Source organism: Poecile atricapillus, chromosome 4 (genome assembly GCF_030490865.1).
Source record: "Poecile atricapillus isolate bPoeAtr1 chromosome 4, bPoeAtr1.hap1, whole genome shotgun sequence".
NCBI classification, from domain to species: domain Eukaryota; kingdom Metazoa; phylum Chordata; class Aves; order Passeriformes; family Paridae; genus Poecile; species Poecile atricapillus.
In genome coordinates, this window is record NC_081252.1 from 26836599 (window position 1) to 26896289 (window position 59691).

At 42.3% G+C, this 59691-nt stretch overlaps 4 protein-coding genes across 6 annotated transcripts; 1 reads left to right on the forward strand and 3 right to left on the reverse strand.

The window, feature by feature from the left end:
• The first annotated feature begins 388 nt into the window (after positions 1–388).
• METAP1 (methionyl aminopeptidase 1) lies at positions 389–28404 on the forward strand. Of its 2 annotated transcripts, XM_058837425.1 has the most exons (12): positions 389–546; positions 10474–10525; positions 12568–12680; positions 14000–14060; positions 15244–15335; positions 16031–16114; positions 17580–17718; positions 20293–20424; positions 22858–23001; positions 25106–25171; positions 25343–25520; positions 26931–28404. In XM_058837425.1, exons 1-11 carry the CDS (start codon positions 427–429, stop codon positions 25501–25503), a joined length of 1164 nt encoding a protein of 387 aa, XP_058693408.1. In that variant the 5' UTR covers positions 389–426; the 3' UTR covers positions 25504–25520; positions 26931–28404. The 2 variants fall into 2 exon arrangements, with proteins under 2 accessions (XP_058693408.1, XP_058693407.1); XM_058837424.1 differs by having other exon boundaries at positions 25343–28401.
• Positions 28405–29985: 1581 nt separating this feature from the next.
• LOC131578572 (alcohol dehydrogenase class-3) lies at positions 29986–39484 on the reverse strand. Its single transcript, XM_058837426.1, has 9 exons — positions 39347–39484; positions 36578–36679; positions 35527–35668; positions 34837–34924; positions 33841–34060; positions 33064–33324; positions 32210–32345; positions 31235–31373; positions 29986–30288 (listed from the first exon to the last, which is right to left on the reverse strand). The coding sequence occupies exons 1-9, from the start codon at positions 39356–39358 to the stop codon at positions 30264–30266; spliced, it is 1125 nt and encodes a 374-aa protein (XP_058693409.1). The 5' UTR covers positions 39359–39484; the 3' UTR covers positions 29986–30263.
• Positions 39485–44207: 4723 nt separating this feature from the next.
• LOC131579288 (alcohol dehydrogenase 1-like) lies at positions 44208–50704 on the reverse strand. 2 transcript variants are annotated; one of them, XM_058838972.1, is made up of 10 exons: positions 50249–50279; positions 49234–49335; positions 48949–49059; positions 46677–46818; positions 46500–46587; positions 46168–46387; positions 45774–46034; positions 45333–45468; positions 44878–45016; positions 44208–44450 (listed from the first exon to the last, which is right to left on the reverse strand). In XM_058838972.1, exons 3-10 carry the CDS (start codon positions 48988–48990, stop codon positions 44426–44428), a joined length of 1053 nt encoding a protein of 350 aa, XP_058694955.1. In that variant the 5' UTR covers positions 48991–49059; positions 49234–49335; positions 50249–50279; the 3' UTR covers positions 44208–44425. The 2 variants fall into 2 exon arrangements, with proteins under 2 accessions (XP_058694955.1, XP_058694954.1); XM_058838971.1 differs by lacking the exon at positions 48949–49059 and having other exon boundaries at positions 50249–50704.
• Positions 50705–55048: 4344 nt separating this feature from the next.
• LOC131579308 (alcohol dehydrogenase 1-like) lies at positions 55049–59361 on the reverse strand. Its single transcript, XM_058839016.1, has 9 exons — positions 59116–59361; positions 58091–58192; positions 57745–57886; positions 57340–57427; positions 57008–57227; positions 56616–56876; positions 56175–56310; positions 55720–55858; positions 55049–55292 (listed from the first exon to the last, which is right to left on the reverse strand). The coding sequence occupies exons 1-9, from the start codon at positions 59131–59133 to the stop codon at positions 55268–55270; spliced, it is 1131 nt and encodes a 376-aa protein (XP_058694999.1). The 5' UTR covers positions 59134–59361; the 3' UTR covers positions 55049–55267.
• Between the last annotated feature and the right edge of the window lie 330 nt (positions 59362–59691).

Sequence of the window (59691 nt, forward strand, 5' to 3'; positions counted from 1 at the left end):
CAGCCTGTTCCAGTGCTATGCCACCCTCATTGTAAAGATCTTCCTCATGTTGAGGTGAAACTTATTGTCCTTTAGTTTATGGCTGTAAACTCCTCATCCCGTCCCTGGGCAACACTGGAAAGAGCCTAGCACCATCCCACCTTTGAGACGTTTATGAGATCCCTTCTCAGTCCTCTGTTCTCTGGGCTAAACGCCCTCTTTACTGTGAGGGTGGCGAGGCGCTGGCATGCGTCGCCCAGGGAAGCTGTGGATGGCCCATCACTGGGAGCGTTCAAGGCCGGCTTGGATGCGGCTTTGAACCCCCGGAGCCTCGTCCCTCTCCCCCTCCCTCCGTCCCTCCCTCCCTCCCTCCGTCCTGCTCTCCCCGCCCGCCCCAGCCGGCGGCAGCTCCGGGCGGCGGCTCCTCCCCCGTGGCCGCCCGGCAGCATGGCGGCGGCGGTGGAGACCCGCCGAGTCTGCGAGACCGCCGGCTGCAGCAGCGAGGCCAAGCTGCAGTGCCCCACCTGCCTCAAGCTGGGAATCCAGGGCTCCTACTTCTGCTCCCAGGTGAGGTTCCCCGAGGCCCAGCCCCTCGCTCGGCGCTCCAGGCGTGCGGCGGGCGCAGGATCCAGCTCCCCGAGCCGGCTCCCGGCCGCCCGGGCCCGGCCCGGGGTGCCCGGCTCTGCCTCTCTGCCCGCCCGCTCCCGGCCAGCCTGGGGCCGCAGCGCCCGGCCAGGGACCCCGCACCAAGTTCCCCCTCGGTTCCTCGGTTGTTGGAGCCGGGGGAGCCGGGCTGGCGGCTCCGGGCGGGGCGGGAGCTCCATTTCTCCTCGTGGCCGCGGGCGATGCGGGACCTCAGCGGCACCAAAGCGCAGCCGGAGCGTTCGTGAGAGAGTGCACGGATGTTCCTCTGCCTGAAGGTGTGGGTGGTCCGTGTGCTCCCCTTAAAAATAAAGGCTTAGTGGGACAAAGTGAGGACGTGCTCATCAAATTCCAGCGGGTGCGTTTCTCTGCCGGCGTCAGCTCTGGAGTTGCTCGGCTTGGATAGACACTGGAGACTTGTTGCTCTGAAAACAGATTTTCTTTAAGTTATGAGTTTCTGTGAAAATTATTTGATATGCTTCCATTTTTTTTTTTTTAATTATTTCCTTTTCGTTCCTAATTTTTTTTTTCCCAATATGTCCTTTGATGTTCTACTCTGAGGGTGCCAAACAGGAAGGTTCAGGTTAGGCCACATGTCATAGAGTAGTCAGCTCCCACGAATAAATGTGAGAATCGAACGTGTTCTGTAGGCCACAGTGGTAACAGAGTGTGGTCCTCCCATAGAAAGAACTGTCTGATGACTGTTGAGTGTGCTTTTTGTTTGTGGGTTTTTTTTTGTTTTCTTAAATTAACTTTAAAATGTGCATGAAAATACATAGCCTAATCCTTTGAACTTTTTGTATGTGAAATTTTGTCAAAATCAGTGAGGACATACATGTTTAGTTCAGAGATTAACACTGGCTTTCCTTGTCTCAATTGTAATTCAGAGTAAAGTCTCCAAACTTTTGTAGATAGACGTAAGAAAATAATTCAGTCACTTCAGATAGATTAACTTATTAACTCTGAAGATATTTTTTGTGATTCAGGATGTAAGCTGATTGTTACGGTTTGCATAGGACTAGGAGAAAATTCCCCACGTGCTTGTGACACACCCACTGCACAGTTTCTGGTACTTTCCCCTGAAGTCTCTGTGCCCTGTGCTGGGAGTTGATGCCAAATTAGAGCAACTGCAACTCAGAATTGTTGTGAGAAGTGTGTATCTCTAGTTCCCACATGGTGCTTGTGGTAAACTTCTAGGATTTGCTCTGTGTTTTACTGTGTGTTTTGACACTTCTAATATAAAACTCATCATAAAGGCATCATTGGTATATATAAATATTAATTGGTGATGTTAAAACCATTTGTTAAGAGAACGAAAAGGCCAATGTGAAGAGTTCCAGTTACATCTTCACTCCCCTTCTTCCCATCTCTTAACCCAGCTAATTCTATGTAGGATGCAGAGATTCTTGTTTTCTATATACTAAGTTTAATTATTTTGAAATATTGCTATTACTATTTTATTATATGTTTTACAGTATATTATAAGTAATTATATATTTATAATTGTAATAGATTTAGTTATATTAATATGCTGCTGTTGTTAGGTAAAAGGGGAATTACTGGAAATACTTCCTGGCTTGTTAAAATAGGCTGCTGGATAACTGGCTACATGCTTGTAAAGCTGTCCTGCCTAGAAAATGAAATGCTGAACTGGGAATCCCAGTTATCTCATTTCTGAGTGACTTGGGGCATGTTGTGCCTTGCTGTCCCAATCAGGAATGTGGGTAAGCACACTGAAGGTGCTTCAGATGTTTTGGGGCGAGGTGTTACAGAGATGAACATTAGTGACAGCCTGATGTGACAGCCTGTTTTAAAGACATGCAAGAAATGCTATGCACTGAGAGAAGAGTCCCCATGTTCATCCTGTAGATGATGTAGTTCATCCCTGCTGTGTGGGGCCCAGCATGGAACTGTCCTGAGGCTCCAGCTCTCCTCACCAGCTGGTGTGTGCCATGGAGGAGTCGCTGCGGTCCTGCCCCAGTGTCTGGCAAGCACTGTCAGGAGGGTAGGTGAGGTGCTGCTGACAGCCTGGCTGCCTCTTCAAATAAACACGTGGCAGGTGAAGGACTGTTGTTTTCTCTGAACTGCCAGCAAGTTTCAGCTGACAGTAGTGGACTGGTTAGCATTGGTGAAACTTTTCTGGAGTTCTCTCTTTGATGGTTTTCTTTCCATTCTAGTCTTACATGCATAAATAACTCCTAGATAAGCTAGTGAGTGGACCTAGGATGTTATTCTACCTCACGGCACAGCTTGTGTTGTAGCTGGCTTGGTGCTATTCTCTCCGTCTAAAGATGCATGCATCTACCTTTTCCCTTAGGCTGTCCCTGATTCCTTGGTGGGCCACTTCTGAGGTCTTCAGAGTTTTCTTTTAAATGGAAGAAAAGCAGTTGCATTAATTGTTTGGGGCTTTTTGCTGGTTTAGCTCTGCAGGGTCATGAAACACTTCAGAACTGTGCTGATGAAGAGCAGGCTTGCCCACTGTGGCCCAGTTTGGCCCAACCATAAAGTCAGCCAGTCCTTATGGAATGCACTGGTGTTAGCCAGGCGTGTGGGCTCTTCCTTTGGGCTGAGGGTGGATTGGGGGCCACAAGCTATCTGACATCTCTTTGACAGGTAAAAGCATCTGTATGGCCATGGGCACCAGGTAATTAATCTGCTTGGAGGCCTACAATGACTTTTTCATGAAGCCAAAACTCCAATCAGAACAAAAACCAAATTTATAGGAGTTTATTTCCTCCAGTGCTAAAATAAACAACAGAAAATTGTGAACTGCTGTAGGAAGGTAACCGTGTGAAGCCATGTGTTTGGATTATAAGTTACTAACATATCATTTGCTATGAAAAAAATGGTATGGGACTGAAAGGTATAGGAAGTATAGGACTGAGAATCTCAGTGTAGTGTGAAGATTGATTAAAAATTATTTTTCATGACTGCACATAGAGAATTTAAGTGAAGTTTCCAAGTAGGTTGCATCAAGATGATGATTTCCCTGGTGGATTTATCATTTGTTTTTCTCCTTTCCTGGAGAAAGAGTGTTATTCTGGTCACTTATTTTTTTCTCCCTCTCTGCATCAGAACGTATGTCTCAACAACGTGCCCTGAAAATGCTTATACTGGAGTAATTTGACATGCTCTGAGATTTCTTTGAGCCAACACTGTTTCCTCCCTCTCTGTTGGGCACCTTGGAAACTGGGTACAGCTTTTAAATAGTAGTTGTGCTTGTGGGTCATGGATAGAAAGGAGGCCCATGTGGCTGGGTTCTGGCCTAGCAGGGAGGTTTTGAACTGGTCGTGGAGACAAGGTAAAAATGGCTTTTAGCAGCAGAGGAGCTCTTAAGGTGGTGTGTTGAACCCCAGCATTTTTTTTTCCCCTTTCACTTCAATGTGTAACAAGAGGAACTGTTCTGCTGAGGGATTCAGTCTGCTGTTAACCCTTAATAATATTTTAGGCTAGTAAATCAAGTACTGTCACTAACAGCTACCTTTTTTCACTGTCTTGTTTATTTTTTTGGAGACTTACTGCAGTGTTGTGTCTGTTTATCATCTTTTGGTGAGAGACAGTAATTCAGTCTATCTTCTGAATGTGGAAATCACACAATGTCCAGCATCACATCTCAAGTGTAGAGTTTATCTTCCTAAGATGAATTTGCTATTTTGAAATCTGCCTTACAGATACAGTCATTTGCATGTAGTATGCATAAAGAGTTTGTGTTTAAGTAGACAATTTGAATTTCTTTTATGTCTTCTACAAGTGGCTGAAGGATAAAGAAGGGGAGAGTAGTGACTGTTCTTGAGATCTCCAGTTAGTTATCATTTTTATATGAGCCTTCTAATTATGAATGGATCACTTATTAGTGGTTTTGTGTTGCTTTCATGAAAAACTTCCTCTTTCATACTACTTATGTAAGTTTCTTGAACAAAACAGAGTAGGTTTACTGTGGTGTGGATTAGATGCTGGTGCAGGGCCATTTCTCCAGCCGAATTCAGAAATACCTACTTGTAGAAATTTACAGTCTTCTTGTAGACTGGAAACATTCTCTTACTCTGAAGTCAGTGGCCATTGCCACTGTGTTGTCAGCCCCAGGTGTATGAAGTGGTCAGGTTGTGGAGCCAGAAGTGAGCACTGGGGTTATGTGGTGACTTTGCCATGTGTGTTTGTGGTGTTTGAAGGGCTAGCAGTTTCCCTGAACTGTACAGTCGGGGCAGCATCTCTCTTGCACTGGTGGGTGCCTCCCAATATCTCTTGATACCTCCTGGCATCTGAGATGGGGTATGACTTGTTAAATTCAGTGACAGGAAAGAAATGCTGTTTTGTTCTCTCAGTGAGTTTATATACAATTTACTGCTTTCTGGAAGGCACATTTTCACTGATACTCGGCCCTGGGCCCTTGACAGCTTTGGATACTCAAGGTCACAGTAATTTGTGAAAAATTGTGAACCTGAAGAGAAGATTGTTGTCCCATCTCCTGCTTTGCTGTTTCCTTTCACTGTCAATGTGTTGGGGATGCAGGGAGCAGGGAGCAGGGAGCAGGGAGCAATGAACCTGGATGGAACTATTTTTTGTCCTCTCTCACATCAGACCATAGGACATCAGTGCAATGTTTCATCCTTGGTTCACTGGTTTTTGTGCCTGAAATAGGCTGAAACCAGCTGCTTGGATTCAACTGCAGCACATAGGAGTTTCCTCAGACATAAATGGCACTCAGCTGATACCATCTTCTAGAAAATCAGATTCCTTTCATCAGGAAGCTGACATTGTCAATTGCCTATAAATCACCATGAGTACCCGTGTCTGAGGTAAGCACCTGATTGTTGGTGAGGTATAAAAGCTGAGCCCTCATGACTTTCTGAAAGTAAAACTTCAGAGTCCTGTAGGCAGGCTTGCTGAGCTAGTGTTCCATGTACTGACAGGATAGTCCAGTTGGAATTCCTCTGGTCTGTTGCTCCTTCACGATACTCTCAAAAATCAGTTGTATACTTCTGTAAATCTGAAGAGCTGCAAAATGCAGTCCCTTCCTCAAAGGAAAGGCTCGATCACGAGGGATCCAGGAGTCTCAGGATAAGATCAGGTCTTAGATGAAGGAGAAAGTCAATCAACCCTCCTGATACCAAGGTTCTGCATGTAGGTACTTCTCTTGGAGCTGAATCTGAAAACACATCTTTGACTCTTCTGAAAAACTGTCTACTCATGTGTGCTGCTTAGGCTAGTTTGGGAATTTTGTACAGAGTTTTTTGGACCAGAGGCCGTCTCTGTGGGCTTGTACTGCCTTAGAAGGATTTCAGCGTGCTGAAAAGAGTCAGCTGTTTAATTTAACAACAAATGTATTAACACTTCAACATACTTGTACTTACGGATAAAATGTGAGTTAATCTGTACTGTGTTTAATATATATATATATATATTAAATATATAGCCTGCTATTAAGCAAAATCCTGTACGTCAAGGTTCTTTTTTTTGTCTTCTGTTTTGCATGCCTTCAAGGTATTTGGTTAAAAATGAGTTCTCATTGTGCAAAATGGTATGATCTCAGGTTAAGCCCCAGACAGTTTTACATTCTAAAGGACATTTGTAAATTCTGTTAAAAAGATTGCTCAGAATATTTTTAAATACAGTGTTCTGTTTGGCACCGTTTCCTAGGTGTTTGTCCATTGCAATTCAGGGTATAATGACATGCAAAGAGACAGTCTGTCCTCACAGTCTTGATTCCAACTATCCTTTTTTTTTTCCTATAAAGTAGGTACTTTTTGAAATTCATCACAGTGGCTCTATATGATGACTGTAGATGATGGAGAGGGTAATTCTGTGGAAGTTGGACACAAGTTGGAGTGCTGACAGAGGGGGTGCCAGAGCTAACTTGAAATGAACTGCTCCCAGGCAAAGGCAGTTCAGAAACACAGTCTATCAGCTTGAATTCTCTGCTGTGCTTCCTGGGCTTGGATACAGAATGGCCTGGCTTGGAAGGGACCTTAAAGACCATCTAGTTGCAACTCCCTGCCATGGGCAGGGACATTTTCCACTAGACCAGGTTGTTCAGAGCTCCATCCATACTGGCTGTGAACACATCCAGGGATGGGACATCCCTGTCTGTGGGTAGCTTATTTAAATCTAGTTTGTTCTATCTGTGCTGTATGGAAGTTTGTGGTGCAGTAATGTCCTAATCTTGATTGAGCATCCTTTTCTCCTCTGGAATTTGCAGTTGGCTGTACTTTCCCACCTCTTAATCAGATTGTATGCATACATGAACTGAATGAATAAGAAACTTTCTGTTATTGTTGTGAAGATGACAATAAACATAGCACAATCTTTTCCCCTTAATTACTTCAATGACTGTTTTAAAGGGTTTTGTTCTTTCAATGGTTAATTAAAAAAAACCAAAAACCTCAAGGTATTTGGTAGTGATCAGTGTGTTCATAGTGAAAATACACCATACTATAAAACAAGTGCTGCTATGCTGCATGATTCTGTTGATATTGGGTGAGTCCTTAAGGTAAAAATCATTTTCAGAAATAACACAGCTTCCACAAGGGGATCCAACATCTTTCCAAATGGTAATGCTGATTGTACCTTTGGTTACCTTTTGATATATTCTGGTGAGCACCGGGTTGAAGTTGTCCCTAAACGCAAAACCAGTGGAATTGGCTTAAGAATGTCTTGAAGCCAGAAATGTTGTTAAAGGTTTCAGTATGTTGACAGCCTTTGTCTACAAGGCACATTTATATTTTTGTTGCTGATTGAATAGTTGTACCCAGGATTGCTCTAAACAAGACAAGGATTACCCCTCTGCTTTCTTTTTTGTTGTACATTTGACCTCTCTTCTTGTACAGTCCTCTTCCGTGTTTCTATGTCTATCTGGATTGAGGTATAAAAGTCACATGCAATAAAAAGAAAAATGCTTTAGGTGAGAAGGGTGGGGATATTAATATCAGGCCTGCTAATGGATAATATAGTGCTTGAAATGAAGCCCAGGAAGTCTTCCAAGAAACTTATTCATATTGTTCATTTGTACTGTCCCCCTAAAGCTATTTAAATAGATGTTTTAAAATATAACCATGCAGTGTTACATGTTCCTTTTTTCACTGTATCTGGAAAAAAAAAAATATTTATTTTCTTCATTTTAATATTAAAAGTCACCCTGAATACATTTTCCCTGGATTTTGTTTATTTAGTCATTGAAAAGTTTCTATCCTGACCTGGGTAGGGCATAGAAACAAGAGTTATTAAGAGACAGGAATGGTAATAGCAAGATTGAAGTAGATGTCTCAGGGGAAGGCTCAGTGAAAAGCGTAATTTTCTCCAGAAAATACTCCAAAAAGTGGCTCAGATGGAGAGAAAGAGGAGATTTCTTCCATAGCTTGTTGAGAATTCTGTGGTATAGAAGGTGAGGGTGTTTTGCAATGTGCAGTGGTACTTTGGCAGTGCTTTGTTACCAGAGTTGTGATTCTCCAACCAGTGAGATGCCAGCTGCCATATTTTTATGTGGAATTGCCAAGGCAGAGCTCTGCAGTCATGTGCAGTGTGGTGCTTGTGCAGTAGGTTGTTGAATAGAAATAATTTGTATGTACCGGGTAAGTCCAGCACTTGCAGGAAATGTATGACTGATCCTACACAAAATAGATGGGCTGTAGGTGGATGTGCAGCATATCCTCTGAGTGCCTTCCAGAAGTGTCAGACCAAGGCAGAGAAATTCAGTAATTGTACATTGCACTTGTAACAGCCCCTGCTCACAAAAATGCATCAGACTTACTGTGTGTTGCAGTTGATGGATGTGCACATGATGCACTTGTCTGGGTTGTCTCAGGGTACAGCAGCTTTGGAGCTGTGCCCCAGGAGTTCTGGCAGAGCTACTGCTCCTCTGGAGGCAAATGGCAAGAAGAATCTGGGAAACATGTTTGGAAAAGCTTTGGCATATGGCAGCCTTATGCAGAATCATCTTAGGTTGTCCACAGCTGCAGGAAATAAAAAGCCAAAATGGAGCCTCTGAGGTTTATGGTGCTGTCCCTAGTGCTGTGTTTGCCTGGTGTTTTCTGGTTATGGGCCAGCAAAGAGGAAAGGCTGTTGGTGTAGGACAAAGTAAGGGCATTGGAGAACAGCCCCCAAAATTTAATGGGAAAGCAGAGAATGAACTACAGTCAGTAATTACCAAAGCTGATGTATGTCTTCCTTCCCCAAAGACTCCTTTATATTAAAAAAAGTGGATTCTAAGTTTGCAGACATGGTAGTTGCTCTAAATCCTTAGTTGTGTAATCCTTCTTATGCTTCAGAACAAAGACCTTGTGTTTGAAAGGGGATTAAAAAAACCATACTGGTGCTTCTGGTGTCCTTGAAATAGCATTTTTATTTTTTTTCTTCCCTAAAGCAGGCCTCACTTAAAACCTGTTCCTTTTCTCCCTGCTCCCCAGCAGAGAGGAGTGCAGTGCAAAGGTCTTTGTGTGCTGTGAGTTATATAAGTGTGACCAAACCTTGGGCTGCTGTTGGAAGTGATGTTCTCTCTGGTCATGGGAAGTGTTGGTTTCAGAGCCCCTGGCAGTGCAGTCACTCCTGGTGTGTGGGGTAGCAGAACACGATGAGCAACTGGTTCTGGTCATGAGGGGAACAGCACACACACAGCAGGGTCTCTTTGAACCTAGGTGTACCTGTGCACCACTGTACTGCGTGTTTGTGGGCACACTTTGGTAACTACTGCTTGCAAGACTAATGAGGGAGGAGGGAGAAGGTGGCTCAACAGAAACAAACAGCTCAGAGGGCTCAAGAGCAACCCTGAAGCAAGAGTGGAATGTCACAAGCTGGGCTTAGTTTGCAGATGTGTTGTCTTGGACTGGTTGAGTTTTGTATACTTTAGGTTGAATCGGTTGTTGGCTCTGGATGGTGGTTTTACAACGATGATTCAGCATTAGTATTGTTTTTCCTTTAAAAGAAAAACAGTTTGCTTCCTGCCTCCAGAAATTCAGCTGTAATTGTCAATGATTGGAATTAGTAGTTTCTTAATGGGTGTTTTGAGTGCACATAGCCATTGATTTAGAATTTCTGCTACAAACCCAAGTAATTTGCTAATTAGCACCTTAAAGGATCACCTTTAATGCTGCCTTCTGTGGCTTTTCTACTTACATCTCTTTTATTTTCTTTCATGTCTTTTCTTCATCTTAGTCCTTCTTTACTCTCCAGCTGCTAGCCATTTCCATCTGCCCCTTTGCTGATTCTTTGTTCCTTGCATGAACTGCTCTACTTGTGTTTGGGAAGAAAAGACTAAACTCCTCCACAGTCACTCTTTTCTTGATTTCCATTTCAACTTTCTCAATATTGTTTTTTCAATTTCCTATTTTCATTCAGTAGCCCTCATTTCTGCCCTTTAGTCTACTTTATTAGTTCCCCTGTGGTTGTGCTAATTGGCCTCTCTTGCTTTCCTGTTCTGTAGCAGGAGACAGAAGGGATGCAATTAGCAGGAGGAGATGGCTTCTTGTCAAGGGAGGGCCTTGCTGCTCTGTAAGATCAGCTACAGACACAGACTCTATTTCAGCCAACCTGCAGCCACCATGGTGTTTAGTTACTTATTAAAATGATAAACGGTCATTAATATATAGGATTATATCAGTGTATTTCACTGTCATGGGTGTTGTCTGTTTGGCTGTGCTTTTTCTGCTTATTCTGGTCCATAAACTTTTGATTGTAATATTTTCTATTGCTAAGACTAGCAGTTACAGTAGCATTTACTGCATATTGCTACAAGGGTTAATAAAAACAGTCTTCCAGTTTTCTTTTAAAATACATTTGCTTCTCTATTTTGTCATGTTGGCATATCTGTCCATGTAAATACTGCTTAAAACATGTATTTATACATTTTGTTTGCAATTCTAGGAATGCTTTAAGGGAAGCTGGGCCACTCACAAGTTGTTACACAAGAAAGCAAGTAAGTACATTACTTTTTAAATGCGTTTTCATATTGCTTTGAATTTGTTTTGTCCTGTGCAGTGAGCTCTAGGTGGCCTTGCTTGAGCTGGGGATTGAGCCAGATGACCTCCAGATGTCCCTTCCAACCTCAGCTGCTCTGTGCCACTCTCCTAGGAATGGTATTGGGTTTTTTTCCCGAGATACTCAGCACTGGATGATGCACATCTGAAATTTTGTCCAGTTCCCGACAGTCGAAAGTGCTGCGTAAAATTTCAGAGGCAGAGGTTCACACCACTGTTTGCTTCTATTCACTTTTGTATTTGCATGAATTATTGCTTGAGCTATGTTGCCAGGTGTATGAACGCAGAAAGAGGGGTGCTGAAATAAAGGACAAGGAGAATAATAACTCACTGTTGTAAAGCAGTGGTCCTTCATGGCATTTTGATGTCTAATGCAGTCAAAGGCAGTGCAGTGGGAAAGGTTCTTGCAAAGTCTTTGTGATTAGACTCTTGCTGGAACACAAGTGAGTCAGAGTGCAGCTGTTCTGTACATTTTTGGAAAAAAAGGGAGAATGCTTGTGTGCATGGTGCAGCCACTGATAGTGGATGTATCATAGCTAGGATTTTGCTGAGTTCAGTTAAAGGTAGTAAGAGCATCTGTGTGCCTTAGTGACAGCTGGTAGCTCTGGCACATAAATACTAGGAGACTGGTAGATTCTGCCTTATCTGAGTAGTGAAAATAGTCCATGAGTCTAAACCAAAGACCTCAGTTCTGCCCCCTTGCCTCCTCCCTGCCACCATCCTGCCTATCTTCATTAAGCCCTGCTGAAAAGAGAAGTAGGATTAAAAAGTGATATGGCAGAAACTCACATCCTCAAATAATTTACCTCCTTTCCTAAAACCCAGTAAAGCTTCTTTTTCCATGATAAACATTGAATGGTAAATAGGTTGGAGTAGTAGAGACAATTACAAATGTTTTCCTTCTTTCTGCCTTCCCAGTATAGGGATCTAATAGTTCACACTTGGCATTCTGTAACCTGTTAATTTGTGTGAATGTGAAAAGCTTTGGACTTTTAAATTGTTATTTCTCAGTTTCATCTGAACTGAATGTCATTTGAGCAGATGGCTCAGATGTCAGCCACAGAGGCTCTGAGGAATTGACATAAGGGCTTGCAATGGCAGACCTTTTACTGCCTCTTCATCCTTCTGAGATATAAAAAGATAAAACAAACAAGTTATCCAGTTATGAGTTAAAGATTAATGTTACCACGCTCTCTCTTAACCCTTGCCTTCTCTTTCTGAGTAAATACTTCTCATTTTGGTATTGCTCAGGATCTGCTTGTTTCAATCCTTTATGTAAACACCTTCAATTTGCCCTAGTAGGAATGTGTTATTTGTGGATGAAGTCGGTCATTGGACCATGTCAGACATTAATTTCACAAGGTTCAGAGAGCTGTGAAGCTTCCGAAGTTTGGGACCATCTTCAAAGGTGTGAGCCAGTGCTTGTCCTGAACTGCAGAAGTGGCAGGGCTTGCAGTCTCTTTATCAGCTCTGGAGGGGTAGCAGCCTCCATGTGTTGAGCCTGACACTTGGATGGCCTCCCTTCCACCTTTGGATGGCCTCCTTCCCACCTCAGGTCATTTCGGTCACTGGGTGCTAAGGGAGATCACAAGAAAGGAACGTTCATCTGCAGTGCAAAGGTTTTGATTGAAGGGATGCTAAGTTCCGCTTTAGAAACAGGCTTTCTTCCCAGGAATGAAAACAAGCGCTGTGTTATAAAACTACAAATGAGGAACAACTTAATTACTACACTTCCTTTGTGTATTCAGTCCTGACATTTCCCAGTTTGCTATTGAATAGGGTAGGAAGAATGTGAATTTGGAATGGGCAATACAAAATAATAACTGCTACTTACGCTTTCATATATCAGTATATAAAATGCCAGACAGTCAGATCTAGACTTACGTGCTTCTAAGGCACCTTCTAGACCCCACAGTTCTCATTCTTAGTAGGACAGATTTTGCTGCTGCAACTTTTTCCCCCCTTTTTCTTGTCTTTTCAGAAGATGAAAAAGCTAAGCGTGAAGTTTCCTCCTGGAGCCTGGAAGGCGATGTTAACACAAATCCCTGGTCTGGTTATCGATACACAGGGAAACTCAGGCCACACTATCCATTGGTAAGCAAGAGGTGCCACTCTACTCCAGCACTGCCATGTTCTGTAGCAACTAATGGTTCACCCCTGACCTGATGAACTCCCACATTTCAGCTGAGAGAGGAGAGCTTTTTGATCTGAACCCAATTGCAAGGACATGCATAGCTGTCCGTATTGTAGTTCATTTTAGTTTAACTTGTTCTATTTCCTGGTATATTTATAATTAAGAGAGCTCCTGTGAGCATCAGTAACAGGCTTAAGCTCATACCTTTTGGATGTACACTGTGACATTTATTCTGCAAAAAAAGCTACTGCTAGTTCAGGTGATATCTCCTAGTTGTTTGTTGTCCTTGCCAGTTACAGAGCAGTCTTGTTTCTGAAAAGCTCAGGTAACTAATTTAGAATTTAAATAAATGGTTTTATATTATATTATGTAAGTGGTTTAAAATAACCTGGTGAGTGAACTGTTGAACAGCTGAAAGAACAGAGGTTACAGTAATCTCCAGCACTGGCATGGTGAAGAACAACAGAGGTCAGTAAGATCTTTGTTTGTGAAAGGTGCTTTTAGAAGATGATGACATATAACTGTGTGTATATATATATGTACATACAGACATAACTGTATTTTTAAATTGGTACAAGTTTGTACATGGAATAAGCTGAAGCTTTTTTTACAGCAATAATGGCATTTTCTTTACATTTGTCTTTTCTAATTGGCCTGTACTAGAAAAGCTGCCCCAGTGGCATCCTCTTCTAGTCTTCTCCATCTGTTAGAGGCTCATTAGAGAACAGATTATAAGAGCCTGAGCCCATGTGTGTTTGTTAGTGTTGTTGGAGAAGAAGGTATTTGGGGTATTTCACTGGCTAATTTAGTTGTGTTATCTCTGAACATTGGCTTTTTTGTCTTGTGTCTGCTGTGAGACTGATGCAAATGAGATTAGAGATTTTGACTAAGGTGATGATCAGAAGTAGCAATCTTGCTAAAGATAAGAGGGATGTATTTGGACCCAGTGCACATGGAGTCTGGAAAGCAGCAGAAAAAAAACACTACAGTAAGGCATAATACATTATAAAACCAGCTTGATTCACTTGACAATAAAAATCTGATTTTTACAAAGTTGTGCAGTTGTCTGTTAAAAGTTGTATAATATGATAGCAATAGAGAGTAACAGAATGTTTGGGAATGAAACTTGGAACTTTTGGAGTGTTTACATACTTTGCAACTTTTTCTAAATGGACTTAGCCATATTTCACATGAAATATATTTTATTTCATATTGTATTTTTCTGTGACTGTAATAAGTGTTCTTGCAACGTAACCATCTTTGCCTGTGATTTATTTAGACACCAACAAGACCTGTGCCAAGTTATATTCAGAGACCAGATTATGCTGATCACCCACTAGGTAACAAGAAACAAATCATAATTATGAGTGTTATGTTTGCTTTCTATTTTCCTTTTCACTGAAAAAGCCTTTAAAGCATCAAGGAGTTAATGGAGAAGGGAATCTCTTATATCTGTTCTCACTTCTTCCTCACAGTAACTTACTGAATTTCAAAAAATCATGGCTGCAAGTATTTTTTGGAAGTTCAAAGTTTGTAATGGGTTGTCTTTCAAATGTGTACAGGAAATTAAGAATTAGTTAATTTGGTTTTGGGGTTTTGTTATCTCAAACATAAAAGTCCTAGTTCTGTTGTTAATTTGATAACAAACAGCAATCAGTTGACTGCCACAGATGAATCCTGCTGAACCATTCTCTGTTGCATCAGTATATCTGTTGAAAATGTATTATTGTATAACAAAACCAAGAAAACCTTGCAGTATGCATCCCCCAAAACAAAACTGGTGTATGAGTTCCAGCTGTTTTTGGACAGAGAGGGAATGCATTCAAAATTACTTGCTTATTGGATTGTTTTGGTATTTTCCGCTTATTGTACCAGTACTGGAGCTTTGCATTTCCCCAAAAGGCTGCTATAAAGTCTCTTAGCATTAAGGTTAATCTTAAGGTATTCCCTAGCTATTTTTTAAAGAGTGTAAATATTAAAACAACATAAAAGACTGGATTTTAGAGGGTTGCTCATCTAGAATGCTGAGATTTCACAGATTTTGGTAGGAAGAATTTTCATGGTTTTGTCAGCTGATTCTTGCAGTAGTATGACCAGATATATTCCCAGTCTCATGTAACCCTTTATGACTGTTTTAGAATGTAATTTTCACTAATTATTTTCTAAAAGCAGCTGAAAAATTATTTTCTATGAATAAAATAACTTCCTTGTAAACCTGATACTTAAGACTGTGTTTTGACTAACTGGACATGATGGTTTTATGAAGTAAGTGAATGGGCTTCCTGAGCATGTGGGACATTATGGTATTGTGCAAGGCTTATGAATTTCAGTTAATCTGAATAATGATGATAATACTATGGCTTGGTGGGTTTTTTACTTTAGGCTATGGTGAGAAAGTCTGTACTTTTGTTGCTCTTGGTAAGCTAAGGAAGTCACTGGATTGGATATGTGTAGCAATAATCACCCTATATAACATGGGTTTTTTTCTTTCTTTTTTTAATCTTCTCCCTTTTTCCTTTTCAGGAATGTCTGAATCAGAACAAGCTTTAAAAGGAACCTCTCAAATAAAAATACTGTCATCTGAGGATATAGAAGGGATGCGAGTAGTGTGTAGGGTAAGGGGGTTTTGATTTTTCTTGCAGGGTGCCTTACATTCTTTAAAAATCTATAATGATTTTACAACTTTGTCACAGCACATTATTATACCACTTTAGAGCACTGAAAAATAGTTTGGAAAGCTTGATATTTTCTGGCTTTTTCTCTTCTTTTGACCCCAATTCCCAGTAATATATTTTGCAAGCAGAAGGATGACTTTTATCTGTTTCCTGCATTTGTTATCAGTAGTAAGACAGTCTGTGACTGACACGTTGTTACTCTTAAGAATATGTTTTATAGTGCATAAATGAGAATTTTTTCCTCTCTTGGAGTTGATACTAAGTAAGAACTAAAAACAAAGCCCCATCCCTAACGATTTTTGAAAAAGAGCTGTTCAATTGTAATCACTTCCTTGTGCATAAAGTCAGACTTTGAAATATATTTAGGTAGTCTGATTTAAGATCATGGCATTCAAGGAAAATGTGGTCCAAACCTTAACTGGGATATTTTCAGCTCTTACAGACATGACCTGGAGCTATATCAAAGTCTTTCTAGAGTCCAACTCCACTCAGCTTTCCTGGTGATCTCAGCATAGCTGTCAAAAATGGGTTATGAATCATGTAGAGAATAGTCCTGGTCTATTTTAAATCAACTTAAATTAAGACAATAGGTCAATTTTAAATCTATTTTAAATTTTAAATTGTTTAATTTGCAGCTTGCTAGAGAAGTATTGGATGTTGCTGCCATGATGGTGAAACCAGGAGTAACTACTGAAGAAATTGATCATGCTGTCCATTTAGTAAGATTAGTTTATTATTCTTCTGGTGTTTATAAGTGTTTTCTTCTATCTCATTATTTTCTAATGATGATTGTGTGGTTTTCTTTGTTGCATGAATTCCATTTCTTTATTTCAAAATGTTTCCCAGTTTGAAGCTGGTGGGTAGTGCAGATGGCAAGAATGTACTACAGTGCAATGGTGGGTTCAGAGTGATTAAGGAACTGCTGGGCCTCTCTCTGTATCAGCTGCTTCCATATTTCTGGCCTCAGATTTCTTCTAAGTTTCTTCACTTGCTTTCTCAGTTAACATCATACTATTTTCTTTCTTCTAAACCCTTTTCTCTCCACAGATACCATTATATAAAAACACCATATTGTAGGCCATGGACTTGCACTCTCTGTGGTTGGTTAAGACATATAGAGGAGAAAGTTAAATCATTTATGATTGGGAATCAGAACTGAGATGCCTCAGAGAGAACTGAAACAAGATGTTTGATGCAGTCTGACAAAACAAAGCCATAGTCCAGTGAAGTGTTCAAAAAACATGCTCAAGAATCTTCCTGCCTTAACTTTACATAGATATTTGAATTGCATAATTTTTTTCTTTGCTGTCTTTTCAATGAATTATATAATCTGGTACTTGAGGCTACTTCTGTCCATTGTGGGAAAGGCAACAATTTTGGTATAGGTAGGTTTGTTAGAGAGCTTTCTGGTTCTTTTTATCTGTGCAGCTGTTGAGCCAAGATTGCCTGCTTTTATTAGGCTGGAGAATTCTGTTGAACTGCATTAAACACCAAACTTCTTGCTTAGGCATAAAGTATAGCATGAACAACTAGTAGTTAACATGGAGTTACCCCTCCTCAGCAGTTTATGGAAACTTTGGCAGGTTGCTGCTACTGGCTGATATCCCTAATTGGTATTTTGCAGTTTTAAAAACAGTATTATTTAAAAAAAAGAAAAAAAAATTAACACTTTTTTTTCCAGTACTTTGCTCAGAATGTGTGTGTATGTATGTATGTATGTGTAAGTATATGAAACACGTCAGTTTTGCAAAAATACTAAAAGGTTATTACAATGCAAGGGGAGCAGCTTAAGTTTTAAAACTGGGGGGAAGAGTAGTGCTAAATATTATTTTGTTTAGCTTGTGTGTCTTGCAGAAATCTTGGACTGAGCACTTAAAAGCAGTAATTGAAAATTACTTTTAAAAACTGAATAAATATTGCCATGTGTTGTTTCAAACCTGAATATCTCAGCATTCACAGTCAAACATGAACATGACTAGAACCAAAATTAGCTTTAATTTCTTCCTGGTAAGAAATGCAAGGCAGAGCGAAAACACTGCCAAGAAATGCTTGAAGAACCTTATTTTTAAGAGTCTCTGCTTTTCAGCCTGTCAGTCTTACTGTAAAGCTGTTGCACACATGTTTTTTTCTGTGTTTTTCTTTGTACAAAAACTTTTTGGTGTAAACTGTACCTTCTCTATTTAGGCTTGTATTGCAAGGAATTGTTATCCTTCCCCTTTGAATTATTATAATTTCCCCAAGTCATGTTGTACGTCAGTGAATGAAGTGATCTGTCATGGAATTCCTGACAGGAGGCCGTTGCAGGAGGGAGATATTGTTAATGGTAAGTGCTGTGAAAATTAACCTTAAACATTTCTACCCTCTGTGCATTTAAACCATGCAGTAGGGTGAGGTTTCAGGAGCAGGCAACATCGTTGGAGTAGCTTCTTAAGAGAGGCTTTTGTTCTCATTTACCTCTGCTTTTTACATCAATTAATAAATTTATTTAATAATTTCAAAATTTCTGTCCATTTTAAGAGCTCTATAATTCTTCTACCCTGGTCTGTGCATTAGTGTAGTGCCCGAGTATTCCACTTGTGGGCTAGATTCCAGTTCTTCCAGACTGTGTATATATAGTGAATAAAACGTATATTGAATTATTCAACTGGGTTAGTTCTGGGTGAATTCTTGATTAGATGGCTCTAGATTCTTAAAGTTTTGCTATGCTCATGATAATTATGATGACTTTAAACGGTCCTAATGTGGAAGCATTGTATAGGTGCATGTTATCTTTTTTTGAGCATATTATCTTTTTTTGAACATCTCACAGCCTAACAATACCAGCTGTGTTTTGTTCTTGATACTCAAGGTACTCAGGCCTTCTTGAGTGGTGAGAGATAGTTTTATAAATTATTTGACCATCTCTTGTTTTGACTTCCATTTCTTCTTGGTTAGGCAGTAAAAATCAATGATGCTTTTTTTGTAAAAACATTTACACCTTTGTTTATTGCATTAGTTTGCTTTTCTCTTACCCGTAAACAAATACATAGTGTATGCTAAGTTTTCACCTACCTCTAGAAGTAGATTGTAATATTTTTAAATTATCAGATATTTGATACATATTAGCTTGTAGTAATAACTACTATGTCTGCATCTCAGTGCTGTGGATACCAGACTTTTCAGAACAAGTCTCATGATTGCTGCCCCTGTCTAGGTGAGGTGTAGTCTGGTTGAAAGCTCTGAGCTTGTAGGGTACATGTAACAATGTATGCCATATTTCCTTTATCTTATTTTAATTTCCAAGATGATGTCTTTGCACAGCTCTTTATTATTGCCAGCTATTCTGGCATTGCTGGAGTCCAACATGAGAAGCCCAGCTCATAGAATTACGATTTGGGTGGAAAGGAACCTTGAAGATCATCTGGCTTCCATCCTTTTGCTGTGGGCAGGGATACTTTTAATATAAACCAGGTTGCTCAAAGCCCCATTCAGCCTAACCTTGAACATTTCCAGGAATGGGGCATCCACAGTTTCACTGGGAAACCAGTGCCTCACCACTCTCACCATAAAGAATTGTTGTTTAGAATCTAATCTAAACCTCTCTTTCAGTTTGAATCCATTACTCCTAGTCCTGTTCCTACATGCTCTTGTAAAAGTTCCTCTCTGTCTTTCTTCTTGGCTCCAGGTGCTGGAAAACCACAATTAAGTCACCCCAAAGCTTTTTATTTTCCAGGCTGAACAATCTGAATTCTCTCAGCTTTTTCTAATTGAAGAAATGCTCCAGCCTTCTAATCAACATGGTTGGCTTCATCTACATGGGGCCTTTACCTCTCTGCTGTTTGCATGCCAAGGCTGTACCTCAGCCCTGGAGAGCACCTTCTGTAAGAGGCTTTAGTCATACTTTTGTCCACATTCCTGCACTTGATCAAGCTTCGAGCCTTCTGCTTTGTTACAATGAGAAAGAACTGGGCTTCCTTTCTGTAATGTAGTGGCTCAAAAGCCTCTTGAAAAGGAGGACCAAAACTGGTCACAAGGAGGGATAGAAAATGTACCTTGGAATGTACCAATGAACAATTAAAAGGAAGCATCTGTCTTTTTCTTTATTTAAAACTTTTAGCCTGGAAGCCATGCTAAAGACCAGAACAGGTTTTTTGAATCACAGGAACATGTCATCCAGAAAGTACTCGCAAGTCCTGTCTAGTTGTTGATACTAAAGTGTGTTTTCCCACATCTTCCTATCAAGATTGTATTGGTCTCTCTCAGCAGCTCATGTGTGATATTCCTGAAGTATTACTGTTCACTACAGTTTCCTTCATGACTGTTTACCTGTGAGAGGATTTGGGTGTGGGTTTCTTCATGAATAGCATAGCAATAGCTCTTCCAGTGTTTTTGGTGATCTAGCAGCTATTAGACCTATCAGCTGACTGACAAAGACTTAGAAACAGAAGTTCCCATTCTGCCACAGCAAGACAATTTGATATGTAAAACTGTGATTACATACCTTTTATAATTTAATTCCCCCCTATTAGTGCAGGAATTAATTCTAAGAAAGTACTTTGACCAGGTAAATCACCATGGAGCAAAGAGCTTCTCTTTCCCCTTTTTATATTTACCTAAAAAACCAATGGTAGCTTGCTGAGTCTGTGTTGCATTGTTGGGGGATTGTTTTCCTCCCCCTCCCTCTTTTATTTCATTAGATCAAACTGTTCACCAGTGAAACACTAACTTAAAAATTATTATATAGAATCCATAGGATAAGAATGAAAGAATTGATTCTGCTGGAAGAGTTTTCTTACGGAATTCTTGTGATGTAATCACAGTTAGAATCCCCCATTTTTACATGTTGTCTCTTTCACAAATCAAGAGGCAGGAAGTGAGGATCAGAGTGCTGATTTCCCATGTCTGCTGTTGTTTGCAGTGGATATCACCGTCTATCGCAATGGCTACCACGGAGATCTGAACGAGACATTTTATGTTGGGGAGGTGGACGAGGGTGCCAGGAGGCTTGTCCAAACAACTTATGAGTGCCTAATGCAAGCCATCGATGCAGGTAAAACATGCCTGAAGCATGAAGGTTTTGGTTCTCAAACATGCTTCCTCACATTGCCACTGCTCAGAGTGACTTCTGCTGCAGCACACAGAGGTTGTCACCAGCTGATGATGGGTGTTGGGTAAAGCAGTGATCCTTCAAACGGCACAGTTCTGTGAGTGGTGGCTGCAACTTCTTTTTAAATGTGGGCTGATGAGGAAAATGTATTTGATGCTGAGCTGATCCGTGGATGACATTGACATGGAAACAGCCTTTATTTGACCACTGATGAGTATGACATCCTTGATCTGAGTAACTTAGAGAATGTAGCAAGTAAAGTATGCTTTGGAAAAGCCTACTTTTATAATTTGTATATTTTGTATATTTTTCTATATTTTGTATATTTTTTGCACAGTGACTCTGCTAAGGTAAAACACGGTGTGAATGCTTAAACACGTAGCCCTGGCAAACCTGATGGTTATTTCATAAAGCTGGTTACGAGCTTTTGATTTCCTGTGGGAGTGTGCCAGAGAAGACAGATACATATTCTTCAGTACCTACAGAACTTAAATTATCTTGCTTAGTTAACAACTGGGGCAGCTGCATCGAGACATACAATGAGATCAAAAGGTAGCTGCAGAATGTTCTGTTCAACTTCAGAAAACAAAAGATGAATTTCTCAAGTCCATGGAAATACTTGTACCATCTGTATCCTTTATACATTGCAGCTTCTTAAAATTCCCATTATAATTTAATCACTTCATGGCCTCTAAAGATTGAAGTTTAGGGTGCTATGTAGTAAGGCTTTAAACTTGAGTTTAATCAAAAGTAAATGTAAATAAAATAAATTAAAATGAACATAATTTGGAGATAGCTAGTCCAGCTGAAAAGACAAAAATCCATAAGAATGATGTCTTGTGTATCCATTGTGTGATCAAGAGAATACTGCCAGGTTGAGCTGTGAAGAATAAAGATGACCTGTTTATGTGAGATTGCTGTTCTGAAATGACCAGTTTGTTTTTCCAGAGCTAAAACAGAACAGTGTGTGTCTTTGGCCCTGTACTTTTTTATAGCAAAAGTTACATGTGTTGTCTCTTATCCTTTGTATCCTGCCCTTGATGTAGAAATTGTGACAGAAATTTCCCTGTGTTCATAACAGTGAAATTGAAATTCTCACTGTAAGTCTTTTTTACCAATTTTTAGATGCTGTAATGTGTTTTAAAGGGTTTTAGACATTGTATCTGAGTAGGAATTCCAGCAGCAAGTGTGTCAGCTATTAAAAGGGGGTCACCTCCCCCTCTTTAAATCATCTTGGAGTCTTGGTGTTGGACCAGCAGGGCTCTAGCTGGGGGAGCTGTATGAGAGAGAAGCACAGGACTCCTTGCTCCATCGAAATGAGTTGCATGTGCTGTCAGGCTCATACTTCACAGCTATTTAGCACAAATGCAACAGATAAATCTCCTTCCCACCATGTCCTTTTTTAATTTTTGAGGAAGCATGTATATTCCAGTAATATGAGTTTCTTGTTATTTTCTATAAATTCAGCTTAGGGGTTTCAGTTGTAGTCTGTTATATTAGCAGAGAATTGAACTAAAGGTTGCTTCACATAAAGTTTTAGCTTGATGTGAACTCTGATTAAAAGATGGCTCCACACAACCACACATCTGGCTCCTGAAGGAATAGCATATATTCAGGGAGTTTGGAATAGTCTTGGAAAAGCTTGATATTTTGTTTTAAGGTGCTCAAGGTTGTTTTTGGTATGAATTTTCATTAGCTGAATGATGAAACATTGTTGCTTTTATGGTATCATTACTCCCTTTTCTAAGTGCTCAAAGGGAATTTCTCACACCATTTTCATGTGTTTCAAACTCTTCAACTTGAAAGGCTCCCTAAAGGGATTGTCAAAAAAATTAAACCTGAATATGAAAATTCTTATTTGCTGTAGCATTGTCACTGAGAATCTTGTCTAAGAGTAGGGACACCCATTTTATTTATTTTTTTTTTCTAAATATCAGTCCTTTGTGTGCATTTTTCACATAGTAGAGGCATAAGTGTATATTAAAATATAGTTCATACATTCATTGCAAGAAGCACTGCAGCTCAGGGTGTGAGAGCTCACCAAATACTTGGAAAGTCCTTTATTTTTAATTTCAAACTTTGACATCCTTTTAACGTGAGCACTTGCATCTATGAAAGGAAGAAAGTAGTATTCTTGTGAAAAAGGCACAAGAATACACTTCTGTCTCTTGGGTTATTTTTTTAATATGAGACAATTTCCTCCCTCTCTCAAGTTACTGCACTCACACACATACTCAGTGGATTAAGTGACCATAGGAAGTTGCATACTGGAACAGATGGACACACAAGCCATGAGTGCTACAAAGATGGTGTTTGATGGTCAGTTGTGTTGAAAGAAAGCTCTCTAAATTTCCTTCTGTATCTCTAATTTTGCAGTAAAACCTGGTGTTCGGTACAGAGAACTGGGGAACATAATTCAGAAACATGCTCAAGCAAATGGATTTTCAGTGGTTCGGAGCTACTGTGGGCACGGAATCCATAAACTTTTCCATACAGCTCCTAACGTGCCCCATTATGCCAGTGAGTATCCGTTCTCTTTGTGCTGTCCTGTAGACAAGAAGTGATTTGCAGTGAATGCACCCAATTACTTCAGCCATCAAGATGGCATTTTGACACTTGAGAAATATTTTTTTTTTAAACTCTGGACTGTAGCATACTTTATGAACTTGTGCTTGCATTAGCTGCCTGCACTAATGGTTAGTACTGGGTAAGTGCTCAAAGTTACTGCCTGAATTCCCATCTAAATTCCCTTAGACATTTTGTCTAACAGGAGCTGCCAAATGTTTCTCTCCTTAGAAGTTCTAAGCAAAACCTTACTGCCATTTACAGATGCAAATTAAAAGCTCTTTGAATAGTATAGATGGGTGTTGTGCCTGAATCTGGATCCTGTTTCTTTCAGTTTTCTTCATTTGAGTGTTGTGATTTGGTATTTCTGGAAACTTCATCCTAGTGTGTGGCAGAGGAGGAATGAACATAGTGGTAGTTTTTGGGAATGTCCATGGCCCTGTAGCGATTTTTCCAGCAAGACTAAGGAACAATCCACAGAGGCAAAGGATGGAAGTTAAGTGCCAGCAGACAACTAAGGGCAGAGTAAACATCATGAAGCAGTGATGAAAAGTTTACACTCACTTCAGCTGTAAAGCTGCCCTGATAATAGGACACTTATTTCCTTAGACCTGACAGGTGCCTCCATCTTCCCATCTCCTAATGAGCCTTAACACATGTTATGGTTATAGAATATAGTCTAGCAATTCCTGACTTTCCATGTCATCATTTTCCTACATTATTTTTTCTGACAACAGAGAAAAATCTGTTAATTGCAGGGTAAAAGGGTGTCAGTTCCTGGTATGTACTTTTTGTTGTGTAAAATGAAGAAAATATGGATTCTTTGGAGGCGGGGAACTTTTTATACCAATTAAAATCCAGTCCAAGAGCAAAGGAATTTCTATCTTTCCTGGCAATTTGGAACTTTGAAGTTTTTTTTTTTCATTGAGCAAATATGTCTGTTTCCAGAAAGAAAGATGCTGGGTGTTTTTTTCTAAAACACAGAGTCACAGCAAAAGCAAAGTGGAAAGATCTGAGGGACTTAAAGCCTCTTGGAGAAAAAAGAATGCTGCTGCTTATTTCTAGCCAACTATGAAAGGAGTTTGAAAAGCAGAAAGCTCATTTTCTAAGAAAAATGTTCTGTTGCTGTTGTGGCAGCTTGATTTCTGAGATTTTTTAAAGCCTCTAGGTGATTTAGGCAGTGTAATAAATTTACACAATTAAGGTTAGATGGGGGGATGTAAAATTAATGTAAATTGTCTACAGCAGCAAAGTAGCTGGGAGCTAATGGTTCCTGTGCAATTCTGGAGTTTGTTCCAGCTCTCAGGCTCAGTTACATCTGAGCTGTGCTGTCCTTCCAGGTGAAACAGGGCAGAGGAAATGGGCTGAAGCCTTTCTCAAGTCAAACTGCACTCCTGCAGTCATGCTGTCCATCAGTTCATGTGCCTCCACATAAGCATTTTTGATGCATTTAACATCAAAAAGTTCCTGTGTTATTGTCCTGGATGCCTCAAAATGCTCTGCTGTTTTATATTAGTTAGGGAACACAGCATTATCACTGACACCACTATGACCCAATTATCCAGCGTAATGAGGGGGCAGTGTCTTTCATAAATGGCATCATGGGATTACTTAACCACTGTCACATTTTGACAATTTATTGGAGCTAATGGCTCAATGCAAACAAATGAGATTCCAAGCCTTATCTGAATATCTTAAGTGCTTCTTACATCTGTTGTTTTTTAATTATGCTTTTCCATTATAGAAATGTGCAGAAATTCCTGTATTATATTTATTTAGTGTTTTTATGGAACTAGAGTTGAATTTACAGTTGTTGGAGAGAAAGACAGCAATTAATTTTAAGCTTCTTGAGTAAGTATTACAGTGTTGGTGGGTGGGGAGAAGGAAAGAACTAAGGGAAATCTTTACGTATACATAAAAATGGAGAAGTGAACAGATCATCTCAGAAGGGCTTTTTCTGACTTTACTGTGTTTCTGTTGTATTCTGTTAGGATAAGGATTCGTTCATTTACTAACATGGTATTCTTTTTTCTGACTTGAATGTTTTCTCTTATTGCAGAAAACAAAGCAGTTGGAGTCATGAAGCCAGGTCATGTATTTACAATTGAACCAATGATCTGTGAAGGTGAGCAATTTAGCAGTAGAGTAAAATGGTTACTCTTGTTTGCTCTTAAGTAGTGATGGAACAGGATGCTGGTTCTATCCTGTAGAGCTGATACATTTTTTTAAAGTTTCTCTTTGGGGACTGATACCTGTTATTTAAAGATTGGCAAGAAGTGATGCTTTTTGTTTTCAGGTGGCTGGCAGGACGAGACCTGGCCCGACGGTTGGACTGCGGTGACGAGGGACGGGAAGCGCTCGGCACAGTTTGAACACACACTGCTGGTCACAGACACGGGCTGCGAGATCCTGACCCGGCGCCTGGACAGCATTCGCCCCCACTTCATGACCCAGTGATAGTCCACACTGAGCAGGTGCATCAGAATGAGAAATACATATATATTTTTTGCCCCTGTACTATGCATTTTTTTAAGAGTACAGAATAGAAAGATTTCACCATTTACTTTGTTTTCGGTGATTGTAGATAAGAGGAATATCTCCAAGAACCTGACCTAAAGTCTGCAAAAGCAGAGAATTTAAAGAATTTCCTGCTTTCCTCCTACCTACAGCACTCACGCTGTACTTTCCTTTTTTCTTCAATTATCTCTTTAGCACCTTTCTTCCAATTAGGCCCACAATTGCTTCTGTTGCTACCATGATATTAGCTAGAAAAGCGTGGGTAAGCTTTCCCACTGGGACTTGATATTTTGGGATCCAGGTTTTTTTCACCATTTCAGTGTGCCCTATCACTCTTTGCTTGTGAGTGGCACCTGAGATTTTACGCATTTCTTATTCCAAAGACTTGCTCTTGCTTCTGCAGATACTATTCTGGGCCTTGTTTGTTTATCAGTTGAGAAGGGGGCAGAAGGGAGAACGACACGCACGTACAAGAGCGGGCTACCTGTAATTCTGCCCCCATCTCTAATGGTGGCTTCTGTAGTGATTGCCACTGTGGGTGGCACACTGTGTTAATGGCAGGACTTGTCTTTCTTGCTGGAGATTTGACAGGATGGGAAGTTAACAAAGTCTGTCTTATATGCAGCTCCCTGGAATAAACTGCTTTTTGGCGAAGCAGTGCTTCCAGGTAGCCTCCTGCACCAAAAGCTTGGTGAAACTGATGTATCAGACTTGCCTAGATAAAGGAATGAAACAAGAACCAAAAAGATCCCATGATTCATGGGATCCCTACATGTGTTAGCTGTGGGGAATTTTTTAAAAGTACATCCACAGTAGTTGTGGGAGATTGGATTTGCAAGACTTACAGTGAAGTATCTCAGAACAAGTCTGAGTGTGTGAAAATGAAACATGTCCAACACTGTATTCATTTTCTTTTGGTGATTTTTAAACGGGTCATTTTTTTCCCCCTTGGTTGAGTGAGTTTCAGGCTTTTGGAAAGTCTTAGGGGGGCATCTATGAAAACTGATCTTTTTTTCCTCAGACAGGGTATAGAGTAGGCAATATTGGTACATACACCCCTTTATATTTTGTTAATGGGTCAGGGAGAGCTGGAAACAGTTAAATTAAGGAGTGTGGATTGATTAAGCCTCTCTTCTCTACCCTTTCTTTTTCCATGCCCGTTTACCTTCCATCATCTTTGATGTCTCTGCTGAGGGAAGTTACTTTTTCTTCTGAACAGTAATGAAAAATTTCAGACCCCATTGTAGACTTCATCATACACCACACTGTAACACAAGAAATACTTAAGCAAACACAGGCATTAAATCATACAATCATGGGCATAAAATACACCTCTTACAAAATGTCTGGTGAATTTGTTGCCACAGATCCAAGAACATGAAGTGCTGCAGACCCTTGGTTCCCCTTGGCACTGCAGAATTTAAGTGGGGGAAAGGGGTTAGTGCTTCACAGAACTGGACTCATCTACTCCCAAATTTGCCAGAAAATGTCTTCTCTGCCCTGAGTGCCTCAGACCTCTGTTGCTGTAAGAGCATCACGGCAATGTTTTCATTACCTTTATTCTTGTTTTAATTATGCAGTAGAGTGACCTGAAACAATGCACAGAGAGCGCGTGTGTGTGCGTATGCGTGTGTGTAGAGATTTTTAACAGAAAACAGACTGTAGTACTTGAGTGGGATTACCTGTGCTGAATGAACTGTGTTGAGGAGATGCCTGTCCTGGAGGTTTGCCCACCATATCCTTCACTTGAATGGTTACAATACAATGGTCTTGCCTTTTCTATGTGTGTGTGTATGATGCAGGGGGTGAGGGGGCTTCATTTTTGGTCTATGAAATAAAAGTTGCAGCTGCTTTTAACAGAAATAACTTTTTTTTTGTCTTGTGATCAAAACCCAGACAGAATTTTCAATTACATCCAGGTTTGCTTGCAGTAGTGCAAGTCCCAGTGGTAGATGTGTGCATCCGGTTAGAACTCACCCTTAAACCCACATTTGTGCCACTTGGATACCTCGTTGTTGTTGCACTGATGCAACCAAATCTAGCACATTTTTAATGCAGGTAATCTATGATGCTATGCATTTCTGCCTATAAATGGAAATCACAGCATGACAACTGCTTATAGTGAGTTCATACTACTGCAGTATTTTTAAATGAGTGGAAAGCTTAGCATCTACACCAACATGAGAGGGCATATCAGCCTTGAGAACAAAACTTACTAAATAAAAATATTGAGAAAAGCTATTTTTTCACCTGTCTAGCTGTGTATTTACTTGAACATGACATACTAGTCTTGTGCTGACTGGATTGTGGAAATTAACTATTTTTGATTCTTACAAAAGTTGCTATCCACTTAAATAAAAGATCCCAACTTAAATCTACTTTTTAATGATAGTTTTAGCCATTGTATACACTTCTACCAAAAACAATCCTGCAATTACTTCTGCATCAATTTCTTAATGTATTTTCCCTTTACTGTTGTGTAAGTTCTGTTGTGTAAGTACTGTTGTGGAAATTCTTCATGTTGTTTCTGCAACTTGATGTGAATATTTAAAGAGAGGAGGTTTGTTAGATGGTGTTGAATAACAGCAGGACGAGAGTGGCGAGCCTGAATGTTTTACATGACAGCCAGCAGAGTACATGCCCATTCCATGCATAATGATTTGCTGGAAATTTTTGTCCACTGAAGTTCTTAACCGTTGTCAGGATGGTGCAGTTCAATACAATACCTTGATTGCCAAAAAAGGGGTAGAAGCTTTTGAGTCCCTTTGCTGAAAAACTTCAAAAAAACCCTATTTCAAAACATGTTCCATTCAATAAAAAGCTTTGCAGGACAAAGTAGTGTCTGGGACATCAACTCTTCAGGCTGGGAAGAAGCTGCAAGTCTTTGACCCAAGTGCTTTGATATCATTACATTTCTTTGTTGCTGATATTACAGACTGGCTTCCCACAAACACTCTGAGATGCAGATTCTCTGAAGTAATAATGTAATGCAGACAAGATTGTGTGGTCTTGCTCTAGTCTGTGCAGCAGAGGAACAGCTGTTCCAGTGTAAGTATTTTAAATCTGTTAGATCCAGCTGGGGGGTGGTTTGCCAGGTTAGCTACTATTGTATCAATACCATCTTGTAATTGTGGAGTACTCTCACAGCTTAACAGCAAGTTTTCTACTGGATTTTCTGATGTTCAGCCAACTTTCCTGGAGCTACAGGGTACTGAGAGTCAGATCGTTGCTGCGCTAAAGGGCTCACTTTCTTGATACAAATTCAGTTTTTATTTCCTCCTGATGCTCAAAATTTAATTCTTATGACATACACGTTTATTCTTTACTGTCTGAAATGAAGTAGAAATGCAGTACCTCAACTATTTTCAGAATGCTCATGGGGATATTTTTTAATGAGATGGAAAAGTTGTAATTGTTCCAGTTGTATAGCAGTGGCTTGGAGTAACTGGTGAGAGGGATTTTTTTTTTTTTTTCTCGTAAGATTACTGTTTGCATTCAGTGTTAAGTTAGAAGTTGTTTTGGCCAGGGTTCTTTAAAACATGAAACTTCTTATTTAATCAGTGTCCTTGGTTGATTGAAAAACACTGAGTTTCTATGTATCTAACTTTTTTTTAACTGGCTGGGCTTTCTGCCTCTGCTTTGCAGTCTGTTTTCTGCTATTTCTCTGTGGTTTTTTGGATGTGAGGCACTGATTCCAGGTTTCAATACAAAAAAAAATGTTATCTAGTCAGATCACTTCACCTAGAGTTAAGAAAACCTTGCCCTCCAGCAAAAAAATCCCAGAAAATCCTGAAGCCATCCTCACACAATGCTCTTTCCTGTTCCCCTGCAGCCCTCAAGGGCAGACTTGCTCTAATAGTAGTATTTTCTGCTTCAATGGCATGATCAGGTTTCTGACTAGAGGTAACAATCCCACAGTGTTTGTTCTTGTAGTGTTGGCTGCAAAGTTTTTTCAAAGTTAAGGAAATGGGACAACTGTCCTACTGAAGCCTTGGAGGACACTACTAGAGCAAGTGACTAGAGGAGTTTGTGCCATGATCTCTGCAAGAAGCCTGCCAAAGAGACCAAGGCAAAAATAAGGCAGAACATGAACCACCCCAGTGAACATGGGTATCCCTGGACACCGAACTCTCTGCTCTACATTTGGCTTCAAGATTGGGCTGGATGCTACAATCCACTGTAGTCCTAGAATAGCCTCAGAAACTTGTCAAGTTCTGGCCTCTCTCAGCACAGTTGCAGCAAACGCATGCTGCTTCTCAGCCCTGTGCTTAGCTGTGCCTCGTGCAGTGAATCCCACATCATTTGCTGTAGACTGCAGAACATTCTTCTTCTGTCATATACTCACTGTAAAACCACTAGAGGAAAACAAGTAAGACACAGCAATCACAGTCACTCTAAATGCTAAGTAATTCTAACACTGGGTTTTAGAAATAAGCTTTTATTAAGTAGATTGAGTTAGCCACTATTGAAATTGAAGAGTGAGTATAGAAACAGAAGTTCCATGATCAGGACTAATTCTGTAATGCTATTCAGTGGTTAACAATTTTGTATTATTTAATACCCAGAATGCTCACCCTAAAATACATGGTGTTCCTACTCCCAGTGAGTTTTCAGTTGCTTGATTCTATCTTCTATCAAAAATTCCATTATAAAAAGGCAGTTGGCATGACGCTGGCCAATTAGAAGGTCCACATTTGGCTCTAAAATTTTAGGACAGTTCGAATGCTTAAAATAAAAAAGAAAAAAAAATTACCAAGAAGTCAATTTTCTCCCCATCTGTCCCCTCCCTTTCATTGCTGAGACACATTTTATCTTCTGTGTTTTATAAGAACAAAGTCATGCTTATGCCTGTAATATTTACAAAAATTCCAGGATAATGTTTGTTATCTTCAGAGTTTTTTTTGTCTCTCCTCCAGTAAAATGAACTCCAAATGAATGCTTTTTCAAACTAGGTGTCAGCTTTCAGTAGCTAGTCAAGATTGATCAGGAGCAGTAATATTTACAGGTATTCTCCCTTTTGTCTGTTTGGAAAATGTTAGGCAGCTTTCATTATTAGTTTCCTAGGACTTACTCATGTATGAGTAAAGCATTGAAATGATACTGAAGTTTATAACTGGGACAGGGATCAACTGCTGGATAAAATTTGCAAAAATTCAGTGTTTTCAATTGTAACAAATACAGTCAACTGATTTATCCAAAACAGAATCCATATGAGCTAAAGCACATAGAGCAGATAAAGCTAGTACTTTCTCTAGAGTTATATACAATAGATAGATAGAGATTGAGATCAAATACAAAGAGTATGCTGGTTTCTGGAATCTGCAGAGGAACCTAAATATTACTGAATGTAATCTTCAGTCTCTTTACATTCCCTTTTTATAAGGAAGAATGTTTTAGCAATGGTGAAAGCCTGAGACTGACCTGTCCCCTTGATCAGCTTTACATCTGTGTCTATTAGTCTTGTACACTGTTGCTTGCTTTTTACTGTGTGCCTGTGTTTTGGCACATGCCTGGAAGCTCAGAAAAGTGTATTTATATCAGAATCAATGCATGTGGCATATGTAACCCTTTAGCTTCCCTGTTTAAAACATGACAGTGTGCAGGGAACCTGTACTTTGAGAGTGTCTGAGCAAGAAGTGTCTTGTGTACCTTTCAATATTGTGAACATTACCTTTTTCCTGAATGCATCAGCTCAAAAGCCTCATTAATTTTGTCAAAAGGCAGCGTGTGAGTCACAAATTCATCAACCTTGATCTTTTTGGACATGTATTCAGTCACCAGTTTTGGTACATTGTCTACACTCTTCCAGCCTGAAAGAAGCAAAACATTCCTTGTTTTTTCCTTTTTCCACCCATCTCAGAAAATTGAAAACACAGCCACATACACAGGCACTTGTGTGATCAATATGAAAAGGAACAGAGACAAGTGAAATGTTTGTCCCTCCCACAGAGGTCTGGCAAAAGCACAGATTATCCAAACACACGCAAGTGTTGATGGAAAATCTCTCACTAGCTGTTTCAGCATTCAATATTGACAGCAGCCCTCACCTAGGAAGATATATATAAGGCAGGTCTATCAGGCCCCCTACATATCTTTATAACCCAACCCAGTAAGTTTTGTATTGCTTGGACAAAGAGGAGTGTAATAATTCAAAGTCTGAATACTTCCAGCAACTTCAGCAATTACTGAATTTCACAGAAAAAGAACTCAATGTGGTTTTGAGTTGACAGAAGAAAATGTGTATCAATCTCTTGTTCCCTTTGTATTTTAAACATCTTTCTACCACATTGTCATGTTGGCCCCACAATTTACTAGTGCTTAAGCAACACAAAGATATTGATGTGAGTTCCCATCTCACCAAACTGAACCAAACCTCCACTTGGTGATAAAGCAGTCTCCCTATCCCACTCCTTTAGTACTGAGTAGCATATAGGTACCTTCTCTCTTCAAAATTTATCATACCATTGTGTTAATCTGTACCCTGTCCCTAGGAGTAAGAGATTTTAAGAGTTTTTATCTTAAAAGCCAGCATAGCATTTATGAATAGCCTGTCAATAGTACATTTCTTGCACAAGAAAAACCAAGGGGGTGTGTTCTTCCCAGCTATAGCCCAGAGTAAATTATTTTTATCCAGCAAGAGAGTTACCTCCAAATGCAGTCCCTTTCCATGTCCGCCCAGTTACTAGCTGGAATGGCCGTGTGGAGATCTCCTGGCCAGCAGCAGCCACTCCAACTATCACACTGACTCCCCAGCCTTTGTGGCAAGCTTCCAAGGCAGCCCTCTTCATGGACAGACAGAACAAAGCAGAGTGTTTATTGCTAAGATTTATGGTGCCTGGACTGGTAGCGCTTCATTTCCCCCAATTAATGAATCACCACATCAGCATTTAAGGAACAAGAAATACACTGAAAATTACTTTTTATTTTCCGTTGGTTCAGATTCCCTTATACTGTTAAAAGGTTCACTTTTCTCTTCTTATATTCTACCTAGCCTTTAAAGAAGTCACTCCGAATTCCTACTGAGAGTTGGGATAAACTGTAATCAACAGACCATATTACCGACAGTTAGGAATGCTACTGTAATTCCTGAAAATCTAGCCTTACTTTTAATAATACTTCTGCATTTCCAAAGGTGAAATTAGTTACTTGAGAAATTAAGGTAATACTGAGTGATCTCTGAGATTTTTCTGTTCATTGCACAATATACTTTATGTGAGTTTTGTTAATTTCAGTTGTCAGCACAGAGAAACTCAATCTCAAAAAAGTCTGATTAAGAAAAAAACATATGTAAGTGCCATTTTTAACCCAAGAAGTAGCAGCTGCTTTCATTACATAATTAGAATTGAGTGTAAATTGTCCTTTTTAGTCATAGCAGTTAACATTACTAGTAAAAAAATAAATTACTGAGTCTGGCACATTTTGTGTTAAGAAAGCAGCTGATCTTGCTGTTTAGCTGAACTGGTCCCTCCCTGTACATGCTCCTGTTGGTCAGGCACTCACCATGACTCCAACGTTTCCGATGCACTCAAATGAGTAGTCCACACCACCATCAGTCATCTCAACCAGAACCTCCTGGATGGGCTTCTTGGAGTCTTGGGGGCTGATGCACTCAGTAGCTCCAAACTCTTTGGCTTTGGCATACTTATCCTTGTTAATGTCAATGCCAATGATCCGGGATGCTCCTGCTATTTTGCAGCCCATAATAACCGCCAGCCCAACTCCTCCCAAACCAAACACGGCACATGTAGTGCCAGGCTCCACCTAAGAGTTAAGAAAGGAGTCATGAGCAGCAGAAAAAAAATTCATCCTTCCAGGAGAAGATGAAATACAGATTAAGGAGGCTATAATAAAGGAAAAAATGGAAGCAAATATATATGGCCATGAGATTTTATAGTCAAGGGAAACTATGTAGAAATTTAATCCAAAAAGCTCTTTAGGTACTAAGCTGTTTTTTCTGCCTGAAGACTCATGCCCACTCACCTACTACTTGTCTCACCCTGAGTTTCAGACTATCAGAATGACTTGCAGCAAGATGAACATGTACCAGAAAAGAAATTCATATATAGCTGTAATCAAAAGAGATGCAGAATACTCCACCTGAGTTTCCTCCAAAGGGCAATGGGTTCTTCTAACCTGATCTAGAATCTTATGGGGGAGTTAGAAATTCTCAGCTAAACTTCATCAGTTGAAGAGGAAGAAGAAACACAGATTTGGTAGTTCACATTTACAGTCCTAATGCAGTCGTTGAGGTGTGTGTGCCACAAGCACAGCCTTTACCTTAGCAGTGTTGACAGCAGCCCCATAGCCCGTGGAGATGCCACAGCCCAGCAGGCACACTTTATCCAGAGGTGCTGCAGCATCTATCTTGGCTACAGAGATATCAGCCACCACGGTGTACTCGGAGAAGGTGCTGGTCCCCATGAAGTGGTAAATCTGCTTTCCCTTGCAGGTGAATCTGCTGGTACCATCAGGCATAACTCCTTTCCCTTGAGTAATTCTTGAGACAAAGACAGGAAAGTGCAGTCAGAGTTTTAAGCAGCAAATACTCTCACCAGACAGAATCCACTACGCAGCACGGAGAGGCAGGTGCTTACTTGCACCTTTATATTTTGACCATTTCAATGAACCTAGGAATTCACAGAAGTGAGATACTACACTCCTAAAATTTCATGCAGTTAATTCCTCCAGGGAAAAACTGATAAAAATGGAGTTTATTCACACATTGACCTTGTTAGTTACCAATGCTAACTGCTCGTCCAACAGCACCACACCGTCTTGGCCTCCTTCAGTACGCTCCCCTTGAACAGCACCTGTCAGTTATGTCACTGGGGCTTTTTTTGGAGTTTGGGAGAATTTTTTTTCAGAACAGGAGCTGCAAATTTATCTGGGAAGCAGGTGGAAAGGAAAAAAAGAGCTCTCTGTATGATTCTGTACCACTTGAAAGCTTACAGCTAAATTCCCTGAAGCGCTTCCCTTAAGTATGAATTAAATATGGAGTCAGAGCACTTATGTTTCCAACCTGTGGACACAAGGTAGTAGTTTGCACCTTCACATATGTGAAAAGAAAGAAATGGCTTTATTTAAGGGAAGAATAAAAATTTTGAGGAAGAGTGGAAAAAAATTGCATAAGTGACTCCTGAAACACCTACTTTCCAAGTCATTAAACAATGTGTCAACAGATTTATTCTTCAAAGAAAACTGTCAACTACTTTTGCTAACTACAGAAGGTATACATTGAACAAATACTAGAGTATGTGTCAAAGTCATACAGACCTGATCTTCTGGCACAGGTTTGTTTTAGGATTCTTACAGAACTTGCACTCTCCACACTGAGGGATATATAGAGGGATAACGGTGTCCCCTAAGAAAAAAAAAAATAAATCCTCTGTCTAGTTAATGAGTCAAGCAAGGCATTCCGGAAAAAAAAAATGAAGTTACTTGATTCTCTATGTTCTTCTGTGAGCTTCAGTTCACTTTGTATACTAAAAGCTGTGTATGGTATACAGTGGTACTATAGAGTGCTAGATAAACCACTTAAATCCTGGCCTGAGACAGCCCACCTGAAATTCATTGCTCCAGAATAAGTAGCAATGTTACTGTAAAACAAAACAACCTCAAATCAACAGTGAACAACATGGCTAAACACTTTAAGCGTTTTAATTAAGCCAACAGATAAAAACTTTAATTTGAAAAAATAATAAACCCCCAACCCTCTTCTAACTATACAATGATCTGATTTCAAGTTAAAAAATGCTATTCTGGGCTCTTTCAAGCTTTAAATCAAGAGCTCACTGAATAGATTAGTGTTGTGTTTTACAGACCACAGAAATCTACACAGGCATACACCCCAGAATAAAATACTGTATAACTCCTGCAATACAGGATTTCAATGGCCCATTTTGACAGTTGGTCTTCAAATAAAGTAACACTTTCAAGGAAGGCAGAAAACTTGTATTTTCTTACCCTTCTTTACTTTTGTTACTCCTTCCCCAACACTCTCTACAATTCCTGCTCCTTCATGTCCCAGGATCACAGGGAAACATCCTTCAGGATCAGCTCCACTCAGAGTATAGGCATCAGTGTGACAGACAGCAGTGGCAACTATCTGTGAAGAAATATATAATCTGAGACACCCTGAAGAACAGAATAGTAGCACAGATCTAAATTATTGCCTTTGGTCAGAAATTCAGAACAATTGCCAAGTCAAAGTTCTGGCAGCATTTGGGATATGGGAAACATACTTTCAATTTCTGGCAAGTCAGTTTTTCTTACTTTGGAAAAGCAAAGTCTTGACAGTACATTTTTATAATTTCCATCAACCAAAATGTGACACTGAAAGGAGTAAAAGATGACATGTTTCTTCTTATAGCTAGAAATCATGTCATCTCAATGTAGTTTAGCATCTCAGATTTGAAATAAGTTAAGACCCAGAGGTAAAATTACCAGAAGGATCATGTAGAACTCTCAGTACTGCATAAATCCAGCTTAAGTCTTCAGCAACATACAGAAATCCTTTCCACAGACATAAATTTCACATTAATGCATACTTTTCAGTAGATACAGGCTCCTGGAAACTCCAGATGAAATCTGAAACTTGGGTATAGGGAATCTAAAAGACCAATCCCCACTCAGCAGCCATTAACTTATGGCCTGACTGAAGTAAAATCCAGCATGTTACACAGCTGCCACAAATGACAAATTGCTGCCCTTCAAACAAGATAAAGGTGTTCCTAGGACAGACATTTTGAGGGAACTTACTCTGTAACAACTGAAATTGATCCCCAAGATTAGCCATTATCCTCAGACCAGACTGTGAAGTAGGACTAGTAGAAATTAAAAGTGTTTTTCATAAATATAAGACCTAAATACTGTAATTTTCTTCTCTGTAAAGCCAGCTGAGATACTAATGACCTAATGATACCTGTTCAATATTTCTGCTGGCAAACCAACTATTCATCTTTAATACTCAGCCTCCTAAAACAGAAAACATATAGATAAGAATTGATGTAATTACCTTGATACGAACTTCATGAGCTTTTGGTGGAGCAACCTCCACCTCCTCAATAGAGAGAGGTTTACCTGCCTCCCAGGCAACAGCAGCCTTGCATTTAATAACCTAAAAGATAAGAATGACAAGAAAAAAAAAGAGGACATCTGTTGTATGGTTCATCTAAAATAATTCTTGTTCAGCCAAGTGAGAAAATAAAAGCAACACTACTGGCTTTTGGAAAGAATCCCAGATCTGAAATTCATAATTTCAACACAAAGGTTTAATTGCCCCACATTTGCTTTCAGGAAACTAAACAATAATGAGTAAGCCAAGATCTGAAATTTGGATGTCATTCTCTTACGGAGTAAAAAACATAATAAGACTCCGATTGGGAGACACGCTGCAGTGAAGTGAGCAACATGAATGGAAAGCTTGCATAATAAAAACAGTGGTTTAAAATCAAAGACTGCCATTCATTACAGATATGTTCATTAAATACAGTGTTTGAATTTCCTGCTCCTGATCAGGATGGTTTCCACACAGGATTCTGGCAAGGTGATGCATCTGTGCAGCTGACAGGGAGAGCCCCCCAGTGATCCAGAGGGACTTTGCTATAAGGCTCTAACACCTCTGCAGTGGCTACAGGGATCACTGTTAGCAAGTCTTCACTCCCTGCTCTCAGCACAACAAATCCTACTCTGCAACCACACCTAAACATCCTGGGAAGCTTTTCAGTCCCAACAGTTCAGAGCCTGGATGAAAGAGCAGGATTTCTGAATCTGTAAACTCTATTAACAGATACATACACACAACTGACTGAGAAAATCAGCAGGGATTATAGCCATACACTCTAGAGCAGCTTCAGGATAAGCATCTGGATTACCCTTAGAGGTCAGTTTCATGAAGATGACGAGGCCATTGCTATTAGACATATAAACCAACAGAAGAACATGACGTTTTGTGCGTTCAAAATAGCTGTAAATGTTCCCATGGAATGCTTGCAAGAAAGAGGATTAATGTAAATTCCCAAGACCTCCAAAGGGCAATGGGTTCTTCTAACCTGATCTGGCACCTTATGGGGAAGTTAGAAATACAGTCACTCAGCCTTTTTGAAATCTCACTTGCTGGAAGAAATAACAGTACCAAGACCATCTTTTGAGCTTGCAAGGTCTGATTTCTTGTGATTAGGAGAAAGTAATGGCTAGTCTATGCCTTCCTGTAGTGTTTCTGTTGTACAATAAGCAGTACCAGGCTTTGCCAGAGCCAGTTAAAATCCTCACTGTACTTGTAACAGCAGAACTTAAGATACTTACCTTGGCTTAAATTTGGTAAGGTAAGTACTACAGACACAAAAAGGTTTGTAACAGAAAACAGGTACCTATTCCAACAGCCAGCAAGGGTCTAAATAAGACAGAAACACTCCTAACTACAACCATGAAATCTTCTTATCCTGCTTTTTAATACCAGGGTAAATATTACAAAAATGCACAGAATGTGCCATAGTAACTAACTGTGGAATCACAGTGTGAGCCATCGGTCATAATCTCTAAATCTACCAAAGATTTTGCCAGAAAATCTAAATTCAAAGCACAAAGTGCAAGAGGAGCCATCATTCAGTAAATCATTTACTGGTTTTCAATCCATCTCCTCATCCTCCCCTCATTAAGTCATCACTTGTTCTTCCATGGGAGACAGCACATTCCCAAAACTTGATTTCCACAAGATTAGTTAAACACAAAATTAAAGACAGAGAGGAGGAAAAAAATTTATCCTTACAGGATAAATTTTGATCATCTAAAATTAACAGTATACGTCTGGAAGCACATTTTGAAATAGTAATTTCTGATTCAGTTCATACAACCACAAAGCTCCCTGGCCTATTCAGAGTGGGTATCAGGGAAGCCCCATCTTTTTCTGCCCTATTATTCATAGCTTTCTGCTGTTGCTTTGCTGAAAATCTTGATGCCAACAGCTGGAAATAAAAACCAAAACATCAACTTCTAGCAGTTCTTCATTTCCTCTATTACCACCTCTATCACTGGAGCACAGCTGTTGGGTTGCTTGTGGCTACGCACACGATCAGCTATCTCAGTCGGGATGAAAGCGAGCTCTGGGCAGTGACAGAAGCTGCTCCAAACCCAGTGCCAGCCTGGAGCAGCTTCAGCGTCCGGCCAAGCGCGGCCACCGAGCCCGCTCGGGCCCCGGGCACTGACCGCCTGAGCAGAGAAATATTGGCAGAAGGTCTGGGCTATTGCGCTGTTCCTAAAGCAATGCAGCAAATCTGCCAGGCAGTGGCTTTGCGAGCAGGCAGGGGCTTGTTCTACCCCTTCTTTCCAGCCGATTCGGCCGCACCTGCCCGAAGGCCATGGGAAACCACGCAAGCTCAAGGTCTTCTGCTCGTTCCCGCACCGCCACGACTCAGGAGCGGCCGGAAAGCAGCCCTCAGACCCACAGGACGTGCACGGGGGTCGAGTACAACACCCGGCGGGGAACAAACGCGTGTTTTCCTTCCCAGTCCTGCAAATACTCACAGCGGGAGCCTCCCACGCCTAAGCAGAGGCACCCACTCCGCCGCCCGCCTCACACGCGTGGGGCAGGAGCGCGGAGACGCCCGGGACAACCCCCGCGCCCCGGTTCTCGCCAGCGCCGGGGCGGGAGCGGCCACGGCGACCCCGGCCCGCGGCCCCAGGCAGCCTCCGGACCCCGGCAGGGCTCGCCCGCCTCATCCTGCCCGCTGCGGAACCCTCCGTCCGCCCCCGGGCGACCTTCCCGCCGCGGAACGCAGAAGCTCACCCCGCTCGCCATCGCGCACGGCTACGGCCGCCAGCGGAAGGGGAAGGGGAGCCCGCCTCCTTCTCGGCTGCCTCTCTCCCCGCCTCCCGCTCAGGGGCGGGCGAAGGAGCGGGGTCCTGCCTCTCTCCCTTGGCAGGCAGGGGCGCGCTGGGTCCGGCACAAGCCCCGTGTAGCGCTTTTCTTCCCGCAGGCCGCGGTGCGGGCCCAGGTCTCTGTGTGTCCTGAGGGTCCCGCAGTGTTGCCTTGCGGTTTGTGGCTGCTGACGGCTGCACAGCGTTTTCCATCGCGGCCCTTTAGTCCGGCCGGCAGATGGAGATTACTGTGCCTGTGAGGGAACAGGTCCTCTGTCCTGGCTGAGCGGCCTGTTCCTGCCGACATCGGGCTGCCCAGAATCCTTCCCAGCTAATGGGATGCTGCGGCCTCTTCTGCGCCGCTCCCTGAGGGAGCCTGGATGTGCCTGCCTTCTCCATGCGGGGCGATCCCGCCCTGGCTCCCGTTCTTGGTGCTTGGTACCGCCTGTGTCTCACCTGGACGTAGGGGGAAGCTGCCCGTGTCTGCAGAGCATGTCCTTTGTGCCTGAATCTGTTCTTGGCTGCATAAACTGCAGCGGTGGAGGCTTTATTGGGTGGCAGTGCGAAGACTTGACTTCAGGCTGGGTGAAGGCAGCTCGCTGCCGGGATAGGTGAAGGGATCTGCGGTGGGATGGAAGTTGTGACTGGGCTTCTTGACATTCCATCCAGCAGCCTTTGAAGCAAAGGAGCTATCGGTGCAAGACGGGATCGTTCACTGGCTCGTGCTGTTTCATTTTCTGAAAAAGCTTTTTTCAACAGGGAGGGTAGGAAGACCTTCTTGGGAGGTCTGTAGACATGATTGTGTAAGATGAGAGGAACAGTTCTGCCATGAGCTGTTGGGATTTTCCACAAGAGGTGATGGTGCATGGGGAATTGTAGTCCCCTTTAGTAAGAAAGGGAATTTTTATTTTCCAGTGACATGCTAACAAAAGCTTAGCAAATACCACACATAGACAACAGCACCAGCGTATGGCAAATGAATAACAGGACATAAGCAACTATGGCATTTAGTAAATAACATGAAAGTAACATAACATTTAATAACAAATGAGAAACTAAATCTGTAGGCTCATGAAAGCTGATGTGGAACTGGAAGGTAATTTGGCCAGTGGGGGTGCTACACAGGTTACATAGCTTGTTGCTGGAATCAATGCAGGCCTTGTCCATTTCCTTGGTTAAATTTAGCTCTGCCAACCTCTCCTGCAAATTTCCGGGTTTGTTAGTGCTTCCAAAAAACCTCCAAGCATATTATGTTTAGCTAAACTCCACAGATGCTCTGCTTTTTTTAGTATCTTTGACAGTCTTAACATTGTAGGCACTGATTCTGGTGGACAAAGGGACAGATACATAAATCAGACCTTTTTAGTGCTCATTGTCCGATTTCAGAGATGAAAGAAGTTGTTTATTTTTTCATCTTTCCTTCCCTTGCAGTTTCATGATGCCATCCCCAGTGTTGCTGAGTACTTTTGGAAGCCCCTGGACATCATAAGTGGTTTTGCAGCTTTCTTTCTGTTCTCAGCACCGTGCAAGCCAATCAAGTTATCACTCCATGCTCTTGACTGAACTGTCTAGGCCTTGTCACATGTTTCAGGTTTTTATGTATTTAAGTTCCATAGGTGAGGACTTTCTCTACTGCTCTGGATTTTACATTGGTTTGGTTTTGGTGTTGTTCTATCAGGTGTTACATATTAATCAGGAACGTAATTTGGATTGGGTAAAAAGGGGCACTTGGAAGTACTCTGGGCACGTGGGAGGGAGACCTGGCATCATCTTCTCGTTTGGTGGATGTGGTCTGCTTCGTGTACCAAGTAGGGAGAAAAGTCCAAAACAACTAGGCATCTGTATTACATTTTTTTCTTTTTCTTTTTTTTTTTTTTTTTAAACTGTATTATTATGCCTACCCTACAGGCATTAGTTTTCCAGTGAGGGTTTTTCTGTACCTTAGTTTAACTTTGAAGCACAAGAAGATACAGGGCAAGAAATCACTTGCAAGCTTGCTTGGCAGTGTATGGCTGAATGAAGATGCAAGTGACGTTCCAGGGTGCCCATCGTGGGACAGTCTGAGTGCCAGTGGCAGAAGCTGGCTGTGTGCCTCAGTCAGGAGGAGGAGCTGGTGCTTTGGCACTGGAACTGCTGGCTGCAGCCTCACACACTGGTGAACAGATTGGCAAGGCACAGGGAGGGTGGAGCAGACTGACAAGTCTACCCAGAGGCAAAACTGAAGTGCATTAGTACAAATGTTGCCTGGTTTGTTTTCCCCAAGCAGATATGGTCCTAGATTGACACACAAGTAATTTTCCTTCTAGTAATTCTATAAATTTTCTGAATAAAACCAGTAGTTTTGATAGAAATATTTCATTAGAGCAGCCCTGTTACAGCTGGGATAATCTGTTCACTAGTTCCAGCAGTAGATGCTTGAATATTACTCTCTTTTTGTGGGGCACTGCTCTCAAAACCATCCTTTTTAAGTCTGATTTAAGTTTCCTGCATTTTCCTGTGAAGTACTGGAGGATAATATTTGTGCAGCATAAAAAGGAAAAAAGCTAGAAATACTTGTCATTCCTCAAGTGAGTATCAATTAATTTTATAAAGTATAGCTGGTTAAGAAATGGAAATATTTTAAAAATCAGAATTGTTTTAATTTAGAAACACAGAATGATTTAAGTTGGAAAAGACCTCTGAGATCATTGAGTTCAACCTTTGACCACCACCACACTGACCAGACCATGGCACTGAGTGTCACGTCCAGTGTTTCATTAAACACCTCTAGGGATGGTGACTCCACCACTTTCCTGGGGAATCCATTCCAATGTTTAATCACTCCTTCTGTGAAAAAATTCTTCCTAATGTCCAACCTAAACCTGCCCTGATGCAGTTTGAGACTATGTCCAAAAATGCTCAAAGCTTGTTGGTATTTCTTTGGATAATTCTTAGGTAATTGAAATATTCTGCTTTTATAAATATAAATATTATAATTATTGGTTCCAAAGGAAAAGCTTTAGGAATGATTTCACTAATTAATCCTAGTATAATTCTGAAGTATACTAGAGTAAAATAACTTTTCAAAACAAATCTGATGTACCCAAGTATGAAAGTGACCAGGACAGTTTTGCAGTAGAGACATATGAAGCTGGGATGCTGAATGTTGTTTAATATATTTAGATATGGAAATTGATATAAATAACACTAGTATTAATATTATTAATTGATTTAATATTTTAGATATGGAAATAAGTAATTAGGGGAGTTTTGCTGTTAAATATTCTCTGCATTCATTGAAAACCAAATAAAACTCAAAAAGTTGATCATATATGTGCTGATTTTAATATGTTAATATTAAACTAACTATGCAAGGGAAATTTGAAAGATGAAAGTGGGGAAAGAGTAGTGCTGTCACCTCCTTCTTTGCACTTGGCATCGTTTTCTTCTGTTTTCTATAAATGTTTTTACTTCCAAATGTAATTATTTGGCCAGCTGTGAAACAAGTGATGTTTTAGGAATCAAGCAGAATTTGAGGAGCTCACTAATTATCTGCTAAAATTTGAAGTGCTGCCCAATTAGTGACTGTTGTTAAAGGGGCAGGAGGATCTCCGAGATGCAAGGCAGCATGCCCGGAGAGCAGGGACCAGTGACCACCAGGTGGCCCTGCGGTAGAAGGGAGCTCAGCACTCAGAAGGGCTTACGCAATTTTTCACCTATCAGCAGTTCTAAAGAACTGGTAAAGTGCAAGTTACAATTTACTTTAGGCAGAAGTTTTTTTATAGTGATCGAACTTGTTTTTCATGTAAGTTTAGATTTTTTCCAAAAAGGAATATTATGTCTTGTCCCAGTCCTGCACAGATTTATTTGTGTGTTTATATTTGTTAGAGAGATACTTGGCAAATTGATTACATTGATTACGTTTGATTAAATTAAGACTGTGCAGTTGCATGTGCAGTGTTAGGGAAACATTGTTTATTGGAAGGAACTTGGCGCTTTCTCAGTAGGGAAGTGGTAGAAGTCAATTTATTAACATTTATTGAGTTATAAGTGTTAACTCATTACCAGCACTCTTACTGTCTTATGTTTAAAAAGTAGTTGAGAGAATCACAGCTAACTTTTTTGTCATGACAGAGTGATATGTGCAGAAGTTACTAAAATTGGCAGACAGGAAGGGATTTTTTTACCTTTGATAACTCATTTGTGTGTTCATGATATTCCGTGTAATTGCTGATTGTGCTAAGGGATTTCCAGAAGTTCAAAGGGCTGTGGGATGTGATAAGTATTGCACAAAAGAGGTCAAAAGACATGGTAATGCTATGGGTCCAATGCTCAGCAGTGAAAGAAGGATCCATTTAGCATAATGATCATCTTAGAGTGGCAATCCTGTTTTTTGGGGAAGATTTTTCAGAATTGTACTATAATATACTGTGGGGCTTGGTGCAGAAAATATATTAAAAGTACAACAGCATTTGCTAAAGTGAAACTAGATCCATGAATGCTGTATGAGTGTTACGTCATAATAAGAAAGTTATCTACTGCTTTATATAATATGCTTTAGAGCACCTGCAGTGGGGGTTGTTTCACTGCTGGGTTTTGCTGGAAGCTGCAGCAATCACCCAGCTGAGATGGGGACAGAGAGAAAAGGGCACAGCTCACTGAGGCAAGTGAAGGTGGGAGGCAGCAGCAGAGAAGGGGCAAAGGCTGTTGCTCACTGCTGAGACTAAGGATGTAGTGGAAGAGCCCTCAATGTGAGAGGTGTTTCCTGTCATCTGGAAACACTTTTCATTGAATGCAGTGCCTGGGATGAGTTTGACAAAAACCATTTATTAGTAAAAGCATTTTCCTGGGAGAGACATCCTTCTGTGTCCTGTCCAGGCACAGCAGAAGCAGCAGTGGCATCAGCACAGGTGAATTCCTCGTTCTCTTCTCCTTGTGCCCCACAAGGAGATGCTGCTTGAGAAGGTGCCAGGGCCAGGAGAGCATCTGCTGCGCTGATCCCTCCGCTCGGCTTCCTTGGCTGCGTCCTTCAGAAGAGCAGGACAGTGCGGACACTGAAAAGTGGAAGGGAAGGGAAGGTTTGCTGCAGCTCAGGAGCAGGCAGTGGGGCAGGCAGGTGTGCCTGGAGTGCGGCCCCTTCTTTGTCATCCAGCCTCTTCCTGACTGAGCTGCATGAGATGTGCAGCAGCAAGACATGCAGCAGTGGGGCAGCCTTCAAATCCCTGCTGAGGGAAACCCTCAGGGAATAAGGCCACAGGATCTGTGCTGAGCTGAGCCATGAGCAGGAGGGTTCCCTGTGCTGCACATGGGCTCTTCCCTCTGGGCTATGGCAGCTCTTGCCACCACTCAGCTGTGAGGCCCTGCTTCCTCAAAAGGCTCAGGTGCTCTTTGGGAAGCCAGTGTTGCCTGCTCTGCCTGTTGGAATTCTAGAAGGAGGTGTTGAGGTTTGCTGAACCTCGCTCCTGCTGGTCAGGGTCTCACCTTTTTCCGGCACGTAACAACTCAAATCCCTCGTTCACTTTAGCGAATGGCAGTGTGTGTGTGATCAGCAAGTCTGGATTGAATTTCTTCTCCAAATAGCTGGAAACTAATTTGGGGATACAGTCTCTCATCTTCCAGCCTAGAAACAGGAGAAAGCAGCTGCATAAGTAATGGGAGAAAGGGTGTTTTGGTAGGGTGGTGCTACTGTGAGGGTCAGGACTGAGAGACCAATGCTGGTGCCACACTCTTGTGAGAGATTTTCTGTTCTTTAGCATGAGTGGGTTTCTGTGTGAAACAAGCAGAGGACCATTTACATGTGTCATGCTAATGTTTAATGCAGGCAATGCATGCTCGTCTTTAGTTGTCTTCTTCTTGAAAACCCTCCTTACTGTGACTTGTCAACTACCATGAAAGGAAAAGCTGAAATATTTAGACTGTATTCTTAAGTCTTATACCTCCAAGCACAGTCCCTTTCCAGGTACGCCCAGTCACCAGAAGCATGGGATCGATGGAAATTTCTGAACCAGAATCCAGTTCCCCAATCATCACACAGACACCAGTGTTCATGTTGCAGGAAGCCAAGGCAGCAATCTGATGGGACAGGCAGGAGAATTAGAGAAAGCCCTGATGAGCTGGTCAGGGGAGTGTTCTTTCTGTGCAAATTCCTGCTCCTCCCTGGAAATCTGAAAACAGACATCCCCCCTTGTGGAGCAGAGCTGGAGGGCTTGTGGCCTCTTTTAAGATTTGTACGCTGTTTCATCCTCAAGGCAGCAGACGGCCTTTGTGCCTCCTGCATTGCAGGCAGCAGGCGAGGACCTTCCCTTGGGGGTGAATTTTGTGCTGAGAGGAGCCTGTGATGATCTGGGAGGGAGGAAAGGTGCTGAAGCGCCACCTACCATGGTGTCTGCCTGTCCGATGGCCTCAAAGGAGTAGTCCACGCCCTGCCCGGTCATCTCGGTGAGCACCTCCTGGACGGGCTTCCTGAAGTCTCGGGGGTTGATGCAGTCGGTGGCTCCCAGCTCCTTGGCCTTGGCAAACTTGTCGTTGTTGATGTCCACGGCAATGATGCGGGAAGCTCCAGCTGCCTTGCAGCCCATGACGACAGAGAGGCCAACTCCTCCGAGGCCAAAGATGGCACAGGTGGAGCCTGGTTTTACCTGCACAGATGGGACCCTGTGAGTCTCCATCAGGAAAAGGAGGAGGAGGAGGGAGCAGGGGAGGTTTCTTTTGTACAGGATTGATGAGGTTGTGAGGGTGTCCATGGTGTGCTAAACACACCTAAATACCAACCTTGGCTGTGTTGATGGCAGCCCCATAGCCTGTGGAAAACCCACAGCCAAACAAGCAGATTTTGTCCAGAGGTGCCGCAGCATCGATCTTGGCAACGGCGTACTCTGGGACCACGGTGTATTCAGCAAAGGTGCTGATCCACAGGAAGTGGTGGATCTGCTTCCCTTTGCAAGAGAAGCGGCTGGTCTTGTCTGGCAGCAAGTTTTGTGGTTCAGCGATACTGTGGGGAGATGCAAGTATTTATATTTGATTGACTAAAGCACTGATGGGAGTGTCAGACTTGTCAGAGAGTCAACCCCACATAGGTGTAGGGGAAGGCAAAGCAAACTCACTGGGATTTCTGGCAGTAGTTGGAGTCAGGATTCCGGCAGAAGCTGCATTCCCCACACTGAGGGATACAAAGTGGCATGACTTTATCACCTGGAAGAAAACAATATCCCCTGTTAGGTGGCTCTGAGGATGCTGCCTGTGTGAGAGTTGATTTGTGAGTTGATTTGAGTGTCAGTTACCTGGTTTCATAGAGGTCACTCCTTCCCCAACACTCTCCACAATTCCAGCTCCTTCATGGCCAGGTATAACTGGGAATTCTGCATTGGGAAAGCAGCCTTGCAGAAGGTGATCATCTGTCTGACAGATGCCTGTGGCCACAAGCTATTTAGAGAGGAAAAAGTAGATGACCTGGCCTCTGCCTTACTCAGTTTGTGGAAGCAATTTTCTCAGGGGTGTTATGATGCCCCCTCAGTCCGTGCTGGCACTCAATGGCAGAACACTGAGCCCAGGCTGGGCTTTTCCCTTTGTCATGGTTTTAAAGCAGTAACTAAAAAAATTACTAGAAAACTTACTTATTTCTTGCTGTGAGATATGGATTAGAACAAGAGCAAAACAGGCTTAAAACTTAAAAGGAATAAAGAAACTTTATTAACAAAACTACAAGAATAAGAACATCAGAATAAGATTTCCAGAAAACCCCTTTTTCTCCCACTACCCAAGAATTCCCTTGTTCACATGGCAACATAGAAACAAAAAACTTTGGTGTTTAAACCAGCCTAAATTCTTGCTCGAGTCCTTTCATCAGTCTTTGCAGAGAAAGAGAAGTCTTCTTCTGCTAATTTATGGAGTTTCTTACAAGAAAACTATTTCTGTTATAGCTTTCTATTTCTCTGATGCCAGCTGCCTGGAAATCTTGTCATCAGTTCTCTCCTCTCATTTCACATCACTCTGAGGTGTGTATGGGTCAATGAGTCCAGGGATGTCATTTTTAAGGATAAGCTACTCAAAGGCAAAAGCTCTCTTCATCTGTCTCTGTGAGCCTCCCTGGAAACAGAAGTTTTCTCTTTGCCTCAAGCGGCCTCAAATCTTCAACTATTACTTCTCCCCTCTCTGTTCTAGCACCTCACTGTATCACAATTACTCCACCCTTTGCTCAAAATCCACACTTTGAACACTCTATTCCTCCTAATATACTCCGGTATGAATTAAAGGAGTTTTTTTTCAGAACACTATTGTCCATCTCCATAGCTTTAACAGAAAAATATTTCAGCTTATAAAGCATCTCCTTATTCTCTCTTCCCCATCTAAAACTTAACTCTTTTCTCCACTGTCTTTGATGGTTTTATGATGTCTTCTTCATGTTGATTGTTTCTCTCTCTGTATCTCTCTGGGAAAAAGGAGTAATCTTTAAGCCTCATCCAGGTAGTAAAAGAGTTCAAGTTTTGGAAAGCTGCAAGTGTTCATGGTGTCAGGTTTCAGTCCAGCAGCAGAAACTACAAACCAAGTCAGGCCGCAGAGGGCTCCGTTTCTCTCCCCCCCCCCCCCGCCCTCTGCGGCCTTGTCCGGCCTGGAGTGGGGGGGAGGAGGCCAAGACAGAGCCTTGTTACTTTTTCATAAGCCGGAAACCAAAAAGATCAAGAAAGCCCTGGCTTTACATCTTAAGGTGGTGTTCACAAGTTGATCTCACTTCTCAATGGTCAAAACTGCTGTCAATTCTTAAAAATGACCAATAATTGGTCAGAAGAAAAGACTCCCATCAGCCTTCGCAGCTTCAACTTCCTCCCAGCTCCCAAAGCTATCTTAAAGGTAAAGTCACCCCATGACATTCCATCACTTCAACTTGTGAACACCTACTTAAAAATTATCAATTATATTCAATATACAACTTAAAACAATAAAACTAATAAATTGACAGAAAAGAAGAAACAAAAATTCGCTACTTTCCACCCCTAGGCTTTTACTATCACTGCTATATAAACTTAAGACAAACATGCTTTGCTCTTAATAATCTTTTATCTCACAGTTTCAGTTTAAAACCGGGCAGAAACACCATTAATGTAGTGGTTTAGACTTGCTAATTTCATTTTCCCGGACAATGCACCAAAAAAGACTACCATCATCCTCTCGCAGCTTCAACTTCCTCCCAGCTCCTGAAGGTATCTTAAAGGTAAAGTCACCCCATGACACCCTTCTGCTCACTCTGAGTGCTCCTTGTGGCTTTCCTCTGCACTGAGCTGGAGGTGGTAATGGAAGGGAGGCCACAGTGTGGGAATCAGGGCCCTGTCCAGCAGAGCAAGGGCTGGAGACAGGAATTCCTATGTGATAGCTTAGGCAAGGATAAGGCAAAAAATGAGCCCCTGGCAGATGGTGCATTTGAGCCAAGGCAGCTCTGGAAAATGAAAACCTCTTGGAGGACACAGATCTGTCGCCCTGAAAATTAAAGTATTCTGATAATATTTTCATAGTTTGAGTTACTTTCCCATGAAAGTTCCATAAACATAAGTTGCTTACCACATTGCTTCTAAGAAACTTCTTTTGATGGATGTTCTGCATGACCAGCGTGCTTGGGAAGGTGTTAACTGAATTATCCAATCCCTGGTCATTGTTGAGAATCTATAAATACTGGAGTCAGAGAATAAAGGTGCTGCTTTTCTGTTCTGACACCGAGAAGCATTTGTGTGAATCATTTCGTGTGCTTTAGCGATATAGATCCTTGAGTTATACTGAAGGTATAATCACAAGAAGAGCAATTCCCACAAGGAAGGAAGAGAAAAAAATATTGAAAAGTATTTTTACCTTGATCCGGACTTCCCCTGCCTTTGGGGGTGCAACTTCCACCTCTTCAACAGAGAGTGGTTTGCTGGGGGCCCAAGCAACAGCAGCCCTGCACCTGATAACCTGGAAGCAACCGAGAAGAATTCATTGCATAGGAACATTTGGCTTTAGCACACGGCTGGGGGAAGTCATCCTGCAATCATCTGAACCTGAGGTGTTCAAACTTGGTGATGCTCAGCTGCACCTGAAACAAAGTGATATCCAATAAACACTGGCCTAGTTTAAGGTCTGAAGAAACCCCATTTGTGGTTTGTCAACAAAAGATCATCAGCTGGAGCCTTGGAAAATTATTGAGTTTTGATGGCTTTGGGGGATTTTTCATAATACCCTCACCATATGTTACTGGCCAGACTGTGCTGTCTTGGGGACTGTGGACTCTACCAGGTGGAAATGCCTGTGGAGAACTTTGATGTGAGCCCTGTGACACACTGGTCAGAAGGTGAGTGAGAAGGGTTATGGAATTGTCCCTTTTTTATTTGCAACTGGATAATTTTTTTTCCCTTACCAAGTTTGGATTTGTGTGTGCCATTGCTCAAACCCTGTGCCGCTGAATCCAAAGCTGTTTGGCATCAGCAAAATGGAGTTTGCAGCTTGAAAAGGGCATGGCCATGGACAAGGTTGAGTGCAGGAGACGAGTGGCTGAAGAAGGCACCACTGAAGAGCTCCTTTTGCTGCCAGAGCAGGAGCACAGAATGGGATTGAGCAGGATTTTTCCAAGCAGCACAATTGCGTATTTTGTGTCCCGAGCATTTGGGCAGGACAGAGGGGGAATGCATGACCTAATGCAGGTACGGACACGTGCAGTTGTCCAAAAGCAGAATCTGGTGAAATTCACAGGAGTTTGGAAGAGGTGGAGGAGGAGTAAGGTGGGAAGAAAGAGGGCACGCAGAGTGGTGTGCAGGCTGAGCCTTTTGCAGGGGATTTCACCAAGAGCAGGGCACCTGGGGAAGGAGGATGTGAAATGCGATGTCCTTACTTTTCCGGCAGTGGCCATGTGGTCTTAGCAGAGCTGTGTCTGTCGCTGTCGCCGGCTGGAGGGAAGCTGCCTCTGGCCCGTGTGGCCCAAGCCGCGCGTTGTGGAATTCCCCAGGCGTGGAGCGGGAGCAGTCCTGGTGCGGCACCGTCGCAGCTGGAGAGCGCTGGTTAATCTGTGTCGGATGCTGGGTGCTAGGCAGCGCAGCGAGTGCTGAGGGGAGGAGCTGGATAGCGGCAGGGAGATGGATGGGGCAGAAGTCCTCCGGGGAGGCTTTTATCGGTGACCCTGCCCTTGGGTCATCCCCTGCCCTCCCCGCCTTAAAGGCTCAGAGAGCTCAGAAGGGTTGTTTTATTTCTTGGAGTTGCTTCTGGCAGGTGTGGAAGGAGGAGAATTGTGGCACTGGTGGGGCTTCCTCCAACCAGAGGAGTCCCCTTTTTGCCAGGCTGGAGCATTTGACCAAGTGGCCGTTCACATCCCAATATTTGCACAATGATTAAAAATTATTAAAAAAAAAAAAACAAACCCCAAAAAAAAGCCAACCAAAAAACCCCCAAACAAATGGCAGTGAAAATGTGGTGCACAAAGACACATCCTCCTGGGTTGAAGCTTTACTGTCTGTGTTATTGCTGCTATTTGCATCAGAGCAGTAAGGGCAGAATGTGTCAGAAGAGGATTTTTTTTCCCAAGGGCACACTTGCTTCACTCCGGTGTGACCAGGTTTGTGAGTGAGTTCACTCCACCCGGGCTTTTCAGGTTCCCCCAGAGGTGTTTTCTGCTGAGGCATTGGACAAGGTGATCTACTGCAGGGATTGGATGAGCAAGAGCTTGTTGGAGGAGCAGGTTAAGATGAACACCCAGAGTGTGATGTAACCGCCACAGTTAGAAAGGAATCTTCTTTCCATGTGGCTGAAAGGACACTTTTTCAAACCTAAGGAATGGGGTCATTTCCTAGAAGACTTCCACTAATGACCCCCTTTTTGCATTGCTAGCCATTTTGAATGCTATAATGAGCAGAAGTTAACCCTTTGGCTATTGAGACACATTACACACACACACATACACACATACACACACACACACACATATATTTATATATCTATAAATAATTTATTTATTTTTAATCAAAAGGCATCTGTTGACATTTGGATTAATAAAAAGGATTAGACATGATCCTAGAAAAAAATGTAGCGTTCATGAATCAAGAGGGCATTACTCTGTAGACTCAAGCTTGTCACACTCATCTCTGCAGCTGATTCACATGTCCTTCACAAAATTACAGAATGGCTTGGGTTAGAAGGGCCCTTAAAGATCATGTTGTTCCAACCCCCTGCCATGGGCAGGAACACTTCTCACTAGATGAAATTCCTCATAGCCACATCCAAGTGGCCTTGAACGCTGCCAGGGATGCAGCATCCGCAGCTTCTCCTCAATCTGTTCCAGAGCCTCAGCACTCTCACAATAAAGAGTTCCTTCCTAATATCCCCTTTGTGTTTGAAGCTGAAACCAACAACTATAAAAATCCTGTAGAGGACTGAGAATGAACAGAGAATAAAATCATTCACCTGCTTCCTAGAAAGCATTTCATACATATGGCTTATAATTTAATCTCACACATAAGGACATAAATCTGCTACTTGTGCTGCCATTTGCTGGCTCTTAAGACTTGTCTAATGTCTGCTGTTGAGTGTAAAACCTACACAATGGTTGTAAAAAGATCTTTCAAATGTGTACTGATATTTTTCCTTAAAACATCCCTGTGATGCTCTAGTCCCCCAAATTTGCAAACCCACCACTGATGTGAAGACAACATAGGTCTGAGAATTTCTGTCTGCCCTGCTTGCAGTTGTAAAGTGCCATGGGGAGCTGGCAGCTCTGCAAAACATTTGAAATGTAGGTAATCATTGCAGGGAGTTGAACCTGAGATCCTGTTTCTGTGCAGCTTTTTGTGCGTATTTCAGACAGCAGGTGGTTGTTGTTGTGGTTTCCTTCTTATCCAGGTAATAGAGGGAAAATCAGATCAAACTTGTATGTCAGCAGGCATGCATTTAATGATTAATCTTTTAATGGCAGATCCTGTGTTGTCTGCATTCTACAATAAGTGCTGTCCTGAGTTGCTGTATATATGAATGTATTTTATAAGTTTTAATAGCTGATCTGCGAGGTCAGATGTTAGTACACACAGGCATAGACATCAAGGTGTTTGTCTTCGTCTTGGTAGTAGTCAGTTTTCTGTCCTCCTCTTTATGTTCTGGCTGTTTGCTGTCTGTATCAAAGATGTAAGAATATATGACAGAAATCTCTTTGGAATAGACTCTGAAATGCACTTAGGAGGCCTAAGTACAAATCTAATCTTTACTGCTACGTGCAGCAGGCTTCAGTATTTTTTTCATTGAAAGTCAGAGCCCAATATTAGTGCCTTTATTAATGACTCAGCATTACATTTCTGTCCACAGTGTAACTGGGCTCCCGTTTCAGAGACAATTTTTGCATTCTACTGTGAAGGACAAACTAGATAGTATCCTAGCAGATGATATGGTTTTGCATTTGTTAGCAGTATTGATAGTTCACTATTCCGTAAGATGCCCTGATGCTTTAATTTCCATTAGAACAGAAATATTGTGGACCTTGTACAAAATGATAGTGGTGTAACTTTTCTCTAAGAAATCCTTTTTTTGTTTCTCTGTTTCTGCTGCATCTCCTCTGTATTTTTCTTTTTATTCTTGGATTTCTCCGCCTCCTTTGGACTGAATTCTTTTGGGATCCTCCCTCGTGGGGAGCCCTGCTTATCTCAGTTCTTATGATTCGAAGAAAACTCCTGAGCTCGTTGGAATCTTGTTTCTCGTGTTTATTAGAAGGTCATCACAAAACTTAACAGGTCTCTCCAGGCTGGCTACACAAGGTTAATCTTTGCAATCTGGTATATTTTTTTCTTCTGATGGTACAAACAAGGCCTTGTGGCACACTTTGTGTCTGATGCACAAAATGGCCCCGAAATACGCAGTTCTTTTATCTTTATACCTGTTTTCACCCAATTAACAATAGACACGTGTATTATTTTTCTTAATGACCCAATGACCCATCACCTCTGTGATGCACTGCAGCATTCTCTAGCCAGTCACTTACTATTACCCAAAAACCTCTAGGAGAAGAACATGAAGGAGAAAGAAGGGACAAGAGACAACACCCTAAATCCTCCATCTTTTCTCCTGTTCTCTAAACTAACTTTTTCACCCAGTGATTTAAAGAAACTTTCGAATCTACACACTTACACTTTTAGCTTTTTCTATCTAACTTTAACATTTGTTTTCATGTATCACCATGAAAACATGCTCATGAATTTCATATTATGTGAAATTCAGTTTTTTTCTAGATCTTATAACTAAGTATCAGAAACAAGGGCACACAGTCTGTATTCCAGACTCCAACAAGTGGAATGAGGCAAATGAAGTAAGGAAAGCGGAAGTTAGATCCACCCTGAGATATTGTACATAGAAGAGATATTAAAAAATATTGATAAATGTCTATTAAAATGAACAATTATTGATTCTGTTCACCCTAGAGAAGGAGAATGGGTGGAAGAAAAAAATGTTAAAACTGAGAACAGGATTCTTCCAGCAATTGCTGCTTTTGAGTCCATGCTATTGTAATGATGGAATATCTTAACTTGGGGGAGACGCATTAGGATGATAGCCTTGCCTTTTATATTTTTTTTTGTGCTCAGAATGAATTCCTTTGTCAGATATGCCGTGATCATAGTCGGTCCTACAGAATTTCACTATGCAATGTAAGGAGGAATTGTACTTCATGATTGCTGATAGCCTAGGTATAGCACCTCTAGCACCCACGTTTATATGTGATGGGACATAAATGCACATGTAATGTTTCTTCCCCATTACAGTCTGTAAATTTCTCTGAGGTTGTTCCCAGATTAAAACTAGACCAGGAAAAGGCCTCCAAACTAAGATCAGGATCTAAAGAGGACAAATATGAAATAAAGAAAGAAAACTTATTAGAGAGTAGTACTGAGCAAATTGATAGGTCTACAGTAGATACCCATGGTGACATCCACATTATTTGTTTGCCCCTGGATTCTCACCCAGAGGCTCTTAACTGTGCCATTACAACTCCATACATTCCAACCCTTCTATTACGTACAGTGCCACTCCCCCTGCCTCTTCTGCCCTGCCTTTCCCTCCCAAAGAGTCTGTAACCATCCAACAGGGCACTCCAGTCACAGAGCTTGTCCCACCAGTTTCACTTAGGCCAGTGATATTGATTCTCTGGCACTGGGTGAAAGTTTTGAGGCCATCATTGGTTGTTCCTCAAGCTGCATTCATTGGTATAGAAACATTTCCACATGTGGTACTTTGTAGCCAACACTTGTGGAGCAGATTGAGGGATCCCATTAGCTCTCCTTTCCTCATGTTTTGGCACCCAATCACACTGCTCGTCACTGACCAGCCTGGTATTTTCCAATTCCCATTTCCAGTTTAAAGCTCTTTCAAAGAGCTCTGCTAGCTCCTGTGCTAAAACTCCTTTTCCCCTCTGAGAAAGGCTCATCCTGTCAGGTGTCAGTAAATCAGGTGTTGAATAGATCACCCCACAGTCAAAAAACCCAATATTTTTTCACGTACACCACCCTCAGAGCCATACATTGACCAGATGAACCTGCCTATTCCTATCAGTATAATACCTTGTTTTAGACAGGTCAAGGAAATCACTAGCTGTGCTCCAGATCCATCAACCAGTTGTCCCAAGGCCCTGGCATCTCTGTTGATTGAGTGCACTGTGTCAGGTGAGTTGGTTTAAAAACCATTTATTAGTATAAGTGTTTTCTCGGGAGAGACATCTTTCTATGTCCCATCCAGGCACAGCAGGAGCAGCAGTGGCATCAGCACAGGTGAATTCCTCGTTCTCTTCTCCTTGTGCCCCACAAGGAGATGCTGCTTGAGAAGGTGTCAGGGCCAGGAGAGCATCTGCTGTGCTGGTCCCTCTGCTCGGCTTCCTTGGCTGCGTCCTTCAGAAGAGCAGGACAGTGCGGACACTGAAAAGTGGAAGGGAAGGGAAGGTTTGCTGCAGCTCAGGAGCAGGCAGTGGGGCAGGCAGGTGTGCCTGGGGTGCGGCCCCTTCTTTGTCATCCAGCCTCTTCCTGACTGAGCTGCATGAGATGTGCAGCAGCAAGACATGCAGCAGCGGGGCAGCCTTCAAATCCCTGCTGAGGGGAGCCCTCAGGGAATAAGGCCACAGGATCTGTGCTGAGCTGAGCCATGAGCAGGAGGGTTCCCTGTGCTGCACATGGGCTCTTCCCTCTGGGCTATGGCAGCTCTTGCCACCACTCAGCTGTGAGGCCCTGCTTCCTCAAAAGGCTCAGGTGCTCTTTGGGAAGCCAGTGTTGCCTGCTCTGCCTGTTGGAATTCTAGGAGGAGGTGTTGAGGTTTGCTGTACCTCGCTCCTGCTGGTCAGGGTCTCACCTTTTTCCGGCACGTAACAACTCAAATCCCTCGTTCACTTTAGCGAATGGCAGCGTGTGTGTGATCAGCAAGTCTGGATTGAATTTCTTCTCCAAATAGCTGGAAACTAATTTGGGGATACATTCCCTTGATTTCCAGCCTAGAAACAGGAGAAAGCAGCTGCATAAATAATGGGAGAAAGGGTGTTTTGGTAGGGTGGTGCTACTGTGAGGGTCAGGACTGAGAGACCAATGCTGGTGCCACACTCTTGTGAGAGATTTTCTGTTCTCTAGGATGAGTGGGTTTCTGTGTGAAACAAGCAGAGGACTATTTGCATGTGTCATGCTAATGTTTAATGCAGGCAATGCATGCTCCTCTTTAGTTGTCATCTTCTTGAAAACCCTCCTTACTGTGACTTGTCAACTACCATGAAAGGAAAAGCTGAAATATTTAGACTGTGTTCTTAAGTCTCATACCTCCAAAAATAGTCCCTTTCCAGGTACGCCCAGTCACCAGAAGCATGGGATCGATGGAAATTTCTGAACCAGAATCCAGTTCCCCAATCATCACACAGACACCAGTGTTCATGTTGCAGGAAGCCAAGGCAGCAATCTGATGGGACAGGCAGAGGAATTAGACAAAGCCCTGATGAGCTGGTCAGGGGAGTGTTCTTTCTGTGCAAATTCCTGCTCCTCCCTGGTAATCTGAAAACAGACATCCCCCCTTGTGGAGCAGAGCTGGAGGGCTTGTGGCCTCTTTTAAGATTTGTACGCTGTTTCATCCTCAAGGCAGCAGACGGCCTTTGTGCCTCCTGCATTGCAGGCAGCAGGCGAGGACCTTCCCTTGGGGGTGAATTTTGTGCTGAGAGGAGCCTGTGATGATCTGGGAGGGAGGAAAGGTGCTGAAGCGCCACCTACCATGGTGTCTGCCTGTCCGATGGCCTCAAAGGAGTAGTCCACGCCCTGCCCGGTCATCTCGGTGAGCACCTCCTGGACGGGCTTCCTGAAGTCTCGGGGGTTGATGCAGTCGGTGGCTCCCAGCTCCTTGGCCTTGGCAAACTTGTCGTTGTTGATGTCCACGGCAATGATGCGGGAAGCACCAGCTGCCTTGCAGCCCATGACGACAGAGAGGCCAACTCCTCCGAGGCCAAAGATGGCACAGGTGGAGCCTGGTTTTACCTGCACAGATGGGACCCTGTGAGTCTCCAGCAGAAAGAGGAGGAGGAGGAGGAAGCAGGAGGTTTCATTTGCATAGGATTGATGAGGTTGTGAGGGTGTCCATGGTGTGCTAAACACACCTAAATACCAACCTTGGCTGTGTTGATGGCAGCCCCATAGCCTGTGGAAAACCCACAGCCAAGCATGCAGATTTTGTCCAGAGGTGCCGCAGCATCGATCTTGGCAACAGCGTACTCTGGGGCCACAGTGTATTCAGCAAAGGTGCTGATCCACATGAAGTGGTGGATCTGCTTCCCTTTGCAAGAGAAGCGGCTGGTCTTGTCCGGCAGTAGACTTTGTGATTCAGTGAAACTGTGGGGAAGTACAAACATTTGTATTTGATTGACTAAAGCACTGATGGGGGTGTCAGACTTGTCACAAAGTCAACCCCACATAGGTGTAGGGGAAGGCAAAGCAAACTCACTGGAACTTCTGGCAGTAGTTGGAGTCAGGATTCCGGCAGAAGCTGCATTCCCCACACCGAGGGATGGCAAGTGGGATCACTTTGTCTCCTGCAACAAAGTGGATCTCTGTTAGGTGCCTTTTGCTCAGTAGGCCCTGAGGGCACTGCCTGCTGAATCACATCTCCTGAGCTTTCTGAGGGCAGAAACCTACCATGAGCCCTCTGCTTTCCCTGTGAGCATGAATGCTCTGTCCCCCACTCATCTACAGGAGGAACAGATTGGGAAAGTGGGCATGAGAGTCCAGTGCAATGGAGTGTGCGCTCAGGTTTTTAACCACTGACTCAGGAGCAGGGGGAAGTTTCTGAGCTCTTGGCAGAGATTTGAGGCCTGAATCCTGGGTGTGCATTTGAGTGTGTGTTGGTTACCTGGTTTCACAGAGGTCACTCCTTCTCCAATGCTTTCCACAATCCCGGCTCCTTCATGGCCTAGTATGACTGGGAAATCCATATTAGGAAAGGAACCTTTCAAACCGTGATCATCTGTCTGACAGATGCCTGTGGCCACAATCTGTTTGTAGAGGAAAGAGTAAATGGTGATTTGTAGAAATAGTCCAGCCTCTCTTTATCTCAGTTTGTGGAAGATTTTTTCACAGAACTTCTCTGGACTGTGAATGCCTATGAGAGGACACAGATCGTTTGGTTGTATCCAAGGTACAGTCACAAGGAGAGCAACTCTTGCAAGGGAGAAAAAAAATTGAAATAAAGTTTTTACCTTGATCCGGACTTCCCCTGCCTTTGGAGGTGCAACTTCCACCTCCTCAACAGAGAGAGGTTTGCTGGGGGCCCAGGCAACAGCAGCCCTGCACCTGATAACCTGGAAGCAACCGAGAAGAATTCATTGCAGAGAAAGGTTCACCTTTGACAAAAAGCCCAGACAGTTGTCCTACAATCACCAAAGCCAGAGGTGTACAACACGGGTCTCTGCACACTGCAGCACACACTTCTAGAGCTACACAGCTGTCCTGTGCTGTTTCTGGGGGTTACTGGTTGGGTGGGATGTGGTGGGACAGCAGAAACACTGGAGTACTCAGCTGTGCGTGAAGCCAAACAATGTTCAGTAAGCACAGGCTTTGTGTGAAGAGTGAAATGCAAAATGAAGTGGCAAAATGAAGTGGTGTATGAGGCAGATGTAACAGCAATGGGAGCGCTTCTGTTGTTTAAGGCAAGCAAGAGGGAACTTTTACTTTTAGTGGGTTGAAGGTACATAAAAAGAGGTTACAAAGCACTCCCAGCCTGCCTGGCAACTGGATAATTTCTCCCCTTGCCAAAAGGATGATTTCTTTGTGCCATTGCTCAAACCCTGTGCCGCTGAATCCAAAGCCGTTTGGCATCAGCAAAATGGAGTTTGCAGCTCGAAAAGGGCATGGCCATGGACAAGGTTGAGTGCAGGAGACGAGTGGCTGAAGAAGGCACCACTGAAGAGCTCCTTTTGCTGCCAGAGCAGGAGCACAGAGTGGGATTGAGCAGGATTTTTCCAAGCAGCACAATTGCGTATTTTGTGTCCCGAGCAGCTGGGCAGGACAGAGGGGGAATGCACGACCTAATGCAGGTACGGACACGTGCAGTTGTCCAAAAGCAGAATCTGGTGAAATTCACAGGGGTTTGGAAGAGGTGGAGGAGGAGTAAGGTGGGAAGAAAGAGGGCACGCAGAGTGGTGTGCAGGCTGAGCCTTTTGCAGGGGATTTCGCCAAGAGCAGGGCACCTGGGGAAGGAGGATGTGAAATGCGATGTCCTTACTTTTCCGGCAGTGGCCATGTGGTCTTAGCAGAGCTGTGTCTGTCGCTGTCGCCGGCTGGAGGGAAGCTGCCTCTGGCCCGTGTGGCCCAAGCCGCGCGTTGTGGAATTCCCCAGGCGTGGAGCGGGAGCAGTCCTGGTGCGGCACCGTCGCAGCGGGAGAGCGCTGGTTAATCTGTGTCAGATGCTGGGTGCTAGGCAGCGCAGCGAGTGCTGAGGGGAGGAGCTGGATAGCGGCAGGGAGATGGATGAGGCAGAAGTCCTCCGGTGAGGCTTTTATCGGTGACCCTGCCCTTGGGTCATCCCCTGCCCTCCCCGCCTTAAAGGCTCAGAGAGCTCAGAAGGGTTGTTTTATTTCTTGGAGTTGCTTCTGGCAGGTGTGGAAGGAGGAGAATTGTGGCACTGGTGGGGCTTCCTCCAACCAGAGGAGTCCCCTTTTTGCCAGGCTGGAGCATTTGACCAAGTGGCCGCTCACATCCCAATATTTGCAGAATGATTAAAAATTGAAAAAAAAAAAAAAAAAAGCCAACCAAAAAACCCCCAAACAAATGGCAGTGAAAATGTGGTGCACAAAGACAC

Coding starts and splice junctions, on each gene's coding strand:
- METAP1 (XM_058837425.1), top strand. CDS start 427: ATGGCGGCGGCGGTGGAGACCCGCCGAGTCTGCGAGACCGCCGGCTGC. Junction 12,681..13,999: donor TCAGGCCACACTATCCATTG/GTAAGCAAGAGG, acceptor TGATTTATTTAG/ACACCAACAAGACCTGTGCC. Junction 16,115..17,579: donor TTGATCATGCTGTCCATTTA/GTAAGATTAGTT, acceptor TTCTCTATTTAG/GCTTGTATTGCAAGGAATTG.
- LOC131578572 (XM_058837426.1), bottom strand. Junction 32,346..33,063: donor TCGGAAACGTTGGAGTCATG/GTGAGTGCCTGA, acceptor CTGTCCATGAAG/AGGGCTGCCTTGGAAGCTTG. Junction 30,289..31,234: donor CTGATGCATTCAGGAAAAAG/GTAATGTTCACA, acceptor TTTTATTTTAAG/CATTCGAACTGTCCTAAAAT.
- LOC131579288 (XM_058838971.1), bottom strand. Junction 46,819..49,233: donor CAGGGGAAGTCCGGATCAAG/GTAAAAATACTT, acceptor CTCTCTAAATAG/CTTGTGGCCACAGGCATCTG. Junction 46,035..46,167: donor CTGCCATCAACACAGCCAAG/GTTGGTATTTAG, acceptor CCATCTGTGCAG/GTAAAACCAGGCTCCACCTG.
- LOC131579308 (XM_058839016.1), bottom strand. Junction 57,428..57,744: donor AGTGACCTCTGTGAAACCAG/GTAACCAACACA, acceptor ACTTTGTTGCAG/GAGACAAAGTGATCCCACTT. Junction 55,859..56,174: donor GAAAGGGACTATTTTTGGAG/GTATGAGACTTA, acceptor TCCTGTTTCTAG/GCTGGAAATCAAGGGAATGT.